Genomic DNA, 72089 nt, shown 5'->3' with positions numbered 1-72089 from the left:
AACTCAGGACCAGTGTATCTTACAATGCAATGTGAGTGGCAGCAAGTGGCTGGCTGATACACCACTAACTAAGAGGACTGAGGTATATCCACTTTGTGAGAATTTCAATCTCACTTTTTGTTTTTTGGACACAGAACCCAAACTGAGGCCGAGTGTATTTTACAACGCAATGTGAGTGGCAGCAAGTGGCTGGCTGATACACCACTAACTAAGAGGACTGAGGTACATCCACTTTGGGAGAATTTCCCTCTCACTTTTTTTTTTGGACACAGAACCCAAACTCAGACCCAGTGTATTTTACAACGCATTGTGAGTGGCAGCAAGTGGCTGGCTGATACACCACTAACTAAGAGGACTGAGGTATATCCACTTTCTGAGAATTTCCATCTCACTTTTTTTTTTGGACACAGAACCCAAACTCAGGCCCAGTGTATTTTACAACGCAATATGAGTGGCAGTAAGTGGCTGGCTGATACACCACTAAGAGGACTGAGGAACATCCACTTTGTGAGAATTTCAATCTCACTTTTTTTTTTGGACACAGAACCCAAACTCAGGCCCAGTGTATTTTACAACGCAATGTGAGTGGCAGCAAGTGGCTGGCTGATACACCACAAACATAGAGGACTGAGGTATATCCACTTTGTGAGAATTTCAATCTCACTCTTTTTTTGGACACAGAACCCAAACTCAGGCCCAGTGTATTTTACAACGCAATGTGAGTGGCAGCAAGTGGCTGGCTGATACACCACTAACTAAGAGGACTGAGGTATATCCACTTTGTGAGAATTTCAATCTCACTTTTTTTTTTGGACACAGAACCCAAACTCAGGCCCAGTGTATTTTACAACGCAATATGAGTGGCAGTAAGTGGCTGGCTGATACACCACTAAGAGGACTGAGGAACATCCACTTTGTGAGAATTTCAATCTCACTTTCTTTTTTGGACACAGAACCCAAACTCAGGCCCAGTGTATTTTACAACGCAATGTGAGTGGCAGCAAGTGGCTGGCTGATACACCACAAACATAGAGGACTGAGGTATATCCACTTTGTGAGAATTTCAATCTCACTCTTTTTTTGGACACAGAACCCAAACTCAGGCCCAGTGTATTTTACAACGCAATGTGAGTGGCAGCAAGTGGCTGGCTGATACACCACTAACTAAGAGGACTGAGGTATATCCACTTTGTGAGAATTTCAATCTCACTTTTTTTTTTGGACACAGAACCCAAACTCAGGCCCAGTGTATTTTACAACGCAATATGAGTGGCAGTAAGTGGCTGGCTGATACACCACTAAGAGGACTGAGGAACATCCACTTTGTGAGAATTTCAATCTCACTTTTTTTTTTTGGACACAGAACCCAAACTCAGGCCCAGTGTATTTTACAATGCAATGTGAGTGGCAGCAAGTGGCTGGCTGATACACCACTAACTAAGAAGACTGAGGTATATCCACTTTCTGAGAATTTCAATCTCACTTTTTTTTGGACACAGAACCCAAACTCAGGCCCAGTGTATCTTACAATGCAATGTGAGTGGCAGCAAGTGGATGGCTGATACACCATTAACTAAGAGGACTGAGATATTTCCACTTTGTGAGAATTTCAATCTCACTTTTTTTTTGGACACAGAACCCAAACTCAGGCCCAGTGTATCTTACAATGCAATGTGAGTGGCAGCAAGTGGCTGGCTGATACACCACTAACTAAGAGGACTGAGGTATATCCACTTTGTGAGAATTTCAATCTCACTTTTTGTTTTTTTGGACACAGAACCCAAACTGAGGCCGAGTGTATTTTACAACGCAATGTGAGTGGCAGCAAGTGGCTGGCTGATACACCACTAACTAAGAGGACTGAGGTACATCCACTTTGGGAGAATTTCCCTCTCACTTTTTTTTTTGGACACAGAACCCAAACTCAGGCCCAGTGTATTTTACAACGCATTGTGAGTGGCAGCAAGTGGCTGGCTGATACACCACTAACTAAGAGGACTGAGGTACATCCACTTTGTGAGAATTTCAATCTCACTTTTTTTTTTGGACACAGAACCCAAACTCAGGCCCAGTGTATTTTACAACGCAATGTGAGTGGCAGCAAGTGGCTGGCTGATACACCACAAACATAGAGGACTGAGGTATATCCACTTTGTGAGAATTTCAATCTCACTCTTTTTTTGGACACAGAACCCAAACTCAGGCCCAGTGTATTTTACAACGCAATGTGAGTGGCAGCAAGTGGCTGGCTGATGCACCACTAACTTAGAGGACTGAGTTATATCCACTTTGTGAGAATTTCAATCTCACTTTTTTTGGGGGGACACAGAACCCAAACTCAGGCCCAGTGTATTTTACAACGCAATGTGAGTGGCAGTAAGTGGCTGGCTGATACACCACTAAGAGGACTGAGGTACATCCACTTTGTGAGAATTTCAAACTCCCTTTTTTTTTGGACACAGAACCCAAACTCAGGCCCAGTGTATTTTACAACGCAATGTGAGTGGCAGCAAGTGGCTGGCTGATACACCACTAACTTAGAGGACTGAGGTACATCCACTTTGTGAGAATTTCAAGCTCTGTTTTTTTTTTTGGACACAGAACCCAAACTCAGGCCAAGTGTATTTTACAACGCAATGTGAGTGGCAGCAAGTGGCTGGCTGATACACCACTAACTAAGAGGACTGAGGTACATCCACTTTGTGAGAATTTCAATCTCACTTTTTTTTTTTCTGGACACAGAACCCAAACTCAGGCCCATTGTATTTCACAATGCAATGTGAGTGGCAGAAAGTGGCTGGCTGATACACCACTAACTAAGAGGACTGAGGTATATCCACTTTCTGAGAATTTCCATCTCACTTTTTTTTTTGGACACAAAACCCAAACTCAGGCCAAGTGTATTTTACAATGCAATGTGAGTGGCAGTAAGTGGCTGGCTGATACACCACTAAGAGGACTGAGGTACATCCACTTTGTGAGAATTTCAAACTCACTTTTTTTTTCGACACAGAACCCAAACTCAGGCCCAGTGTATTTTACAACGCAATGTGAGTGGCAGCAAGTGGCTGGCTGATACACCACTAATTTAGAGGACTGAGGTACATCCACTTTGTGAGAATTTCAAGCTTAATTTTTTTTTGGACACAGAACCCAAACTCAGGCCAAGTGTATTTTACAACGCAATGTGAGTGGCAGTAAGTGGCTGGCTGATACACCACTAACTAAGGGTATGTTTCCACGGTCAGGAAACGCTGCTTTTTTGATGCTGCGCAGAGCTGCAGCGTCAAAAAAGCAGCGTCCAGATGTTCCAGCATAGTGGAGGGGATTTTATGAAATCCCGTCTCCACTATGCGTGGAAACCCGCACGCGGCGGCCCTGCGACTCCGGACATGCTGCGCGTCTTTTCAGATCGCAGCATGTCCGAACACCTTGCGGGGACGCAGCGTCCCCGCAAGGCATATCACAGGGCCCTATGGGACAAAGCGATCATCCCGGATGTGAAGAGTTAACACTTCCGGCATGATCGCGTCCCATAAAGGGGGCGGGGCTTAGCGCCGAGCGGCTTCGCCCCTGCGGCGATACCGCCGGCCATCCTGAACGTGGATACATAGCCTAAGAGGACTGAGGTACATCCACTTTGGGAGAATTTCAATCTCACTTTTTTTTTTGGACACAGAACCCAAACTCAGGCCCAGTGTATTTTACAACGCAATGTGAGTGGCAGCAAGTGGCTGGCTGATACACTACTAACTAAGAGGACTGAGGTATATCCACTTTCTGAGAATTTCCATCTAACTTTTTTTTTTGTACACAGAACCCGAAATCAGGCCCAGTGTATTTTACAACGCAATGTGAGTGGCAGCAAGTGGCTGGCTGATACACCACAAACATAGAGGACTGAGGTATATCCACTTTGTGAGAATTTCAATCTCACTTTTTTTGGGGGGACACAGAACCCAAACTCCGGCCAAGTGTATTTTACAACGCAATGTGAGTGGCAGCAAGTGGCTGGCTGATGCACCACTAACTTAGAGGACTGAGTTATATCCACTTTGTGAGAATTTCAATCTCACTTTTTTTGGGGGGACACAGAATCCAAACTCCGGCCAAGTGTATTTTACAACGCAATGTGAGTGGCAGCAAGTGGCTGGCTGATACACCACTAACTAAGAGGACTGAGGTATATCCACTTTGTGAGAATTTCAATCTCACTTTTTTTTTTTGGACACAGAACCCAAACTCAGGCCCATTGTATTTTACAACGCAATGTGAGTGGCAGCAAATGGCTGGCTGATACACCACTAACTAAGAGGACTGAGGTATATCCACTTTGTGAGAATTTCAATCTCACTTTTTTTTGGGGGGACACAGAACCTAAACTCAGGCCCAGTGTATTTTACAACGCAATGTGAGAGGCAGCAAGTGGCTGGCTGATACACCACTAACTAAGAGGACTGAGGTATATCCACTTTGTGAGAATTTCAATCTCACTTTTTTTGGGGGGGACACAGAACCTAAACTCAGGCCCAGTGTATTTTACAACGCAATGTGAGTGGCAGCAAGTGGCTGGCTGATACACCACTAACTAAGAGGACTGAGGTATATCCACTTTGTGAGAATTTCAATCTCACTTTTTTTTTTTTGGACACAGAACCCAAACTCAGGCCCATTGTATTTTACAACGCAATGTGAGTGGCAGCAAGTGGCTGGCTGATACACCACTAACTAAGAGGACTGAGGTATATCCACTTTGTGAGAATTTCAATCTCACTTTTTTTGGGGGGGACACAGAACCTAAACTCAGGCCCAGTGTATTTTACAACGCAATGTGAGAGGCAGCAAGTGGCTGGCTGATACACCACTAACTAAGAGGACTGAGGTATATCCACTTTGTGAGAATTTCCATCTCACTTTTTTTTTGGACACAGAACCCAAGCTCAGGCCCAGTGTATTTTACAACGCAATGTGAGTGGCAGCAAGTGGCTGGCTGATACACCACTAAGAGGACTGAGGTACATCCACTTTGTGAGAATTTCAAACTCACTTTTTTTTTGGACACAGATCCCAAACTCAAGCCCAGTGTATTTTACAACGCAATGTGAGTGGCAGCAAGTGGCTGGCTGATACACCACTAACTTAGAGGACTGAGTTATATCCACTTTGTGAGAATTTCAATCTCACTTTTTTTGGGGGGACACAGAACCCAAACTCAGGCCCAGTGTATTTTACAATGTAATGTGAGTGACAGCAAGTGGCTGGCTGATACACCACAAACAAAGAGGACTGAGGCATATCCACTTTGTGAGAATTTCAATCTCACTTTTTTTTTTGGGACACAGAACCCAAACTCAGGCCCAGTGTATTTTACAACGCAATGTGAGTGGCAGCAAGTGGCTGGCTGATACACCACTAACTAAGAGGACTGAGGTATATCCACTTTGTGAGAATTTCAATCTCACTTTTTTTTTTTTGGACACAGAACCCAAACTCAGGCCCATTGTATTTTACAACGCAATGTGAGTGGCAGCAAGTGGCTGGCTGATACACCACTAACTTAGAGGACTGAGTTATATCCACTTTGTGAGAATTTCAATCTCACTTTTTTTGGGGGGACACAGAACCCAAACTCAGGCCCAGTGTATTTTACAATGTAATGTGAGTGACAGCAAGTGGCTGGCTGATACACCACAAACAAAGAGGACTGAGGCATATCCACTTTGTGAGAATTTCAATCTCACTTTTTTTGGGGGGACACAGAACCCAAACTCAGGCCCAGTGTATTTTACAACAAAATGTGAGTGGCAGCAAGTGGCTGGCTGATACACCACTAACTAAGAGGACTGAGGTATATCCACTTTGTGAGAATTTCAATCTCACTTTTTTTGGGGGGAGACTGAACCCAAACTCAGGCCCACTCTATTTTACAACACAGACTGTGGAGACCTGGGTGTCGTAACCAGTGCCTTCCCCCCTCCCATCAATCCCGTAATGAAACACACACAGTCCTAGGTGGGTTGAACAGGTCGGTCACAGTTTATTAATTAAATAAGCAGAGAAAGGCAATTACATATCGTAACGGCCGCTCGCGCTGAGCTTCTGTCCGTGATCGACAGGGTAATTGGCCCAACGAGCGGTTACGACCTTTGCCCTCCTCCGCTTCTTCCGCTGTGACTTAATAAAGGTTACTATGGTTAGTTATATCACATACGTATATACATTTTTTTTTTTTTTTTTTTTTTATATATAAAATATAATAGCATTTACAAATTTACCTCATCCCTCGGGTTAGTATCATCATTAGCCTTTAAAAGGGGAGGGAGGGTGGGACAACAGCTTCCAGGCGTCCGCCGGGAGGAAAAGAGGAAGTTCCCGGCCGGACGCCTAGCTTTAACCCCTGTAGGAGTGGCCGTAGGACCCCACCACTCTAGTGACCACTGGCCGGCTGGGGGCCTTCCGGTTAGTGCATCACTAAGGGGAGTGATGCAAGGGGGGTTATCTAGGAGCTCCCCCCCCTCCCCTCTAGTGACCACCAGCCGGCCGGGGGTCTTCCCATTAGTGCATCACCATGGGGGAGTGATGCCAGGGGGGGGACTGGCACTGACATCATTTAATGCTGCTCTATCTAGGTGCTCCCCAGTCAGAGACGCGCACCTTATACAGTACCGCGTCTGCCAGACTGTGGAGACCTGGGTGTCGTAACCAGTGCCTTCCCCCCTCCCATCAATCCCGTAATGAAACACACACAGTCCTAGGTGGGTTGAACAGGTCGGTCACAGTTTATTAATTAAATAAGCAGAGAAAGGCAATTACATATCGTAACGGCCGCTCGCGCTGAGCTTCTGTCCGTGATCGACAGGGTAATTGGCCCAACGAGCGGTTACGACCTTTGCCCTCCTCCGCTTCTTCCGCCACGGAGGATCCCGTGTATTACCTACGCGGGACTCCGACCCCACCCAACACTTTTAGGGCCTGTTCAACCCCATCCTGTAAACCCAACCAACAAAAAAAATTATCGAGGCCAATGTCTGTCAGGTGAACTCCGTCCGGTCTTAATTGTGGCGTGTTGTCCCCTTGTAGCAGGTGGTGACGAATCACGATACCGCCTCCTCCTCTCACATATCTTCCGTTCCGAGCATTGAATTTACCCCTTGTTCACTCTATGGCTTTTTTATCTCTTGCGCCGCGCCATGCGGCCCGTGGTGTTATCTCCGACCACACCGGTATCATGTTCCTGAACAGACAGCTGAACCGTTCCATATCCGTTGTCACCCATTTGTACCATTCGGCCACCTTTTGTTTGCCAAGGTCATTGCCACACGGGTGTAACACCATTATCCCAGGGCGTTGGTCATTGCCACCCGGGTGTAACACCATTATCCCAGGGCGTTCCGCCCTCCTTTCCATGCCAACCATCTCCTTGAACCCCTGTTTCCACCGAAGGCCTCTGTTCCACCTCCAGTTAACTTTTATGCCCGGGAGGTGAAGATTTGTTCCTCCTGGCCGCAGTTTGGCCCTCTTTTCGGCCCAGTATACGTAGGAATCTCCTACACCCCAAACTTCAACCTCTGTAAGAGACAACACATGTTAATTAAGCAGGTCGGGTCTTATGTATCTGGCGAAGCATGCGGACTTCCAACGCCCCATTCTCTGCACTTCGGCCTCTGACACTCCTGCCTTAGCTGCCTCTATGGCCGCCCCTATCCGGAACTAATGTGTTCCGTACTCCTTTGGATTTGCGCCGTGTTTTTTTTTTTTTGTATGCATAGCTTGAACATTGCCTGGAATTGGTACTTGGTTAAAGGGGACCCGTCTGTATGCGTGAAGAAAAATCTCCCAGCGTGTCTTATTACGGCGTATGTTTTAACCATTTTTAACGGGCAAGCTGGGCCCTCTGTAGAGTTAACCAGGACCCATGTGCCCCTACCGGTGGGATCGCATTTGGATTTTCTAACCCTGATGCGCAGGGCGTCGCTGCGTATAACTATGTCCTCGTTAATTAGGCCTCCTTCCCATGTGTTTTTTGACCGCGGTAGCGATTAGCTGTTACGCAGTGCTCCGAAAAGACGGTCGCAACAGCTGCCGATATGAGGGCTACCTCATATTGCGATGAGCAGACTGAAGGGGATATCGCAATCAGGTCCTGCAGTAGTCCCAGAGAAATGGGGTGGCGACATTCTTGGCTTGGCTGAAGCCTTTTCCAACCTTTTATGGCTTGTCTTATGCAGAAGGATTTAGTTACCTCTACCCATCCCAATAATTGAAAGAAAAATGCCAGCCCTGATAAATTTGCGTTGTGCCAAGGTGCCCGACGCCCCACCTTCTCTCAACCGTAATAGAACATCGGTTGTCACCTCGCTTCGTGCTCCGTCGCTTTCGCCGACTGGCCTACCCTGAATTAGTGAGCACCGCTCCTCCCAAGCCTTACCATACACCTGCCAGGTAGCTGGCGAAACAGAGGCCCGTATTAAGGGCATCAATGATTGGCCACTGGGTCCCTCAGGGACCGTGGACACCGAATACCCCAGGTTATTATCATCTACTTCCGCCACCGCGGTGGCTCTACACCAAATATTGTTTTCTAGGCATATCAGCACTAGCTGGCGCAAAAGAGCGAGTATGTCCAAGAGAAAAAGGGGCTTTATTACTTTCTAGATAGCACTATGAAGGAATTATTCCTTTCTACAGAGTACTAGTATTATTATTATTAGCATTCTCTATCCAACACCCTGTGTACCACTTTTTGTAGGGAAGAAGTTTATCATAGTATTAACACAATTTTTTGAAGTATTGAATAAGATATGCGATTTAATCTCTTCGCTGTTTTCTCGTTTTTTGTTTGGAAACGAATGTTCATGTTTCTCAACTGATCGGCCCATATCTCCATTGCTGCTACTACCGCAAACAATTCCCATAGGGCCGGGTCTTGCCCCCACTTTGTTGTCGTCCATTTCTCTGGCCAACCAAATTTGCACCATTGGTTATTATAGACTGCAAACCCTAGTTTTTGTTCCACCCTATTGTCAGCTCTAATTCCTTGCTTGCGGTCTCTCTAGCCATGACGCACGTGTGCCCGCTGTACGATTGTAGGAACGTCTGCCATACTAGCAGATTCTGCTTTTAGCGACGGGTGAGTCTAATTCTATGGCCTGGCTGAGAAGCGCCTTTTGTTTTTCTCCGGTGACATTGGCATTCCAAATTTTTGTGAGATAGTTTGAATTTTTCTAGTAACTCGGAGCAGAGATTAGAATTTCTGGGGCTGACGAACAGGAAATTGTCGAGGTAGTGAATTAGGGATTTACTGCCCGTTTTGTACCCAACCTATAAAGGTGCTGAATAGCTCAAACTAGTGACATGAAATGGAAACATCCCATTGGAAGGCACATGTCAAAGTAATAGAGCTAGTCCTCTTTGCAGCCTAGAAGGTAGAAACATTCGGGGTGCCCGGGTAATAAACGGAATGCCGATTCAATGTCTGATTTGGCTAGCAGGGCGCCGGGTCCGGCTGCCCGGACTAACTCTACCGCCTTATCAAAAGACGCGTATGAGACAGACGCTTCTTCTGGGGAAATTGCGTCGTTAGCCGAATCGCCCTTTGGGTGAGTTAGATGATGGATTAGGCGGTATTTACCGGGTTCCTTATTTGGTATAGTGCCTAACCGAGATATTTTCATGTTTTGAAGGGGAGCGGTTTAAAGGGGCCTGCTATCCTACCCAATTCTACCTCCTTTTCCATTTTTTTTTTTTTTTTTTTTTTTTTTTTTTAAAGTATGCGGAGGAATTCGCGAGCCGATTTTAGGTTATCGGATAAGGTTGGTGTTCTTGTTAGCCTAAAGGGAATAAAAAACCCGTTGGGGCCCCCCAGCGGAGCATGAATTTGCACGGCGTGTGGAATCGGCAGTTCCCCTCGTTGAATAGCTAGCACGACCACTGTGTTCTGACCTGCGGAGTAATTAGTGGTCGACGTCTGTTAACCCTGTCCTGATATATAAACGATTCAGAGCAGCGTTCCGGATGTTTTGGGCTAGAACTCTAAACTTTACTATTCCGTAAACCAAGAGCTTAACCACTCAGCCACCAGCTTAACTGGTCCACTTTTCCTTTTGAATTAGATAATTGTAAGATTCACTCCTTTACCGCTGTAGTTAGCTCCATTTCTTTTAAGTTAACCCCTTAGTGTAACATTTCCTTGTTACCCTTGGGACACTCACCGCTGTGTGACTCTGGACGAGTGTACTCCGATCCTGGAGGAACCCCCGCAGATGTTGACGGGGTGATGTCGCAGGATGGGGAAACTCTGGCTCCCGCTGCAGCGAGGGACTGGCCGATGTGCTGGCCGATGCACTGAGTATCGTGCGTTGGAGCCTGATTACAACCACATAGTGGCGGATTAACGGCTCTTTCTTCCGTGACTGCGTGGCAGTTGTGGCTGGAAGCCGCGGGGGATTGTTCTTCCCGGCTGAAAGCCCTAGAGAGTGCCGTGATTTTAGAAAATTTGTCCCGTGCGTGAAGCCTCCTATCCGGGCTCTGCGATACCTCGGACCCCTCAGATGTTGCTGATAACAGCCCTTCTGAGGCCCGGGGTCTACGGCGGCTCCTATGGGAGCTTTTAGAGGGGTAGCGCAAATGGTGATGGGAGTTTATCGGAGGAAGATTGGGAGGATGTTTTGGCGTCTCCGCCTTCGTCCGCCGTTGCTTCGCGGTGCAATGGGGGGGGGGGATCCTAACATTATTGCGGGGATTATTAACCGTATACGGTCCCGCAGTGCTACTTAGAAGGGGGTGGGGGGGTTAGGAGGTAACTGTTTTCACTCCCAACGCTGGGAATTGGCGGGGTGGCTTTAACCGGATAATTTTTATTAGGAATTTGGGCGGTGGGGAGAGGTGTAAATGTGTCCGTGTTTGGTGCGTTTACAGATATTTCGCTGTGATTCCCGTTGTACTGCTGTTGAGCGCCTTGATCGGTCCTATGGGACCGAACAATGCGCTCTTCAGCAGCACTGTGACCTCTACGACCTGACCCCAGATACCCCCTTGCAGGCATCCGTGCTGCGTCTGCCAGGGGTAGGCTGGATGTCAGGCCAGGTGATAAATTAGCCTGCTGATCGGTCGGGTGTGACCGATCAGCGGATTCTGGGGACCTGGTGGGGTTAATGCCAGCCTCCAGGTTACCCCCTGCGGGCAGCATACATGCGCCCGCAGGGAAGGTACCGGAGAACTGGCTGAACACAGCCCTGATATGCTGCGACCTGAAGTGAGTGGGCGGGGACCCTAGAGCTCGCTAGCAGCGAAAGTGGGCGGGGCTTGGTGGTGCCAGGTAGGCATCAGGGAGGAAATGCTCTCCGGAGCTGCGGGGGACCTACGGGGGTGACTGGCTGCGCCGCCTCCCAGACCTGACGAGCAGCCGGACTGCCGCCGAAAGCACGGGGGCGTCGTGCAGCCGCCCGGCGCCCCGGGCCCGAACGAAGGAGGAGCCGGAAGTGGGCGCTCCCATCCCCGCCCGCCCTGCACTCCGAGCGGCACGGCGGGCCCGACCCGCGTCAGTGGGCGGGGCCTCCGCCATGCGCGCTGGGCCCCGGTCTGTTCCGGGGAGCAGGGACCGGAGGCACGGCGCCCGACACCGGCGGGCAGCGGCGCCCGGCTCTGCCGTCACGACGCCCGCCGAGCCCCCCCGAAGCCGCACGCGAGGCAGAGGACGGAGCATGGCGAGATGGACGCGCCTGCTCCCCTCCACCGCACAGGCGCCCGGGAGGACAAGAAGAGCGCCCCGAGCGTCTGCACGGAGGCGTCACCGCAGCGGCGTGACCCGAGGCGGCTGATGACGGGAGCACCGGACGGCCCAACATGGGCGAGCCGACCCCGGCACCCGCAGTGCAAGGCGCCGAACCCACTGGTAGGGGGGGGAGACCAGCAGCCCTGAGGCCGCGGGAGAGGACGAGGCCCCGGGGGAAAGTGCCTGGGAGGACGGGGCCCCGGGGGGGGGAGAGGGCCGGATGGACGGAGCCCCGGGGGACAACGACGGGGAGGCTAGGGGGCGATGAGAGGGCACAGGAAGGTGAGCACCCAGGCCAGAAATAAGGGATCGCAATCATTGCTCACCTTCCTGTGCAGCTCTCCGAACAACAGCTTCCAGACAACAGCTTCCAGGCGTCCGCCGGGAGGAAAAGAGGAAGTTCCCGGCCGGACGCCTAGCTTTAACCCCTGTAGGAGTGGCCGTAGGACCCCACCCCTCTAGTGACCACTGGCCGGCTGGGGGCCTTCCGGTTAGTGCATCACTAAGGGGAGTGATGCAAGGGGGGTTATCTAGGAGCTCCCCCCCCTCCCCTCTAGTGACCACCAGCCGGCCGGGGGTCTTCCCATTAGTGCATCACCATGGGGGAGTGATGCCAGGGGGGGGACTGGCACTGACATCATTTAATGCTGCTCTATCTAGGTGCTCCCCAGTCAGAGACGCGCACCTTATACAGTACCGCGTCTGCCAATCTAAGTGGCAGAACGTAGCTGGCTGATATACGACAAACTAACAGAACTGACGTATATCCATTTTGTGAGAATTTGAATCTCCCTTTTTTGGGGGGGAGACAGCACCACAACTCAGGCACAGTGTGTAACACAATGCAATGTAAGTGGCAGCAAGTGGCTGGAAGATATCTGAAAAAATCCAAGGACTGTAGTGCTATTTCTATCTCCCTACAATGATCTCAGGACAAGTATGGCAGCAACAAAAATGACTGCTGCACACAAAAGTGTGGACAAATAAACAAGATAACTGTGCAGAAAGGAGCAACAGGATTTTTGCTTTTAAAAAAGCAGTTGGTTTGCACAGCAGCGGTGCAAACAGCAATGCAGCTATCAGGGAGCCTTATAAGGCAGCCTAATAAGCTACAGAGCTGATGCACAAAGATCTAGCCTCCACTGTCCCTGCAAAACAAAGGTGGTGTTGGACAGTGGAAATCGCTACAACACAAGCAGTTTGGGGGTTAATCTTCCCTCCCTAACTATATCCCTGCTTCTGACGAAGCTGCAGCAACCTCTCCCTATGCTGAGATCGGCAGAAGTAAGATGGCGGTCAGCGTGCACGCTCCTTTATAGCCCCTGTGACGCCGCAGAAAGCAAGCCAATCACTGTCATGCCCTTCTCTAAGATGGTGGGGACCGAGACCTATGTCATCACGCTGCCCACACTCTGCGTCCTCCTTCATTGGCTGAAAAATGGAGCTGAAAGCGTCTTACAAAACGCGACTTTGCCAAAAGTCGGCGATTTTTGAATTTGTCTTATCTGTTTCACTCAACCCTACTTGTAACAGTTATTCCACTTCAGTGGTGTCATGCCCTCATTTTTTAAAATGTATACACTCCTTGTAGGGTGTCCATCTGTTGGATTGGGTGTAGTGGAAGACCTGTCGGTCCCTATTAAACTATTTCTACTCTCGCAAAATTGATGCCACTTCTGTGGTGTGAGGCCCTCACTTCTTTAAATGTGAACACTCCTTGTAAGGTGTCCATCTGCTAGTTTGGGTGTAGTGAAAGACCTGTTGTTCCTATTATACTATTTAAACTGTGGTGAAATTGATGCCACTTTGGTGGTGTCTGCGAATAATTTTTGGAAATGTGAACACTTCTAGTTGGTTGTCCACCTGTTGGTTTGGGTGTAGTAGAAGACCTCTAAGTCCCTATTACACTATTTCTACTCTCTTGAAATTGATGCCACTTCTGTGGTGTAAGGCCCTCATTTCTTTAAGTGTGAACACTCCTTGTAGGGTGTAGTGAAAGACCTGTTGGTCCCTATTAGACTATTTATACTGTGGTGAAATTGATGCCACGTTGGTGGTGTCTGCCAATAATTTTTGGAAATGTGAACACTCCTGGTTGGGTCTCCTTCATGCGTGTTGCCTGTAGCAGAAGGCCTTCAATACCGCCAGGCCTCCACTTCCTTGGACTCAACTACCTGTGTTACAATCCTTAAATTTTTCTGACAATGGTAGTCTGTAAAACTGATATTTGTGCCACTTGAATGTGGCTCAGCATGAAAGCAGGTAGAGTTGTTGCATGTGGTATCAGGGCTCCCAGCAAAGGGGTCTTACACCGATCCCTCACATACCACGTCTTACTGTGATGTTCAGTTGAAAGCTGTAAATGCTGTCCAAGATTCTGATACGTCATGCCTGGCTGAATGCTGCAGTTCCATGCTGCAATTTGTACTGTGGGTGAATTGTGGCCACTTTCCTGGTGTCTGTCCCTTATTTGATGTGTTTTGGCAGCATTTGGGGCCGTTCCAAAGTGTTATGCATGCTCTTTTTTGGCCCCCCATTGATGTGAATGGCGTTCGGTTATGTTCGGTGAATATTCAACAAATTAATGCGTGAATATTGCAAATTCAGCGAAACGTTATCCGAACCAAACATTGAAATATTAATTTGTCTCTAATCTCCAACCTATCTTTCAAGTGGGTTCCATGTTTACAGGATAGTAATGGTATAGATGTAAATTCAGATAGTGATGCACACCCCCTGCTCAGCAGGATGCAGGTAGGATATGATAGAAAAGTAGTGGCTTTATTTTCTATGTGTTTCGAAGATGCAAATTACTTCTTCATCAGGAGTAGAGATGAGCCACCTCCCTAGTGTTCGGGTTCGGTTCGGTTCGTCCAACAGGGACATGTTTGACGAACTGTTCGTCACAACAAACACATGGAAAAGTCACAAATACATATAGTCATGCGAAAAGAAAAGAGGTGGAGGAGTAAAAGGAGGAGGAGACACAGATATAGGCATGTCATGCCCTTCTAAAATCAAGAAAGGCTGGAGTAAAAATCTAAACTCACTCTACCAACACCCAGACGTCTTGACAAAAAAAATAAAAAAATAAAAATATTTGGGTAGAATGGCAGTGGGTCCATTCAGAAGACTTTCCTTAGAAGACGTAGTGGTACCCCCGTTGGGAGTTGTGCCAAAAAATGAACCCAATACATTCAGACTAATCCACCATTTGTCATATCCAAGGGGCAGGTCAGAAAAACACCAACATCGACGTGGAACCAAGTACAGTACTATGTACTGTACCTCATTTGACGAGGCAATCAGGCGGGTCAAGAAGTTGGTAAGGGGCACCCTAATGGCCAAAACAGACATTGAGGGGGTGTTCCGGTTATTACCTGTGCCTCCGAATAGTGTCCTCCCATTGGGCTGCTTCTGTGAAGGAGCATACTACATAGATCGCTGTTTGCCCATGGGGTGCTCCATATCCTGCTCACTATTTGAGGTGTTTAGTTGCTTCCTCGAATGGGTCATCATGGACGTTTGTAAGGCGGCACATATTATCCATTACCTCGACAACTTCTTATGCCTGGGCCCAAAAGATTCGCCACAGTGTGAAAACACACGGTAGTCCACCTGTGAGAAGGAGAGAGCTGGAGGGAGAGTGGAAACCCCAGAGCCGAGGGGTTAGATTGAGAAAGAAAGAAGGTGGTGTAGCTTGCTTCATGGGTGGGGTACTCTGCTGAGTAGCAGAAATTGCTACAAGGCCCAAAAGGATTTCCAGGGCCAGATGCTGTTACAAAATAGTAGTTAGGTAAACAGGCGGTGTAGCTTGCTTCATGGGTGGGGTACGCTACTGAGTAGCACTAAATTCTACTAGGCCCAAAAGGATTTCCTGGGCTAGATGCCGTTACAAAATAGTAGTTAGGTAAACATGCGGTGTAGCTTGCTTCATGGGTGGGGTACGCTGCTGAGTAGCACTAAATTCTACTAGGTCCAAAAGGATTTCCTGGGCTAGACGCCATTAAAAAATAGTAGTTAGGTAAACAAGCGGTGTCACTTGCTTCATGGGTGGGGTACTGTGCTGAGTAGCACAAAATGCTATTAGGTACAAAACGATTTCCTGGGCTAGATGCAGTTAAAAATTAGTAATTAGATCAACAGGCGGTGTAGCTTGCTTCATGGGTGGGGTACGCTGCTAAGTAGCACTAAATTCTACTAGGCGCAAAGGGATTTCCCGGGCTAGATGCCATTACAAAATAGTAGTTAGGTAAACAGGCGGTGTAGCTTGCTTCATGGGTGGGGTACTGTGCTGATTAGCACAAAATGCTATTAGGTACAAAATGATTTCCTGTGCTTGATGCAGTTAAATATTAGTAATTAGATCAACAGGCAGTGTAGCTTGCTTCATGGGTGGGGTACGCTGCTGAGTAGCACTAAAGTCTACTAGGTCCAAAAGGATTTCCCCGGCTAGATGCCGTTTCTAAATAGTAGTTAGGTAAACAGGCGGTGTAGCTTGCTTCATGGGTGAAGTACGCTGCTGAGTAGCACCAAATTCCACTAGGCCCAAAAGGATTTCCTGGGCCAGATGCCGTTAAAAAATAGTAGTTAGGTAAACAGGCGGTGTAGCTTGCTTCATGAGTGGGGCACTGTGCTGATTAGCACAAAATGCTATTAGGTACAAAACAATTTCCTGGGCTAGATGCAGTTAAAAATTAGTAATTAGATCAACAGGTGGTGTAGCTTGCTTCATGGGTGGGGTACGCTGCTGAGTAGCACTAAATTCTACTAGGCCCAAAAGAATTTCCCGGGCTAGATGCCATTACAAAATAGTAGTTAGGTAAACAGGCGGTGTAGCTTGATTCATGGGTGAAGTACGCTGCTGAGTAGCACCAAATTCTACTAGGCACAAAAGGATTTCCTTGGCTAGATGCCACAACAAAATACTACTTAGATAAACAGGCAGTGTAGCTTGCTTCATGGGTGGGGTACGCTGCTGAGTAGCACCAAATTCTACTAGGCCCAAAAGGATTTCCTGGGCTAGATGCCATAACAAAATAGTACTTAGGTAAACAGGTAATGTAGCTTGCCACATGGGTGGGGTACGTTGCTGAGTTGCACTAAATTCTACTAGGCCCAAAAGGATTTCTTGGGCTAGATGCCATTACAAAATAGTAGTTAGGTAAACAAGCGGTGTAGATTGCTTCATGGGTTGTATACGCTGCTGAGCAGCACTAAATTCTACAAGGCCCAAAAGGATTTCCCAGGCTAGATGCCGTAACAAAATAGTAGTTAGGCAAACAAGCGGTGTAGCTTGCTTCATGGGTTGGGTACGCTGCTGAGTATCACTAAATTCTACTAGGCCCAAAAGGATTTCCCAGGCTAGATGCCGTTACAAAATAGTAGTTAGGTAAATAGGTGGTGTAGCTTGCTTCATGGGTGGGGTATGCTGCTGAGTAGCACTAAATTCTACTAGGCCCAAAAGGATTTCCTGGGCTAGATGCCGTTACAAAATAGTAGTTAGGTAAACAGGCGGTGTAGCTTGCTTCATGGGTGGGGTACGCTGCTGAGTAGCACCAAATTCTACTAGGCCCAAAAGGATTTCCTGGGCTAGATGCAGTTAAAAATTAATAATTACATCAACAGGCGGTGTAGCTTGCTTCATGGGTGGGGTACGCTGCTGAGTAGCACTAAATTCTACTAGGCCCAAAAAGGATTTCCCGGGCTAGATGCCGTTACAAAATAGTAGTTAGGTAAACAGGCGGTGTAGCTTGCTTAACCCCTTCCCGACCTTTGACGCATACGCTGCGTCATGAAAGTCGGTGCCTTCCCGACCTGTGACGCAGCGTATGCGTCATGGTTTGATCGCGTTCCTGCGGGTCCGGTGACCGGGGTCAATGAAATGTCACCGGACCCGCAGGTACGTGAGGACCTCTAGTTGACCCCAGGGGGGGCGGCTTTGCCCCCCCGTGGCCACGATCGCTCCTGTGCCCTCTGTTTCACCCCCCTCCAGCTCTGATTGGAGAAAGCGTCCATGTGACGCTTTCCCTCCAATCAGATGTGGAGGGGCGGAGTGAAACATGTCTGACATCACTCTCCAGCTTCATCCCTTCCGTGGAAGCTGGAGAGTGAGGTTCCTGCGTGCTGCACCCGCCGCCGCCGCTGCCTGATCGCCGCTGCTGCTGCCTGATCGCCGCCGCCGCTGCCACCTTACCGACGCTGCCGCCTATTCATCGCCGCCCCTGCTCCCTCCTGACCGCTGCTGCCGCCTTCCGGTACTCCCCCCCTTCTGCCTCCCTCTCCCCCCACCGTCCGATCCCCCCCCCCGCCATCCGATCCCCCCTGCACTCCCTCCCACGCCCCAGAAATCACCCCCCTGCCCAGGGATCAACTTTCCCTGCTGCTCCTACAGCCACCCTCTAACGCCTCCCCCCCCGGTGATCACCCACCCCAGTGATCACTCTTATCACCCCCTGCCCCCCTGATCACCCCCCCCACCCCACCCCCCCCCGCTCCTGGCTCCTGCATTTCCTCAGGCCCCTTTGCCTGACAGCTCCCCTGTGCCCCGCTGATCGCCACCTGTCCGCCTTCCGGTCCGCTGATCGCCGCCTTCTGGTCCACCTTCCAGTACTCCCCCCCCCGTCCGATTCCCCCCCCTGACCTCCACCCCCTCCCACGCCCCAGAAATCACCCCCCTGCCCAGTGACCACCCTTCCCTGCTGCAGGCTCCTACATCTCCCCTGCCCCCTCCTTCCCTCCGCTCCTGACAGCCACCTTCTGCCCCCCCGCCCGGAGATCACCCACCCCAGTGATCACTCTGATCACCCCCCCCCCCCCCCCCGCTGCTGCTGGCTCCTGCATTTCCTCAGGCCCCTTCGCCTGACAGCTCCCCCGTGCCCCACTCATCGCTCCCGCGTGATCGCTCCCGCGCCCCACTGATCGCTCCCGCGTGATCGCTCCTGCGCCCCGCTGATCGCTTCCGTGTGATCGCTCCCGCGCCCCACTGATCGCTCCCGCGTGATCGCTCCTGCGCCCCGCTGATCGCTCCCGCGTGATCGCTCCCGCGCCCCACTGATCGCTCCCGCGTGATCGCTCCTGCGCCCCGCTGATCGCTCCCGCGTGATCGCTCCTGCGCGATCGCTCCTGCGCCCCGCTGATCGCTCCCGTGTGATCGCTCCCGCGCCCCACTGATCGCTCCTGCGTGATCGCTCCTGCGCCCCGCTGATCGCTCCCGTGTGATCGCTCCCGCGCCCCGCTGATCGCTTCCGTGTGATCGCTCCCGCGCCCTGCTGATCGCTCCCGTGTGATCGCTTTCGCGCCCCACTGATCGCTTCCGCGCCTCGCTGATCGCTCCCGCGCCCCACTGATCGCTCCCGTGTGATTGCACCCGTGTGATCTCTTTCGCGCCCCACTGATCGCTCCCGCGCCTCGCTGATCGCTCCCGCGCCCCGCTGATCGCTTCCGTGTGATTGCTCCCGTGTGATCTCTTTCGCGCCCCACTGATCGCTCCCGCGCCTCGCTGATCGCTCCCGCGCCCCACTGATCGCTCCCGTGTGATTGCTCCCGTGTGATCTCTTTCGCGCCCCACTGATCGCTCCCGCGCCTCGCTGATCGCTCCCGCGCCCCGCTGATCGCTCCCCTTGCTGCTGCTGCCGGATCCTGCATCTCCTCAGCCCCCCACGCCTGAAAGTCCCCTCCTGCAGTAAAAAAGTTTCACTAAACACTCGCACATACACACACGCACACTGTAATAAAGCTTAGGTTTTTTTTTTACACACACCACACACACAATGTCCCGCTCGTCCCACACATCCCAGTCACAAAGGCTGTACTCGGCAGAGGAGGCATATTCTTTTATTGCCTCCGAAGCTGATAGTGAGGGAGAGGACCCCACTTTTTTGTATTCCTCTCACTCTTCCTCCTCCAGTGACACGGACTCGCCACCACCAAGAAGTCACAGAACGAGAAATCGTCCGGAGCCCAGCGGAGGAGAGCCGGAGCCCAGCGGAGGAGAGCCGGAGCCCAGGGGAGAAGACACACAGCCAAGGGTGAGTATCCCCCAACCTAGTGCTAGTCACGCCCAACCTAGCACTAGTGCCCCCACCTGGACCCCCGTCCCTGAAAATTTTGCTCCACGGATTCCTGATTTCATTCCCCAATCAGGAATCCAATTTGAGACTGCCAACCTCAGGGAAATAGACTTTTTCAAAGTCTTTTTCTCGGAGTCAATCGTCAGTCTCATGGTGGAGCAAACAAATTTGTACGCCCTGCAATTTTTTTCCCTAAACCCAGTTTCATCATTTTCTGCTTGGAGTCCCGTTGACTCTGTAGAAATGTTGAAATATTGGGGACTGGTCCTTCACATGGGGATTGTGAAGAAACCAGAAATTCGCCAATACTGGAGTACTGATATTTTATATCAAACTCCAATATATGGCATGGTTATGATTCGCAAACGTTTTGAAGCGATTCATAAATTTCTACATTTTAGGGACAACACCGACATCCTTCCCCGCGATGACCCGAATTTTGATAGACTGTTCAAAATTCGGCCTATCATCGAACACTTCAGCAACAAGTTTGCTGAAGTGTACATTCCCCAAAGAGAAATTTGTGTGGATGAATCCCTCATCCTCTTCAAAGGGCGGCTTCAATTCCGTCAGTACCTGCCCAGCAAACGGGCAAGGTACGGGATTAAGCTCTATAAGCTCTGCGAGAGTACATCAGGGTACACGCTCAGCTTTAGAGTTTATCAAGGAAAGGACATCAGGATCCAGCCCCCAGAATGTCCACCCGCTCTGGGGGTGAGTGGGAAAATAGTGTGGGATTTAGTTCACCCACTGCTTGATAAAGGTTACCATCTGTACGTTGATAACTTTTATACAAGCATCCCACTCTTTCAATCCCTCTCTGCCAGAGCTACCGTCGCTTGCGGTACTGTGCGCAGAAACCAGAGGGGTCTCCCTTTGTCACTAATTGAGCAGGTTCTCCCAAAGGGTGAGAGCCGAGCCCAATGTAGCGGCAACATGCTTGTGGTCAAGTTCAAAGACAAAAGGGACGTCTTTTTCTTGACCACAATCCATGGTCCCGGCATCACGGCCACCACCGTTCGAGGTACCCCAGCACAGGTCCACAAACCGGACTGTGCCCTGGGGTACAACAAACACATGGGGGGAGTTGATCTTTCTGATCAAGTCCTCCAGCCCTATAGTGCCATGCGGAAAACAAAGGTGTGGTATAAAAAACTGGCTGTGCACATCGTACAAATGGCACTGTATAACGCATACGTGCTATCACGATGTGCAGGTCAGAACAACAACACCTTCCTTCAGTTCCAGGAGGCGGTGATAAAGGCCCTGATGTTTGGAGACGAGGAAGGAGCGGGCCCCAGCACCCCTGGAACTCAAGGTTCCCGTATTGTACCAGGGCAACATTTTCCCGGAGAGGGGCGAAAAAGAAAAAGGTGCCGGGTATGTTATAAAAGGGGGATAAGAAAGGAAACTCGTTTCCAATGTGAAACGTGTCCCGACAAACCTGGACTGTGTTTGGATGAATGCTTCAGAATTCATCACATGTCCGTGGACTAGCCACATCCTGATATTCCACTACAGAACTCACCCACACCAGGCTGATATACACAACACCACACACACACACACACACACACACACACCAACCTGACGTACACTACACTACACCACATACCAACCTGACGTACACTACACCACACACACCAACCTGACCCTACGTCAGGTTGGTGTGTGTGGTGTAATGTATGTCAGGTTGGTGTGTGGTGTGTACGTCAGGTTGGTGTGTGTAGTATACGCCACACACACACACCAGACGTACACTACACCACATGTACACTACACACCAACCTGACGTACACTACACACGCCAACCTGACCCTACGTCAGGTTGGTGTGTGTGTGTTGTAGTGTACGTCAGGTTGGTGTGTGGTGTACGTCAGGTTGGTGTGTGTGGTGTAGTATACACCACACACACACACACCAACCTGACGTACACTACACCACACACACCAACCTGACCCTACGTCAGGTTGGTGTGTGTGGTGTAGTGTATGTCAGGTTGGTGTGTGGTGTAGTATACACCACACACACGCACCAACCTGACGTACACTACACCACATACCAACCTGACGTACACTACACCACACACACCAACCTGACCCTACGTCAGGTTGGTGTGTATGGTGTAGTGTATGTCAGGTTGTTGTATGTGGTGTAGTGTACACCACACACACGTACAAACCTGACGTACACTACACCACATACCAACCTGACGTACACTACACCACACACACCAACCTGACCCTACGTCAGGTTGGTGTGTGTGGTGTAGTGTATGTCAGGTTGGTGTGTGGTGTAGTATACACCACACACACGCACCAACCTGACTTACACTACACCACATACCAACCTGACGTACACTACACCACACCACACACACCAACCTGACCCTACGTCAGGTTGGTGTGTGTGGTGTAGTGTATGTCAGGTTGGTGTGTGGTGTAGTATACACCACACACACGCACCAACCTGACGTACACTACACCACATACCAACCTGACGTACACTACACCACACATACCAACCTGACCCTACGTCAGGTTGGTGTGTGTGGTGTAGTGTATGTCAGGTTGGTGTGTGGTGTAGTATACACCACACACACGCACCAACCTGACGTACACTACACCACATACCAACCTGACGTACACTACACCACACACACCAACCTGACCCTACGTCAGGTTGGTGTGTATGGTGTAGTGTATGTCAGGTTGTTGTATGTGGTGTAGTGTACACCACACACACGCACGAACCTGACGTACACTACACCACATACCAACCTGACGTACACTACACCACACACACCAACCTGACCCTACGTCAGGTTGGTGTGTGTGGTGTAGTGTATGTCAGGTTGGTGTGTGGTGTAGTATACACCACACACACGCACCAACCTGACGTACACTACACCACATACCAACCTGACGTACACTACACCACACACACCAACCTGACCCTACGTCAGGTTGGTGTGTGTGGTGTAGTGTATGTCAGGTTGGTGTGTGGTGTAGTATACACCACACACACGCACCAACCTGACGTACACTACACCACATACCAACCTGACGTACACTACACCACACACACCAACCTGACCCTACGTCAGGTTGGTGTGTATGGTGTAGTGTATGTCAGGTTGTTGTATGTGGTGTAGTGTACACCACACACACGCACGAACCTGACGTACACTACACCACATACCAACCTGACGTACACTACACCACACACACCAACCTGACCCTACGTCAGGTTGGTGTGTGTGGTGTAGTGTATGTCAGGTTGGTGTGTGGTGTAGTATACACCACACACACGCACCAACCTGACGTACACTACACCACATACCAACCTGACGTACACTACACCACACACACCAACCTGACCCTACGTCAGGTTGGTGTGTGTGGTGTAGTGTATGTCAGGTTGGTGTGTGGTGTAGTATACACCACACACACGCACCAACCTGACGTACACTACACCACATACCAACCTGACGTACACTACACCACACATACCAACCTGACCCTACGTCAGGTTGGTGTGTGTGGTGTAGTGTATGTCAGGTTGGTGTGTGGTGTAGTATACACCACACACACGCACCAACCTGACGTACACTACACCACATACCAACCTGACGTACACTACACCACACACACCAACCTGACCCTACGTCAGGTTGGTGTGTGTGGTGTAGTGTATGTCAGGTTGGTGTGTGATGTAGTATACACCACACACACGCACCAACCTGACGTACACTACACCACATACCAACCTGACATACACTACACCACACACACCAACCTGACCCTACGTCAGGTTGGTGTGTATGGTGTAGTGTATGTCAGGTTGTTGTATGTGGTGTAGTGTACACCACACACACGCACGAACCTGACGTACACTACACCACTTACCAACCTGACGTACACTACACCACACACACCAACCTGACCCTACGTCAGGTTGGTGTGTGTGGTGTAGTGTATGTCAGGTTGGTGTGTGGTGTACGTCAGGTTGTTGTATGTGGTGTAGTGTACACCACACACACGCACCAACCTGACGTACACTACACCACTTACCAACCTGACGTACACTACACCACATGTACACTACACACCAACCTGATGTACACTACGCCACACTCACCAACCTGACACTACATCAAGTTGGTGTGTGGTGTAGTGTATGTCAGGTTGGTGTGTGGTGTGGCATACGTCAGGTTGGTGTGTGTGGTGTAGTATACGGCACACACACCAACCTGACATACACTACAACACACACACACCAACCTGATGTACACTATGTATGTCAAAAAGTCAAATGGCACTCCTTCCCTTCCGAGCTCTGCCGTGCGCCCAAACAGTGGTTTACCCCCACATATGAGGTATCAGTGTAGTCAGGAGAAATTGCCCAACAAATTTTAGGATCCATTTTATCCTGTTGCCTATGTGAAAATGAAAAAAATTGAGGCTAAATGAAAATTTTTGTGAAAAAAAAGTACTTTTTCATTTTTACGGATCAATTTGTGAAGCACCTTGGGGTTCAAAGTGCTCACTATGCATCTAGATAAGTTCCTTGGGGGGTCTAGTTTCCAAAATGGGGTCACTTGTGGGGGAGCTCCAATGTTTAGGCACACGGAGGCTCTCCAAACGCGACATGGTGTCCACTAAAGATTGGAGCTAATTTTTCATTCAAAAAGTCAAATGGCGCTCCTTCCCTTCCAAGCCCTGCCGTGCCCACAAACAGTGGTTTACCCCCACATATGAGGTATCAGTGTACTCAGGAGAAATTGCCCAACAAATTTTAGGATCCATTTTATCCTGTTGCCTATGTGAAAATGAAAAAAATTGAGGCTAAATGAAAATTTTTGTGAAAAAAAAGTACTTTTTCATTTTTACGGATCAATTTGTGAAGCACCTTGGGGTTCAAAGTACTCACTATGCATCTAGATAAGTTCCTTGGGGGTCTAGTTTCCAAAATGGGGTCACTTGTGGGGAAGCTCCAATGTTTAGGCACACGGAGGCTCTCCAAACGCGACATGGTGTCCACTAAAGATTGGAGCTAATTTTTCATTCAAAAAGTCAAATGGCGCTCCTTCACTTCCGAGCTCTGCCGTGCGCCCAAACAGTGGTTTACCCCCACATATGAGGTATCAGTGTAGTCAGGAGAAATTGCCCAACAAATTTTAGGATCCATTTTATCCTGTTGCCTATGTGAAAATGAAAAAAATTGAGGCTAAATGAAAATTTTTGTGAAAAAAAAGTACTTTTTCATTTTTACGGATCAATTTGTGAAGCACCTTGGGGTTCAAAGTGCTCACTATGCATCTAGATAAGTTCCTTGCGGGGTCTAGTTTCCAAAATGGGGTCACTTGTGGGGAAGCTCCAATGTTTAGGCACACGGAGGCTCTCCAAACGCGACATGGTGTCCACTAAAGATTGGAGCTAATTTTTCATTCAAAAAGTCAAATGGCGCTCCTTCACTTCCGAGCTCTGCCGTGCGCCCAAACAGTGGTTTACCCCCACATATGAGGTATCAGTGTAGTCAGGAGAAATTGCCCAACAAATTTTAGGATCCATATTATCCTGTTGCCTATGTGAAAATGAAAAAAATTGAGGCTAAATGAAAATTTTTGTGAAAAAAAAGTACTTTTTCATTTTTACGGATCAATTTGTGAAGCACCTTGGGGTTCAAAGTGCTCACTATGCATCTAGATAAGTTCCTTGGGGGGTCTAGTTTCCAAAATGGGGTCACTTGTGGGGAAGCTCCAATGTTTAGGCACACGGAGGCTCTCCAAACGCGACATGGTGTCCACTAAAGATTGGAGCTAATTTTTCATTCAAAAAGTCAAATGGCGCTCCTTCACTTCCGAGCTCTGCCGTGCGCCCAAACAGTGGTTTACCCCCACATATGAGATATCAGTGTAGTCAGGAGAAATTGCCCAACAAATTTTAGGATCCATTTTATCCTGTTGCCTATGTGAAAATGAAAAAAATTGAGGCTAAATGAAAATTTTTGTGAAAAAAAGTACTTTTTCATTTTTACGGATCAATTTGTGAAGCACTTTTGGGTTCAAAGTGCTCACTATGCATCTAGATAAGTTCCTTGGGGGGTCTAGTTTCCAAAATGGGGTCACTTGTGGGGAAGCTCCAATGTTTAGGCACACGGAGGCTCTCCAAACGCGACATGGTGTCCACTAAAGATTGGAGCTAATTTTTCATTCAAAAAGTCAAATGGCGCTCCTTCAATTCCGAGCTCTGCCGTGCGCCCAAACAGTGGTTTACCCCCACATATGAGGTATCAGTGTAGTCAGGAGAAATTGCCCAACAAATTTTAGGATCCATTTTATCCTGTTGCCCATGTGAAAATAAAAAAAATTGAGGCTAAATGAAAATTTTTGTGAAAAAAAAAGTACTTTTTTAATTTTTACGGATCAATTTGTGAAGCACCTTGGGGTTCAAAGTGCTCACTATGCATCTAGATAAGTTCCTTGGGGGATCTAGTTTCCAAAATGGGGTCACTTGTGGGGAAGCTCCAATGTTTAGGCACACGGAGGCTCTCCAAACGCGACATGGTGTCCACTAAAGATTGGAGCTAATTTTTCATTCAAAAAGTCAAATGGCGCTCCTTCCCTTCCAAGCCCTGCCGTGCCCACAAACAGTGGTGTACCCCCACATATGAGGTATCAGCGTACTCAGGACAAATTGTACAACGACTTTTGTGGTCCAGTTTCTCCTTTTCCCCTTGGGAAAATAAACAAATTGTTGCTAAAAGATCATTTTTGTGACTAAAAAGTTAAATGTTCAATTTTTCCTTCTATGTTGCTTCTGCTGCTGTGAAGCACCTGAAGGGTTAATAAACTTCTTGAATGTGGTTTTGAGCACCTTGAGAGGTGCAGTTTTTAGAATGGTGTCACTTTTGGGTATTTTCAGCCATGTAGACCCCTCAATCTGACTTCAAATGTGAGTTGGTCCCTAAAAAAAATGGTTTTGTAAATTTTGTTGTAAAAATGATAAATCGCTGGTCAACTTTTAACCCTTATAACTTCCTAGCAAAAAAATATTTTGTTTCCAAAATTGTGCTGATGTAAAGTAGACATGTGGGAAATTTTATTTATTAACTATTTTGTGTCACATAACTCTCTGATTTAACAGAATAAAAATTCAAAATGTGAAAATTGCAAAATTTTCTAAATTTTTGCCAAATTTCCAATTTTTTCACAAATAAACGCAAAAATTATCGACCTAAATTTACCACTATCATGAAGCCCAATATGTCACGAGAAAACAATCTCAGAATCGCTAGGATCCGTTGAAGCGTTCCTAAGTTATTACCTCATAAAGGGACACTGGTCAGAATTTAAAAAAACGGCAAGGTCATTAAGGCCAAAATAGGCTGGGTCATGAAGGGGTTAATGGGTGAAGTACGCTGCTGAGTAGCACCAAATTCTACAAGGCCCAAAAGGATTTCCTTGGCTAGATGCCGTTACAAAATAGTAGTTAGGTAAACAGGCAGTGTAGCTTGCTTCATGGGTTGGGTAAGCTGCTGAGTAGCACTAAATTCTACTAGGCCCAAAAGGATTTCCTGGGCTAGATGCCATTACAAAATAGTAGTTAGGTAAACAGGCGGTGTAGCTTGCATCACGGGTGGGGTACGCTGCTGAGAAGCACCAAATTCTACTAGGCCCAAAAGGATTTCCTGGACTAGATGCAGTTAAAAATTAATAATTACATCAACAGGCGGTGTAGCTTGCTTCATGGGTTGGGTACGCTGCTGAGTAGCACTAAATTCTACTAGGCCCAAAAGGATTTCCTGGGCTAGATGCCGTTACAAAATAGTAGTTAGGTAAATAGGTGGTGTAGCTTGCTTCATGGGTGGGGTACGCTGCTGAGTAGCACTAAATTCTACTAGGCCCAAAAGGATTTCCTTGGCTAGATGCCGTTACAAAATAGTAGTTAGGTAAACAGGTGGTGTAGCTTGCTTAATGGGTGAAGTACGCTGCTGAGTAGCACCAAATTCTACTAGGCCCAAAAGGATTTCCTGGGCCAGATGCCATTAAAGTATGTGACATAAATTCCCCTTAAAAAGTTAAATCTTTATTAGAATATATTAATTTAAAAATACCACTTCCCAGTGAAAACCGAAAAATTAATAAATAGGTAAATTGGAATACAGGACTACTAGGTGCACCTAGCCTAACAAATATCCCTATACTAACCTGCTATCCCTGCCTGACAGTGGAGGTTGGCACCCTGATAGGTTATTTGGCGCCCCCACTCCACGGCGGCTAACACCTGCTGGCCCTATTGAATAGCTAGCCAGCTATAGGTGGGAAAACAATGAGCAATTTAAAGTTATGAAGAAAGCAAGAGTAGGAAAGCTATGGTGCACACTAGAAAGCAATGTCAACCTCCATTCTTGAAGTCCCACTTCGGACAATGTACTAGAAACACATAGCCAATTTGGCTACTGAAATATTGGTGCAGTTGTCCTCAGCACAGTCACAGAAAAACATATAAATTTATGTGCATAAATAGTGAAAAAGTCAATAGGAGGAAAAACATACAATATAAATGACCTGGTTCAGTCCGAATAGACAACTGTGCATGCCCACACTATCTAATACGTATTGCACATTAGTCATGGTGATTGCATACAAGGATATATAACAGTGTTGCACAGGTACCTGCAATCAATAAAAACACCGGTATGCAGGTGCCGATAGATAACCATGACAGGTGGTCAATGTCTACACTTTAGCACAGTGCAAAGGACCAAAAGTACAGATGATATAAAAAACAGCCAAAGAAAAGGGGGGGGGAGGGGTTTGTTGTCCCCAAGACAAGACACTTAGCTGTCAGTAGTACGCCCCTTAGCTGTCAGTAGCACGCCCCGACGCGTTTCCAGATGCCATTAAAAAATAGTAGTTAGGTAAACAGGCGGTGTAGCTTGCTTCATGGGTAGGGTACTGTGCTGATTAGCACAAAATGTTATTAGGTACAAAGCGATTTCCTGGGCTAGATGCAGTTAAAAATTAATAATTAGATCAACAGGCGGTGTAGCTTGCTTCATGGGTGGGGTACGCTGCTAAGTAGCACTAAATTCTACTAGGCCCAAAAGGATTTCAAATGCTAGATGCCTTTACAAAATAGTATACAAAAAAGGTTGCACTCTATCGTGCGAAAGCATGTCTAATATGAAATACATGAAATATGAATAGCAAAATGGCTTTTGAACATTAGGAAAATATTTAAGAGACGCTTTGCACAGAATTTTATATGATCAAATAGTGTGAGCCCATCAACCATCGTCAAGGTGGTCTCATAAAACTGATGGGTCAAATTCTGTGCAAAGCGTCTCTTAAATATTTTCCTAATGTTTATAAGTAGGGTTGAGCGACTTTCATTTTTTTAAGATCGAGTCGGGTTTTGCGAAACCCGACTTTGTCCAAAGTCGAGTCGAGTGAAGTCGGCCGATTATCGCGAAAAGTCGGGGATCGACCGAAACATGAAACCCAATGCAAGTCAATGGGGAAGCATAGTCGGCAGTGAGTGGAGGCCAGGAAAACACCTACAGTGCCCATTTTAATGCCAAAAACATCCATTCTTATTTCTGAAGCTTGTCAATCTTAATTAACTTTATAATAATAGTTGGGCATTGGAAATTGGGGGTCATTTGGCAAAAGTTGTGGGGGGTAGGGCTGGTTCAAGGTTTTAGTGGGCCCAGGAAACGTGGACTACGTCACGGCGGTGGAGCAGTGAGAGGTAAGTATTTCAACTTTGCAAGTGCTGTTCGCATTGGCACTGGCACAGGGCCCCTCAAAGTACGGCGGTGTGTTTGCACGGCGGGGGCGTCTCCCACCGGCAGTGACACTTTTGCGTACTCTGAGGGGCTGTGACGTCGCCAACAAGTATGCCCCCCTACCTGTTGAAGAAACCTGCACTTTCATCTGCACCTTCCTCTTTGTCAATGTGTAAGGTGGTATAGTATGCGGGAAGGGGAACCTGACTTTTAGCAGGGTCAGATTGTGGCTGTGTAGCGTGCAAGGGGAATGTAGTGGTCTGGGTCAAAGTACCACAAGACTCATCTAGCACCGGCTGGGCAATGGGCAGGATGAGGCAGAAACACTGATATAGGCCCAAATAATAAAGTGGGTAAAATGCAGGTCAAAATTGGTAACAGGACTAACCAGGTGGCATTGCTTAGTTCAGTGGAGTAGAAAACCCAGGAGAGGCAGACAGACACCATTAGTAGGGCCGAACCACACTAGTAGGCCCTATGCAGTTTAATATTACAAATGAAGGCTGAAAGCCTGAAGATTAAAGGTCAGGAAAATAACAGGACAACACCAAGATGTGGCACACACCGTTACTAGGCCCAACCAAAGTAGTAGGCCAACTGCAGTTTAATTATTTAAAATGTAAGCCGAAAGCCTGAACATTGAAGGTCGGACTCGGGACAACAAAACAGGAGAAAACCCAGTAGCATCAGACACCGTTTTAAGGGCCCAACCACACATTTTAAAAACAACTACTTAATGAGAGCTTTAAGATTAAAGCTCAGCTTTATACAGTGGAGGACAACACCATGGAGCGGCACACACCGTTAGTAGGCCCCAACCACCAATTTTTAAAAACAACTACTTAATGAGAGCCTGAAGGTTGAAGCTCAGACAAGGAAACCTGAAGGAGAACACCCAGGAGGAGGAGAACACCCAGGAGGAGGAGAACACCCAGGAGGAGGAGAACACCCAGGAGCGTCAGACACCGTTAGTAGGCCCCAACCACCAATTTTTACCAACAAATACTTAATGAGAGCCAGAAGGTTGAAGCTCAGACAAGGAAACCTGGAGGAGAACACCAAGGAGGAGGAGAACACCCAGGAGGAGGAGAACACCCAGGAGCGGCAGACACCGTTAGTAGGCCCCAACCACCAATTTTTACCAACAAATACTTAATGAGAGCCAGAAGGTTGAAGCTCAGACAAGGAAACCTGGAGGAGAACACCAAGGAGGAGGAGAACACCCAGGAGGAAGAGAACACCGTTACTAGGCCCCAACCCAAGTAGTATGGCAACTGTAGTGTTACATTTAAAAATACTTAATGAGAGCCTGAAGGTTGAAGCTCAGACAAGGAAACCTAAAGGAGAACACCAAGGAGGAGGAGAACACTCAGGAGGAGGAGAACACCCAGGAGCGGCAGACACCGTTAGTAGGCCCCAACCACCAATTTTTACCAACAAATACTTAATGAGAGCCAGAAGGTTGAAGCTCAGATTTATACAGTGGATGACAACACCAGGGAGCGGCAGACACTGTTAGTAGGCCCCAACCACCAATTTTTACCAACAAATACTTAATGAGAGCCTGAAGGTTGAAGCTCAGATTTATGCAGTGGAGGACAACACCAGGGAGCGGCAGACACCGTTAGTAGGCCCCAACCACCAATTTTTACCAACAAATACTTAATGAGAGCCTGAAGCTTGAAGCTCAGACAAGGAAACCTAAAGGAGAACACCAAGGAGGAGGAGAACACTCAGGAGGAGGAGAACACCCAGGAGCGGCAGACACCGTTAGTAGGCCCCAACCACCAATTTTTACCAACAAATACTTAATGAGAGCCAGAAGGTTGAAGCTCAGACAAGGAAACCTGGAGGAGAACACCAAGGAGGAGGAGAACACCCAGGAGGAAGAGAACACCGTTACTAGGCCCCAACCCAAGTAGTATGGCAACTGTAGTGTTACATTTAAAAATACTTAATGAGAGCCTGAAGGTTGAAGCTCAGACAAGGAAACCTGGAGGAGAGCACAAGGAGGAGGAGAACACTCAGGAGTAGGAGAACACCCAGGAGCGGCAGACACCGTTAGTAGGCCCCAACCACCAATTTTTACCAACAAATACTTAATGAGAGCCAGAAGGTTGAAGCTCAGATTTATACAGTGGATGACAACACCAGGGAGCGGCAGACACTGTTAGTAGGCCCCAACCACCAATTTTTACCAACAAATACTTAATGAGAGCCTGAAGGTTGAAGCTCAGATTTATGCAGTGGAGGACAACACCAGGGAGCGGCAGACACCATTAGTAGGCCCCAACCACCAATTTTTACCAACAAATAATTAATGAGAGCCTGAAGGTTGAAGCTCAGACAAGGAAACCTGGAGGAGAACACCAAGGAGGAGGAGAACACCCAGGAGCGGCAGACATCACTAGTAGGCCCCAACCAAACTAGTAGCCCAAATGCAGTTTCCTATTTTTTTAAAAAAGCCCAAAAACCTGAATTGAGGACAATTTTAATTAGGGACTGCAGACAGACTTAGTAGGCTGTCCCCTGTGGACCATGCATCCACCACATTAACCCATTGCGCCGTAATGGACATGTAACCTTCCGTGGCCATGCCTACAGGTCCATGCGTCTGTTGTCAGGTGCACCTTTGTACTCACAGATTGCCAGAGTGCATGGACAATGCGCTCTTTTACATGCTGGTGGAGGGTTGGGATGGCTTTTCTCGCAAAAGAAGTGTCGACTGGTTAGCTTGTAGCGTGGTACAGCGTAGTCCATCATGGCTTTATTAATATTAAATAAAATATATAAATAGGCTCTATGAACTTTTAAATAGGTTCCAGGGGTACACGGGCAGCATTGGTGTGGTCAGCGGAGGACGATTGCAAGGAGGGACCGCAGACAGGCTTACTGGGCCTAAAATAAATAAAAATAGGCTCTATGCAGTTTTAAATAGGTTCCAGGGGTACACAGGCAGCAATGGTGTGGTCAGCGGAGGACGATTGCAAGGAGGTACCGCAGACAGGCTTGCTGGGCCTAAAATAAATAAAAATAGGCTCTATGCAGTTTTAAATAGGTTCCAGGGGTACACAGGCAGCATTGGTGTGGTCAGCGGAGGACGATTGCAAGGAGGTACCGCAGACAGGCTTACTGGGCCTAAAATAAATAAAAATAGGCTCTATGCAGTTTTAAATAGGTTCCAGGGGTACACAGGCAGCATTGGTGTGGTCAGCGGAGGACGATTGCGAGTAGGTACCGCAGACAGGCTTACTGAGCCTAAAATAAATAAAAATAGGCTCTATGCAGTTTTACATAGGTTCCAGGGGTACACAGGCAGCATTGGTGTGGTCAGCGGAGGATGATTGCGAGGAGGTACCGCAGACAGGCTTACTGGGCCTACAATAAATAAAAATAGGCTATATGCAGTTTTAAATAGGTTCCAGGGGTACACAGGCAGCATTGGTGTGGTCAGCGGAGGACGATTGCAAGGAGGGACCGAAGACAGGCTTACTGGGCCTAAAATAAATAAAAATAGGCTCTATGCAGTTTTAAATAGGTTCCAGGGGTACACAGGCAGCATTGGTGTGGTCAGCGGAGGACGATTGCAAGGACGTACCGCAGACAGGCTTACTGGGCCTAAAATAAATAAAAATAGCCTCTATGCAGTTTTAAATAGGTTCCAGGGGTACACAGGCAGCATTGGTGTGGTCAGCGGAGGACGATTGCGAGGAGGTACCGCAGACAGGCTTACTGGGCCTAAAATAAATAAAAATAGGCTATATGCAGTTTTAAATAGGTTCCAGGGGTACACAGGCAGCATTGGTGTGGTCAGCGGAGGACGATTGCGAGGAGGTACCGCAGACAGGCTTACTGGGCCTAAAATAAATAAAAATAGGCTCTATGTAGTTTTAAATAGGTTCCAGGGGTACACAGGCAGCATTGGTGTGGTCAGCGGAGGACGATTGCAAGGAGGGACCGCAGACAGGCTTACTGGGCCTAAAATAAATAAAAATAGGCTCTATGCAGTTTTAAATAGGTTCCAGGGGTACACAGGCAGCATTGGTGTGGTCAGCAGAGGACGATTGCGAGGAGGTACCGCAGACAGGCTTACTGGGCCTAAAATAAATAAAAATAGGCTCTATGCAGTTTTAAATAGGTTCCAGGGGTACACAGGCAGCATTGGTGTGGTCAGCGGAGGACGATTGCGAGGAGGTACCGCAGACAGGCTTACTGGGCCTAAAATAAATAAAAATAGGCTCTATGCAGTTTTAAATAGGTTCCAGGGGTACACAGGCAGCATTGGTGTGGTCAGCGGAGGACGATTGCAAGGAGTGTCTGACACAGTTAGTACTCCCAAAAAATAAATAGATGTTAATGTCTTGCAAAACAAGAAAACAAGAAAACAAAGTGTGACATACTTAGGTACAGCGGTGGGCTCATCTGCTGAGTTTCTGACATAGTAATTTGGCAGTATTTACTGGTGTCAATATAGGACACTGACCCAGACTATTTTAACTAGCATCATAGATGTCAACAAATTGGTATTGTCAGTGCCAGGCATTGAATGATGTCAGCGCATAGACTAAACATTGGTGGAGCTGTGAGAGATAATTTTGCACGTGGTAGAGCACAGTTTTAGCTGGGGGGGTGAACTCTCTTGTGGACGGCGGTACCGTCCCAGGGCCCCTCATGTTACAACGGTGTGTCTGACGTTGGGTGTGCGCCACCACCGCCAGAGACACTTTATTGTACTATGAGGGACCCAGTGGCAGTGCCATCGCCCAAAAGCGGGCAAACCCACCTCTTCAGACAAATGGCACTCTAACGGGTGCTTGCGCCAAGTGGCGAGACCACGGCCCCGTGGGGGGAGTTTTCCCATTGAGGGAGGTGTAAACATGTCGTATGCTGGACAAATAGCTGCTGCAAATTAAGAGATTGGAACACTCAGTAAGACCAGTCCACAAGCAAGACCTTTTTATAGGAAAGCTAGGTGTCAGCCGGGAAAGGTGGGGCAAAATAATTTGAAATCCAGGAGTGGTTCATTTTAATGAAGGTTAGATCATCCACATTTTGGGTAGCCAGACGAGTCCTTTTTTCGGTTAATATTGAACCAGCAGCACTGAATACTCTTTCTGAAAGCACACTAGCTGCTGGGCAAGCAAGCTCCTGCAATGCATATTCTGCCAATTCAGGCCAGGTGTCTAATTTGGATGCCCAGTAATCAAATGGGAATGACGGTTGAGGGAGAACATCGATAAGGGATGAAAAATAGTTAGTAACCATACTGGACAAATGTTGTCTCCTGTCACTTTGAATAGATGCTGCAGTACCTGTCCTGTCTGCGGTCATTGCGAAATCACTCCACAACCTGGTCAGAAAACCCCTCTGTCCAACGCCACTTCTGATTTGTGCACCTCTAACACCTCTGCCCTGTAGCCCCCTGCAGCTCGTGTGAGAACCATCACCGGTGCTGTGTGCTGGGAATGCCTGAATCAAATGGTCTACAAGAGTTGCTTGTTTGGTTGCTAATATTTGTTCGAGGTTCTCATGTGGCATAATATTTTGCAATTTGCCTTTATAGCGAGGGTCAAGGATGCAGGACAACCAGTAATCGTCATCGGTCAACATTTTAATAATGCGTGGGTCCCTTTTGAGGATACGTAAGGCATAATCCGCCATGTAGGCCAAAGTTCCAGTTGTCAAATCTGCGGTTGTGCTGGTTTGAGGGGCAGTTACAGGCAAATCTACGTCACTTGTCTCCCTTAAAAAAACAGAACCCGGCCTTGCAACGCCACTAATTCCTGTTGGCCCAGGAGAAGCTTCCTCATTAAAAAAGTACTCATCCCCATCATTCTCCTTGTCCTCCTCCTCCTCTTTGCCCGCTACCGCGTCCTCTACACGGCCCTGACCAGACAATGGCTGACTGTCATCAAGGCTTTCCTCTTCCTCGGCTGCAGACGCCTGCTCCTTTATGTGCGTCAAACTTTGCATCAGCAGACGCATTAGGGGGATGCTCATGCTTATTATGGCGTTGTCTGCACTAACCAGCCATGTGCATTCCTCAAAACACTGAAGGACTTGACACAGGCCTTGTAGCTTCGACCACTGCACACCTGACAACTCCATGTCTGCCATCCAACTGCCTGCCCGTGTATCCTCCCACAAATACATAACAGCACGCCTCTGTTCGCACAGTCTCTGAAGCATGTGCAGTGTGGAGTTCCACCTTGTTGCAACGTCGATGATTAGGTGATGCTGGGGAAGGTTCAAAGACCGCTGATAGTTCTGCATACGGCTGGAGTGTACGGGCGAACGGCGGATATGCGAGCAAAGTCTGCGCACTTTGAGGAGCAGGTCGGGTAACCCCGGATAACTTTTCAGGAAGCACTGCACCACGAGGTTTAAGGTGTGAGCCAGGCAAGGAATGTGTTTCAGTTGGGAAAGGGCTATGGCAGCCATGAAATTCCTTCCGTTATCACTCACTACCTTGCCTGCCTCAAGATGTACAGTGCCCAGCCATGACTGAGTTTCTTTCTGCAAGAACTCGGACAGAACTTCCGCGGTGTGTCTGTTGTCGCCCAAACACTTCATTGCCAATACAGCCTGCTGACGCTTGCCACTAGCTGTCCCATAATGGAACACCTGGTGTGCAACAGTGGCAGCTGCGGATGGAGTGGTTGTGCGACTGCGGTCTGTGGATGAGCTCTCGCTTCTGCAGGAGGACGAGGAAGAGGAGGAGGGGGGCGAACGCCTACAGCCAGCTGTTTCCTAGACCGTGGACTAGGCAGAACTGTCCCAATATTGCTGTCCCCTGTGGACCCTGCATCCACCACATTCACCCAGTGTGCCGTGATGGACACGCAACGTCCCTGGCCATGCATACTGGTCCATGCATCTGTTGTCAGGTGCACCTTTGTAGTCACAGGTTGCCTGAGTGCATGGACGATGCGGTCTTTAACATGCTGTTGGAGGGCTGGGATGGCTTTTCTAGAAAAGAAGTGTTGACTGGGTAGCTCGTAGCGTGGTACAGCGTAGTCCATCAGCGCTTTGAAAGCTTCGCTTTCAACTAACCGGTAGGGCATCATCTCTAATGAGATTAGTCTAGCAATGTGGGCATTCAAACCCTGTGTACGCGGATGCGAGGATGAGTACTTCCTTTTCCTAACAAGAGTCTCATGTAGGGTGAGCTGGACTGGAGAACTGGAGATCGTGGAACTAGCAGTGGTGCCGGTCGACATGGTAGACTGAGAGAGGGTTGGAGATGGTATTCTTGCTGGTGCCCTACATGCAGTTTCCTACTACGAACCTGGTGATTCCCTGACTGCTTTGGCCTGGCGACGAAAGCTGCACAGATACTGCAGGTGGTGCGGGAAATGGTGGGCTTACAGTGAGGGAAGGGATGTAGCGTTGCTGACTAGCTTCATTGGCCGAGGGTGCTGCAACCTTTAGGGACGTTTGGTAGTTAGTCCAGGCTTGCAAATGCATGGTGGTTAAATGTCTATGCATGCAACTTGTATTTAGACTTTTAAGATTCTGACCTCTGCTTAAGGTAGTTGAACATTTTTGACAGATGACTTTGCGCTGATCATTTGGATGTTGTTTAAAAAAATGCCAGACTGCACTCTTTCTACTATCGGATACCTTTTCAGGTATTGCAGACTGAGCTTCTTTAACCGGATGGCCACGCTGTCCTCCAACTGGTTTTGGTTTTGCCACGCATTTGTGGCCAGATACGGGCCCGGCAGATGGAACCTGTTGTGATGTTGATGCCTGCTGCGGCTCCTCCTCCTCCGCTTCAGAACTACTGCTGCCTGCACCCTGTTCCCCCAATGGCTGCCAATCGGGGTCAACAACTGGGTCATCTATGACCTCCTCTTCTATCTCGTGTGCAACTTCGTCTGTGTCACCGTGTAAGCCGGTGGTATAGCGTTCGTGACGGGGCATCATAGTCTCAGCTGGGTTTGATTCTGGCTCACTACACTGCGAGGGCAATGTTCTGGTCTGAGTCAAAGGAACAGCATAGTAATCTGGCTGTGGCTGTGCATCAGTGCACTCCATGTCCGATTCAACTTCTAATGGGCATGGCCTGTTAACTGTTTCACTGTCTAACCCAGGAACGGTATGTGTAAAGAGCTCCATGGAGTAACCGGTTGTGTCGCCTGACGCATCCTTATCTCTTGTTCTGGGTGAAGAAGACAATGAAGCGACTTGTCCCTGACCGTGAACATCCACTAACGACGCACTGCTTTTACATTTAGCACTTTCAGAAGAGAAGGCAAAAGAGCTAGAGGCTGAGTCAGCAAGGAAAGCCAAAAATTGTTCTTGCTGCTCCGGCTTTAAAAGCGGTTTTCCTACTCCCAGAAAAGGGAGCGTTCGAGGCCTTGTGTAGCCAGACGACGAACCTGGCTCAACAACTCGAGACTTAGGTGCTGTATTGCTTTTACTACGACCACCTGATGCTCCACCACCACTACCATCATTACCAGTTGACAGTGACCGCCCACGGCCACGACCTCTTCCACCAGACTTTCTCATTGTTTGCAAAACGTAACCAAATTAACGGTATTTGTTACTGTAAAACAACTTATAAGGTGAACTCAAACTTCAGTAGGATTTATATATACCTTTATAGGTGGCTGACACTGAAAGGAAAATCAGGCCCAATGTTACACACTAGGTTTTATGTGCCCCAATAATTTGAGACAGATGGCACACAAAAGGCCGGCACTCAAGCACAAATGCCAATCTTAATCTCCCACTGTTTTTTTTTTCAGAGAGAATTTAAAAAAAAAAAACAATACCAGTATGACACACTAGGTTTTATGTGCCCTAAGAATTTGAGACAGATGGCACACACAAGGCCGGCACTCAAGCACAAATGTGTTATGTTTGGCTGGTGGTTAGGAGCACTAGAAATGACCAGATGAGCAAACTAGCAATACAGGACGAGCTCTGGGAAGTGGGAGCTCTGCTGACCGCAACCCCTAATCCTATCACAACAACTAGAAATAGCCGTGGAGCGTTCCTGACTCTGCCTAGATGCCTCTTCACAGCCTAAGAGCTAACTACCCCTAAAGATAGAAAATACAGCCTACTTTGCCTCAGAGAAATTCCCAAAAGAAATAGGCAGCCCCCACATATATTGACTGTGAGTTAAGATGGAAGACACAAACACAGGAATGAAATAGATTTCAGCATAGGAGGCCAGACTAACTAAACAGACAGAGGATAGAAAAGGTATCTTTGCGGTCAGCATAAAAAACTAACAAAAAACCACGCAGAGTGTGCAAAAGAAACCACCGCACAGACTCACGGCGCGGTGGTGCCACTCTGCATCCCAGAGCTTCCAGCTAACAAGATTAAATCATAATAGCAAGCTGGACAAAAAAGGTGGTAACAAATAAGCTAGCAGGGACTTAGCTTTTGCTGAAATAGACAGGTCATCTAAAAGATCCAAGAGAACTGAACCAGTACTAGGACATTGACAGCTGCCATCAAGTAAAGATCTGAGTGGAGTTAAATAGAGCAGCCAGCCAAGGCCTGAACAAGATCAGCTGGAGAAGGAATCTCAGAACCAGCAGCTCCACTCACAGCCACCAGAGGGAGTCCATGAACAGAACTCACCGAAGTACCATTCATAACCACAGGAGGGAGCTCGAGAACAGAATTCACAACACAAATGCCAATCTTAATCTCCCACTATGTTTTTTTTGTCAGGGAGAATTACAAAAATTCCCAGTTTGACACACTAGGTTTTATGTGCCCCAATAATTTGAGACAGATGGCACACACAAGGACGGCACTCAAGCACAAATGCCAATCTTAATCTCCCACTATGTTTTTTTGTCAGGGAGAATTAAAAAAAAAAGGGACTGTCCTACAATTACTATCTCCCTGCAGTAATCTCAGCAAGGTATGGCATGCAGCAATAACAAGGAGTTGACAGCTGCACAAAAAAAACAAAAGTGTGGACAAACAAACAAGATAGCTGTGCAGAAAGGAAGGAACAACAGGATTTGTGCTTTGAAAAAAGTAGTTGGTTTGCACAGCGGCGTACACACACAGCAACGCAGCTATCAGGGAGCCTTCTAGGGCAGCCCAATGAGCTACAGCGCTGAGGAAAAAAAATGTAGCTTCCACTGTCCCTGCAAACAAAAGGTGGTGTTGGACAGTGGAAATCGCTTCAGCACAAGCGGTTTGGGGCTTTATGTACCCTGCCTAACACTATCCCTGCTTCTGAAGAAGTGGGAGCAACCTCTCCCTATGCTCAGATCAGCAGCAGTAAGATGGCGGTCGGCGGGAACGCCCCTTTATAGCCCCTGTGCCGCCGCAGAAAGCAAGCCAATCACTGCAATGCCCTTTTCTAAGATGGTGGGGACTGAGATCTATGTCATCACGCTGCCCACACTCTGCATCCACCTTCATTGGCTGAGAAATGGTGCTTTTAGTGTCATTGAAACGCGACTTTGGCGCGAAAGTCGCGTACCGCATGGCCGACCCCACACAGGGATCGGGTCGGGTTTCATGAGACGCCCACTTTGCCAAAAGTCGGCGACTTATGAAAATGACTGATCCGTTTCGCTCAACCCTATTCATAAGCCATTTTGCTATTCATATTTCATGTATTTCACATTAGACATGCTTTGGCATGATAGAGTGCAACCTTTTTTGTATATTTATGTATGGAGGTAGCTGCTCCTGGTATGCACCAATTCACACTAGTTTGGATGTGCCAGTCTTTTTTCTGTCATTTCTATGTTAGCTGACTGACTGAGCACTCCTCCCATCACCATGTGGTTTTTAATTGCATCTCATCACACTTGGTCCCGGCCAACTCATATGTAGGCTTTGCTGAACATTGGTGTCCACATTCACCCAGACATACAGACATTGTCCTTCGGTAAGTGTTCACATTTGGACAGGGAGGTCAGGGACCGATGACGATGGTTGATGGGCTCACACTATTTGATTATATCAAATTCTGTGCAAAGCGTCTCTTAAATATTTTCCTAATGTTTAAAAGCCAGTTTGCTATTCATATTTCATGTATTTCATATTAGACATGCTTTGGCACGATAGAGTGCAACCTCTTTTGTATATTTATGTATGGAGGTAGCTGCTCCTGGTATGCACCTATTCACACTAGTTTGGAAGTGCCAGTCTTTTTTCTGTCACTTACAAAATAGTAGTTAGGTAAACATGCGGTGTAGCTTGCTTCATGGGTGGGGTACGCTGCTGAGTAGCACTAAATTCTACTAGGCCCAAAAGGATTTCCTGGGCTAGATGCTGTTACAAAATAGTAGTTAGGTAAAAAGGCGGTGTAGCTTGCTTCATGGGTGAAGTACGCTGCTGAGTAGCACCAAATCTAGTAGGCCCAAAAGGATTTCCTGGGCCAGATGCCGTTAAAAAATAGTAGTTAGGTAAACAGGCGGTGTAGCTTGCTTCATGGGTAGGGTACTGTGCTGAGGTGAGGTTGGTGAGGTGATTTTCAAAAATCATCAAGCTTTTAGTCTCCCCAAGATGACCCAGTTGTAGAAAAGTCCTTGCGGATCCAGGATTTGTTCATCTTGATGAACGTTAGTCTGTCTACATTGTCACTGGACAGCCGAGTGCACTTATCTGTCAGCACACCAGCAGCGCTGAACACACATTCAGAGAGAACGCTGGCTGTGGGGCACGACAAGATCTGCAAGGCGTGAGTGGCGAGCTCAGGCCATTTTTCAAGATTGGAAGCCCAAAATGAGCAAGGGTCCAGTTCCACAATCATGGCATCGATGTTAACTTGGAGATACTCTTGTACCATCCTCTCTAGGCATTGGCTGTGCGTCATACTTCTTGTTTCCTGTGGCCTTGCAAAGGATGGTCTAAAAAAATCTTGAAACGATTGGAAAAAATTGCTGTTACCACCAGATACGATGTTACTGTTATGGTTAGAGTGATGACGCGATAGTCCCATGGTTGGCAAGTTAGAACTCAGAGATTGACTATGTGCACCACTGGTGTTTTCTGGAAAAGCAGATGTTAGATTCTGTAACAGTCTCTGCTGATACTCCTGCATGCGTGCATTTCTTTCTATGGCAGGAATTATTTTGCCAAATTTGCTTTTGTACTGGGGATCTAAGAGTGTGGCAACCCAGTAGTCGGCATTACTTCAGATTCTGACAATCCGAGGGTCATGTTGCAGGTAGTGCAGCAAGAAGGCACTCATGTGTCTTGCGCATCCAGGAGGACCAAGTCCTTGTTGTCTTGGTGGTGGTGAAGTGAGAATCATGCTTCCTTTGTCTGCCCTCCCCCCCCCCAACCTCGCACAACAGAAATTTGATTAAGGTCTCCCTCATCTGATGAGTCTTCCATGCCCAGCGCCAGTTCGTCCTCCACTTCTTCCTCGCCTCCTGCACCTTCCTCAACAGTTTGGCTGCTACCATGCGCCCTCAGTAATCCCTCTCCCCCAGCCTCCAATGAAAGCCGCCTTGGTGCTGCCAACCTTCTTGACATTGGAGATATGATCCTTTCCGCATACTACTCCTCCTATTCCTCCTCCTCCTCTTGTTCCACCACCTGACTCCGAACACTGTGTAAGGTGTGCTCCAGCATGTTAATCCCCGGAATGGTCATGCTGATAATGGCATCGTCAGCACTAAACATCTTCGTTGCTATTTCAAAACTGTGCAGAAGGGTGCATAGGTCCCTGATCTGAGACCACTCCTGCAGCGTGATTTGCCCCACCTCTTAAGCTCGTTGGCCCAGGCTATACGTCATAACGTATTGCACCAGAGCTTGTCGGACAGTGCAGACACTGCCTCCTAGGCCCAAAACTATTAACTGGATTAGATGCAGTAAAAATTGAGATACACAGGCGGTATAGTTTGTTTCACAGGTGGGCTACTCTGCTGAGGTGCAGACACTGCTCCTAGGCCCAAAATTATTAACTGGATTAGATACAGTGAAAATAGAGATACACAGGCGGTATAGTTTGTTTCACAGGCTGGCTACTCTGCTGACGTGCAGACACTGCTCCTACGCCCAAAACTATTAGCTGGATTAGATGCAGTAAAAATTGAGATACACAGGCGGTATAGTTTGTTTCACAGGTGGGCTACTCTGCTGACGTGCAGACACTACTCCTAGGCCCAAAACTATTAACTGGATTAGATGCAGTAAAAATAGAGATTCACAAGCGGTATAGTTAGTTTCACAGGCGGGCTACTCTGTTGACGTGCAGACACTGCTCCTAGGCCCAAAACTATTAACTGGATTAGATGCAGTAAAAATTGAGATACACAGGCGGTATAGTTTGCTTCACAGGCGGGCTACTCTGCTGACGTGCAGACACTACTCCTAGGCCCAAAACTATTAACTGGATTAGATGCAGTAAAAATTGAGATACACAGGCGGTATAGTTTGTTTCACAGGTGGGCTACTCTGCTGATGTGCAGACACTACTCCTAGGCCCAAAACTATTAACTGGATTAGATGCAGTAAAAATAGAGATACACAAGCGGTATAGTTAGTTTCACAGGCGGGCTACTCTGCTGATGTGCAGACACTGCTCCTAGGCCCTAAACTATTAACTGGATTAGATGCAGTGAAACTAGAGATACACAGGCGGTGTAGATAGTTTCACAGGCGGGCTACTCTCCTGACGTGCAGACAGTGCTGCTAAGCCCAAAACCCACAAAAATGATTTACAGGGTTAGATGCAGTAAAAATTGAGATACACAGGCGGTGTAGCTAGTTTAACAGGTGGGCTACTCTGCTGACGTGCAGACACTGCTACTAAGGCCAAAACCCCAAAACGATTTACTGGGTTAGATGCAGTAAAAATTGAGATACACAGGCAGTGTAGCTAGCTTCACAGGCGGGCTACTCTGCTGACGTGCAGACACTGCTACTAAGCCCAAAACCCCAAAACGATTTACTGGGATAGATGCAGTAAAAATTGAGTTACACAGGCGGTGTAGCTAGCTTCACAGGCGGGCTACTCTTCTGACGTGCAGACACTGCTACTAAGCCCAAAACCCCAAAACGATTTACTGGGTTAGATGCAGTAAAAATTAGATAGACAGGCGGTGTAGCTAGCTTCACAGGCGGGTAACTCTGCTGACGTGCAGACACTGCTACTAAGCCCAACACCTCAAAACGATTTACTGGGTTAGATGCAGTAAAAATTGAGATACACAGGCAGTGTAGCTAGCTTCACAGGCGGGCTACTCTGCTGACATGCAGACACTGCTACTATGCCCAAAACCCCAAAACGATTTACTGGGTTAAATGCAGTAAAAATTGAGATACACAGGCGGTGTAGCTAGCTTCACAGGCGGGCTACTCTGCTGACATGCAGACACTGCTACTAAGCCCAAAACCCCAAAACGATTTACTGGGTTAGATGCAGTAAAAATTGAGATACACAGGCAGTGTAGCTAGCTACACAGGCAGTGTAGCTAGCTACACAGGCAGTGTAGCTAGCTTCACAGGTGGGCTACTCTGCTGACGTGCAGACACTACGGCTAAGTCCAAAACCCCAAAACGATTTACTGGGTTAGATGCAGTAAAAATTGAGATACACAGGAGGTGTAGCTACCTTCACAGGGGGGCTACTCTGCTGACATGCAGACACTGCTACTAAGCCCAAAACCCCAAAACGATTTACTGGGATAGATGCAGTAAAAATTGAGTTACACAGGCGGTGTAGCTAGCTTCACAGGCGGGCTACTCTTCTGACGTGCAGACACTGCTACTAAGCCCAAAACCCCAAAACGATTTACTGGGTTAGATGCAGTAAAAATTCGATAGACAGGCGGTGTAGCTAGCTTCACAGGCGGGTAACTCTGCTGACGTGCAGACACTGCTACTAAGCCCAAAACCCCAAAGCGATTTACTGGGTTAGATGCAGTAAAAATTAGGATACACAGGCAGTGTAGCTAGCTACACTGGCAGTAAAGCTAGCTTCACAGGCGGGCTACTCTGCTGACGTGCAGACACTGCTACTAAGCCAAAAACCCCAAAACGATTTACTGGGTTAGATGCAGTAAAAATTGAGATACACAGGCAGTGTAGCTAGCTACACAGGCAGTGTAGCTAGCTTCACGGGCGGGCTACTCTGCTGACGTGCAGACACTACTACTAAGCCCAAAACCCCAAAATGATTTACTGGGTTAAATGCTGTAAAAATTGAGATACACATGCAGTGTAGCTAGCTTCACAGGCGGGCTACTCTGCTGACGTGCAGACATTGCTACTAAGCCCAAGACCCCAAAACGATTTACTGGGTTAGATGCAGTAAAATCTTAGATACACAGGCGGTGTAGCTAGCTTCACAGGTGGGCTGCTCTGCTGATGTGCAGACACTGCTACTAAGCCCAAAACCCCAAAACGATTTACTGGGTTAGATGCAGTAAAAATTAGATAGACAGGCGGTGTATCTAGCTTCACAGGCAGGCAACTCTGCTGACGTGCAGACACTGCTACTAAGCCCAACACCTCAAAACGATTTACTGGGTTAGATGCAGTAAAATTGAGATACACAGGCAGTGTAGCTAGCTACACAGGCAGTGTAGCTAGCTTCACAGGTGGGATGCTCTGCTGATGTGCAGACACTGCTACTAAGCCCAAAACCCCAAAACGATTTACTGGGTTAGATGCAGTAAAAATTAGATAGACAGGCGGTGTAGCTAGCTTCACAGGCGGGCTACTCTGCTGACGTGCAGTCATTGCTACTAAGCCCAAAACCCCAAAATGATTTACTGGGTTAGATGCAGTAAAAATTAGATAGACAGGCGGTGTAGCTAGCTTCACAGGCGGGCTACTCTGCTGACGTGCAGTCATTGCTACTAAGCCCAAAACCCCAAAACGATTTACTGGGTTAGATGCAGTAAAAATTGAGATACACAGGCGGTGTAGAAAGCTTCACAGGCGGGCCACTCTGCTGACGTGCAGACACTGCTACTAAGCCCAAAACCCCAAAATGATTTACTGGGTTAGATGCAGTAAAAATTGAGATACACAGGCAGTGTAGCTAGCTTCACAGGCGGGCTACTCTGCTGACGTGCAGACACTGCTACTATGCCCAAAACCCCAAAACGATTTTCTGGGTTAGATGCAGTAAAAATTGAGATACACAGGCGGTGTAGCTAGCTTCACAGGCGGGCTACTCTGCTGACGTGCAGACACTGCTACTAAGCCCAAAACCCCAAAACGATTTCCAGGGTTAGATGCAGTAAAAATCGAGATACACAGGCGGTGTAGCTAGCTTCACAGGTTGGCTACTCAGATGACTATCAGACAATGCGACTGGCCCAAAAGATTGGCTGAGCTAGATTTTACCAAATGCTGTGACTAACACTTGCACAGCACTGGCTCAGACCTGCCTGGCAAACAGTGCTATGAACTGCTGTAACCTACCCTGAAAAGGGCTGATATTACAACTAGTCCCGACTTATCCTGCCTCCCTAAACCTATCTCTCTGACAATTCACTCCAAAAAAACACTCTTAGTCTGTATAGCGCTCACAGCAGCAGCGGTGCCGTCTAACACTAAGCTGCAGCAGTGAGGAAATGGTGGCGACTGTTCAAATGGCTGATTCTTATAGGGCAAAGACATGTGACATACACAGCCAATGACACATGCCCATGCTTGTGTGCATCATATGCACATTGCTGTGTGCACTGCTGATAGGCTGAGAGACTGCACCGCCCCTCTGTAAATGAAAGAAAGAAAAATGGAGATCGGCATTATTTCAGCACAGATCTATCCCCCCCCCCCCCGCCCACTATACACTGAAACAGTCCATTAACAATGATAAACAGTTTTAATGTGCAAATCAAGCTAGGCTTTTGGTGAACGAACAGTTATCGAACAGAAACTCGAACAGCCGAATTTTAAGCAAATTGATCAGGTTCGTCGAATGACTCGAACACCGCCCAAACAGCTAGAATTTAATCTCTAATCAGGAGATGGCCACATATACTATACATGTGGTCATCTCCTGATGAAGAAGTAAGCTGTTATGTCAAAATGCTTCGAGAATAAAACCACTATTTTGCTATCATATCCTACGTGGATCTACATCTCAGTCCATTCAGCAGCGAAGAAATTGTTCACAGATATCCTCTCAACTTTATGCTAAACTGTCATCTGCTGACCTGTGGATCTGCTGCAGCTGATACCCATGCTCTATGACAATGGATACATCAGGTTAGTATAATCTGATAAAAACGACACTATTTGCGCTAATTTCTCCTACAGCCTCATCAATCTCCCTGCACAATTAAAATCCCAGCTTAGAGGAACCAATGTAATGTAGTTGCACACATGCATGGAGACATGGAAGCCTTGGCATGGCATGAAGAGGCCCTCAGTTTCAGCGGGGGCAGTACGAGAGTGTGTGTAGTGGAGATGACAGGGAGATTACTGATTTTATTACCTTTTTTATTTTCTCTACTATTCAGCAAAACGACAGCTAGACAAGACAACATAATGCTGAATTTGAGCAGAGCAAATTACAAAAAATCCACATTCTTGAGCTTGCAGATTTTGCAGTATTTTTCTAGAATTCAATTCCACTCAAGTAAATTCACCAAGCCCTTGATAACTTGCAAGTGCTTGAAGCCAAACTACAGCTGTGAATTACCTACAAAATTTGACAATTTTGGTTTCATGACGTGTTGTTGGATCAAGAAAAATGAAGGACTATTCTTTGTTTGAAATGCAGCAACATTTCAATGTTTGCAATATGGTTCCTTCATTATTTGGCTGATAAATTGACCAGTAATTTAAGACTTGACACCTTCTACTTATCTTTATTAGACTTTGTATAACTTAGTATGATCAGGTTATGTATCTAAGACTATGCTGTACAGTACAGTAATTCTATAATCCTATATGAAAACCTAACAATTTTCTTTTTTTGTGACATACCGTATTTATTTAGATTTTTTGTGTGTGTGTGGGATAAGTTACAGCTTTGAATTACAAGAGGGGTTATTCCAACATTATTTTTTCACTTTAATTGTATAGTTTTCACTGGGCAATAAAAATGACCCTGTCTTATAAATCTTCAGGATAGTACAATTATGGCAATACCAAACAGATACAGTAAAAGGCAGCAATGTTTACTTGCTCAGGTCTCCAAACAAATGCACTATCAGGATGCAATGGACCCATGTAGTTAAGATGGCGGCAACACAGGTGCAAAAGTACCGATAAGGTTACTCATGGCCTACCAATCCATGAAGGAGTGGTTGCTTGGTATATTATTGCACAATAGAGGCTTCCTGGAGCAGAACAATATTGTATCATACAATTATTAGGTTCTGTAGAAGGATGTAGATCTGGGGATTTATTATGATGGAATATAGGAATATAGGCTGAACTGGATGGACTATGTATAGGCTTGTATGGGGCGCTGTTCACATATATAGGTAAGGCTACGTTCACATTTTCGTCGTTGTGTGTTGCGTCGGCGACGCATCGGCGACACAACGCACAACGCATGCAAAACGCATGCAAAACGCATTCGTTTTGTGACGCATGCGTCTTTTTTTTGCATGATTTTGGACGCACAAAAAATGCAACTTGCTGCGTCCTCTGCGCCCTGACACGTGCGCCCAAAAAGACGCATGTGTCACAAAACGCAACACAATGCATGTCCATGCGCCCCCATGTTAAATATAGGGGCGCATGACGCATGCGGCGACGCTGCAGCACCCGACGCTGCGGCGCACAACGCTAATGTGAACGTAGCCTAATGCACAGCATCCAGGTTAACAGCCTATTAGTGGCGCCTATACTATTTGATCAGGCAGGCTGTCCAGTGCTATCCAAATGCATACCATGTGAACACACAACACAGTTTGCAAGACCATTTAAGGTGCAAATGTCATGATATATGACAGGGTGCATTGTTTAAATACAATGTTTGAATTACACACAATAATTTCTTCATGCAACCACCACCTCCATGGATTGGTTGGCCGTGAGTGGTTGTCTCATCAGTATTTTTGCACATGTATTGCCTCCATCTTAACTATATGGGTCTGCTGCATCCTGATAGTGCATTTGTTTAAAGACCTGGGCAGGTAAACATCGCTGCCATTTTCTGCTGTGTTTTTTTTTAATTTTTGGAGGATTTTTAGTCCTCATTTTGTGTCTTTGCTTTTTAGCAATACCAAACACATTAAAAATTAGGTTGTGGTCAGACAATACAAAATCAGGGAAGGCAGCACAGGTTAAACATACTGTGTGTAACAGAAGTCAGGCGTAGAGAGACCAGGATAAATGAGTATGCAAACCGAGTCGATAACAGGAATAAGCCAATACTGGAAACTAGAGAATGAGCTAGGAACCTAAGTTCAGGCAAGGAATGAAGGGTGGAAGTGCCTTTTTACCATGATCCCCCCTGGGGTCCTTTTAAGGTATAAAAACGTCTGAAAATGATGGAAACACTGCTGAAATGACATGGAACATCATGGGGATCATCCCTGGAAGCATTTCTGACTCCTAAGTCACAGCTGTAAGCAATGTTGTCAGAGTTTCACGCCATTTTTACCAGTGAACCAAAAAGCATACAAAACTAAAACAAAATGGATGGATGGGAAATATGTTAAAGTATATCCTTTCCAGGGTAATGACTTCTATATAAGGCAAAATAATTAACCCCAGACCGAAATGTTCCTCCACCACTTGGGCTATGTTTACACGCAGCGTTTTTGATGCGTTTTTCAACTTTAGCATTGCTTTCAAACAATACAAATGCATTCACTGGGAAATGTCATTGTAACATTTAACAACCCTAGCTGGCCATTTGGTGTGTGACACATAAGGAGATACATCTTCCTTCATTTCTGAAGGAGGGACTCTTAAAGTCACAAAGCCTATTTTTAGAGGGGCATCAGGCGGCATTAATAGTCTTAAAGGGCCATTATTAAACAATGGGTCTCCTATGCTGTTATTGCCTATGCAGTGAGTGGCTGGGTTGCCAAGAATTACAACGCACCCCAATACCCCTTTCATGAGAGGTACAGGAGAGCCTCCTGAAAAAAAGTTGCATTGAATGCAAGGCCTGCCCTGCTATCAAGTGCACCCCAATAAGCCTTTGAACCCAGGTACTGGATGGACACAGGAAAATACACTTCACATTATTCAATTTGTAATCCTATACTGTTTTCTTATGTATTAATTGCAAGGCCTGCCCTGCTACTAAGTCATATGCACCCCAATAAGCCTTTGAACCCAGGTACTGGATGGCCACAGGAAAACCCACTTCACATTCTTCAGTTGGTCCTTCCATACTGTTTCCTTATGCATTGAATACAAGGGCCACCTTGACCCAAATTTGCATGCAACACAATCCCCCCTTAGAAGAATCATGGAAAATTTCCCATTACAAAGAAGCGGGTCTCCTAGATTCGTAATGCCCAAACCCTAAGTGCATAGGCTGACAAACGTTTCCCCTTGGGGGTAGATTATTAAAAAATTATTTCTGGATATCATAGACGCCCTTGCCCAAAAATTGAATGGTTATAGCAGCATACAACACGTTCACAATGCTGTTCTAGTGGCAGAGAATGATGAGATGTGGAGGAAGTGCTTATTAAAAACTAGGCCAAATGTTAAGGAGCAGGTCTCCTAGACTGGTAATGCCCATACATGAAGTGCATGGGCTGACAAATATTTCCCCATGGGGTGTACCTTTTAAAAAAATTATTTATGGGGATCATAGACACCCTTGCCCAAAAAATGTAATGACTGTAGCAGCATACAACACATTCACCATGTTGTTCTAGTAGCGAAGAATGATGAGATGTGGAGGAAGTGCTTATAAAAAACTAGGCCCAATGTTAAGCAGTAGGTCTCCTAGACTTGTAATGCCCAAACACTAAACAACATAATAACATAGTAACATAGTTATTAAGGTTGAAGGAAGACTTTAAGTCCATCTAGTTCAACCCACAGCCTAACCTAACATGCCCTAACATGTTGATCCAGAGGAAGGCAAAAAAAAAACCATGTGGCAAAGAGTAAGCTCCACATTGGGTTGAAAAATTCCTTCCCGACTCCACATACGGCAATCAGACTAGTTCCCTGGATCAACGCCCTATCAATGAGTCTAGTATATATAACCAGTAACATTATACTTAACTAAGAAACGTATCCAGTCCCCTCTTAAATTTTAGTAATGAATCACTCATTACAACATCATATGGCAGAGAGTTCCATAGTCTCACTGTCTCACTTACTGCAGTAAAGAATCCGCATCTGTTATTATGCTTAAACCTTCTTTCCTCCAGACATAGAGGATGCCACCTTGTCCCTGTCTCAGGTCTATGATTAAAAAGATCATCAGAAAGGTCTTTGTACTGTCCCCTCATATATTTATACATTAAAATAAGATCACCCCCTTAGTCTTCGTTTTTCCAAACTAAATAGCCCCAAGTGTAATAACTAGTGATGAGCATTCCGATAACGCAAGTATCGGGTATCGGCCAATATTTGCTGTATCGGAATTCCGATACCGAGTTACGATATTTTCAGTATATCGGATACCGGAATCGGAAGTTCCCACAATTCAAAGTGTCCGATTTCAGCCAATGAGGAATAATTAGAAGTGTGGGCACATCCTGTTCTGTATGGTGGGCATGGAAGTACTGGCATGGCTGTGATTGGCTGCTGAAAAGATGTCATGATGCACTATAAAAGTCGCTGCCGCCATTTAGGGCTCACTCTGCAGTGAATTCAGTTAGGGACAGGACGCTGTGTTCTGACTGAGGGCCAGTTTAGAGATAGGGATTTGCTTCATTGTGCTTTACCAAGGCTAATTTAGCAACCGCTGTGTGAGATCCTTGCTTTTACCTTGCAGCGCTGTTCACAGCTGTCTGCAAGGTCTTTGTGTGTGTGAGTGCACATCGCTCTGTAGTCTGTCTGCAGCCACATCCAGTTGCAGTCAGCTCAGAGTGCGTCACTGCCTCATACTGTTCTACCCATTGTCCTTTTTTGCAATTAGTGCAGCCTGCTGCACATTTTTTCAAATATTTCCTATTAGTGGCTTTCCATCCGTATCCAGCAAAATTGTGGAAAAACACTACATAGGATTACATAGAGCAGCTTTTTTTGGCCTTGCAGCGCTGTTTTCGGCTGTCTACACGGTCTCTGTGTGAGTGCAGCTCACTCTGTAGTCATTTCTGCAAAAAAAAAAATTAATAAAGTTCACCAAACACCACTTTACAGTTGTGTAGGCCACATTAGCTCATATTAAAGTCTAGTCCACACTTTAGAAAATTAGTGTTTCTTATACCTGTTAGGAGCTGTTCAGGAATAAGCACACTAAGCCCTTAGTACTTTTCTGCTTATCTTTATCAATCAACCAAGATGAAGAAGGCAGGGAGTAAGGCATGTGGGCGTGGGTGTGGGTGCGGAACAGGGAGAGGACGTGGGGATTCTGTGCCTGCTGCGGGCACCGGTGACTCATCATCACCCAGTTTCAGCAGGGAACAGTACTTCATTTGCAGCTTCGTAGGAGATCGCCGTACACCGCTGCTGCGTGAAGAACAAATTGAAGCCGTTGTCAGATGGATGGCAGCTAATGCTTCGACTTCAATTAATGCCACATCCTCTCAGGCACAGAGCACTGGAGAGCACCCATCTGTCTCTTCACCACCTGCCAAATTACCCAGGCAGTCAGAGAGCCCAGGACAGGAACCATCTCTACTTCTGTTCTCTGAATCTCTTGGCTTGGAAACAGGGGGCCAGCCAAGCAGCATTGGAGAAATTAAAGAAGAGGCAGTATGCAGTGATGCCCAACAGCTTTGTCTCTCTGACTCTGAAGAGACGGGTGGGCCAGTGCCTCTGGTCACCACACCACAGTACGCATCTGATGATGAGACTCAGATGCCACTTTCTGGTGCGTACTGTGCTGCCGAGACTACCCAGGAGAAGCAGTTGGTGGCAGAGGGTAGTGTAGATGATGAGGTCCTTGACCCATCATGGCGTGAGGTACAGGAAGGTGGTGGGAGCAGCTCTGAGGAAGAGATTCCCCGAACGGGCCAAAGAGGGAGAGAGAGGGGGAAGACTGCGGTTCCTGTAGCCTCTACTTTGGCACCCGTTAGGAGCATGCCTCTTCCAAAAGCCAAAACGGGCGCTCCCAAGACTTGCAGTGCCTGGTCCTTTTTTTACACAGTTGCAGATGACATTTGCTTTGTCAAATGCAAGGTGTGTCATCAGAAAGTCAAAAGAGGGAAAAATGTCAGCAACCTCAATACCACAAATATGTGGAAACATGTGCGGACCAAGCACGTGGTGGAGTTACAAAAACACACTGAAGACCTAGGCCAACCAACAGCGGCACCTACCACCTCTTCAGCTCGTGTTGTTGCCTCTTCCTCCAGCTCACACACAGCTGGTTCGGCTTCCTCACAGGATCGCCATGGAAGAACCTCTGGCACTGTTGTCCAGAGACCCACTGTAATTCCACCCACAGCACCACGTTCCCAGTCATCCTCACACTCCCAGCCCAGTCTACAGCCATCGGTAGCACAGGCATGGGAGGAAAGGTGGCCTTTCTCGGCAAACCACCCCCGAGCACAGGCTCTGAATGCTGGCATTGCAAAACTACTGTCCCTTGAAATGCTGTCATTCAGGCTAGTGGAGACTGACAGCTTCCATAACTTGATGGCATTGGCAATCCCACAATACAATGTGCCCAGCTGCTTTTATTTCAGCAGGCAAGCCGTCCCTGCCCTACACAAGCATGTGGAGGGACACATAAAACACTCGCTACTGAACGCCGTCAGTATAATAAAACAGAAAAAAAACGGAGTTCATGTCCAAAAAGGGTTAATATGATATTTTATTCAATTACAAAGAATACCAATAAATACTAACAACATATAACAGTACACTGTGGTAAAAGTCAAGATAGTTAAAGATGGAAGGTAGCACAGACAAAAAACAGTGCAGCACTCAGGCTGATGCCATATACATAAAAATCACCTGCATAGTGCAGAGTATAGCACAGGTATAAAAACGGGGGGCATATGGAACGAAATAGAAAAGTATCATGAGTCCTGTACACTGACTCATATCACACTAATTAGACCATGATTCCCCACCCCGGATTCTTACCCACACGCTGGCAACAGGACCGGACCACACCGTTGCCCCAACGCGCGTTTCGCGTCAACTTTGTCAGGGGGCGGTGCTGCTAACTATCCGGCGCTATATTTTATAAGGTCCTTGATTATGTTATACCGTCCACCTGTAACGGCGCATATCCACGTGTCACCCAGCCAGGAAATGCACTGCGAGCGGCATCCAAGATGGCGCTGCGGTTCAGCAGTTCGGCCAGAATGACCTCACTGCACCGCAGACGTCATCAGACGGCGCCACCCACAATGCCCCGGGACTTGGACGTCACTGGGCATGCGCACGATGGATCAGGTAACTATCGCACATAAAGAAAACCGACGGGATTATATACTACCTATGTCTAAAAAGGGAGGGGGAGAAGGACCACAAAAAGAAAATAAAAGGAAAAGATAAGTGAACACAACAGGCATATATGGTGTATAAATATATCTAAAACGGGAAAATCCCATTATTAAACTCCAAAAAAGGAGAAATAAAAAACACATATACATACTTATATGCACAGTATATATGTGATACCACATACAAAAATTAGTGACAATATAGACAACAATATGTTGCCAAATAAGTGACCAAAATATAGAAAGGACATTTTGTTGTATGAATAAAAAAGTGATATAATCTTGTGCTGACATCATCCGACTTCTTTTTGATTCCAAAATATTTTGTGGACCGTGGTGTGCCAAAGTGAGAGACAATTGGAGAAGAGGCCCGTCAGTTTTCAACGTGATCAACAGACTATCCAGACCTTCAACAGTGGAGGGACCATAACGAAAGCGCCATAACCTAATATAAGGTAACTATATATAAATCAAAAAACACAATTAAAAACATGTAAAAAAGGACAAACAGCAACACATACAAATTATAAAAAACATACACGAAAAAATCTGGAGAAGAAAGTATAAAAAGGAACTGAAGCTCAGGCTTTCATTCAGGCCAGCAGGGGCTATAGTATTCAGTACCGCCATCCAGCGGCACTCCCTTTGAGCCAGTTTTTGTTTTGCGTCACCTCCTCTTATGCCTACATGAATCCTCTCAATACCCCATGCCTTTAGATCTTTAGGATTACACTTGTGATATTTCCGAAAATGTTTCGGAATCGGTTTCAGACTGTCTACATCTTCAACATCTTGTGCTGCTATTATGTCGCGTACATGTTCGCGTATGCGAATACGTAGCTCTCTTGATGTTAAACCGATGTAGACAAGCTTGCAAGTGCACACTGCATAATATATGACATGCGTTGTACTGCATGTAATATATTGATTTATTTGAAATTGCCGCCTACCATTTGAGGAAGAAAAAGTAAAAGATCTAATAAGATTCTTACAGGCAAGGCAGCTACCGCATGGGAATAAAACATTTTTTTGTCTCCCTGCCTGAAAAGGATCCGGTGTTTTGGCCACATAGTGACTATGCACCAATATGTCTTTGAAATTATTGCTCCTCTGAGCAGTCATTAGGGGTTGGTCAGACAGAAATCTGCCAAGTAGTGGATCAGTAGTAAGGACAGGCCAGTGTTTTCTTAGGATGCTCCGCATTTCATTCCACTTGTGATTAAATGTGGATATGAATCTTGGTTGTTCATCCCAAGATTTTCCCTGTGTCTTCCGCCTCTCCACCAGAAGATCACTCCTCCTTGTTTTTTGGGCCCTAAGATACCCTTTCTTTATTGTTCGGCCACTATAGCCACGCTGTCTAAAACGTTCCCCAAAGTCAACAGCCTGCCTCTCAAAGAGTGTATCAGAGGCACAGATCCTTCGAGCCCGAAGGAACTGACCAATGGGGATGGCTCTTATCGTGGAGGGTGGATGAGATGAGGTTGAATGCAACAATGCATTCACCGATGTCTCCTTCCTATACATATCAGTATAGATGTAACCATTAGCTTGTACCCTCAAAGTTATGTCTAGGAAGGAAATCTCACTCTCATGGTATGTATAGGTGAGTCTGATATTGGAGTCGTTGTCGTTCAATCCCACCATGTACTTCTGTAACTCCAGGACAGGGCCATGCCATATAAACAGAACATCATCGATATATCTGTACCACCCAAGAATTTGGGGGGCAGACTGTGCGCCATCTTGGAACACCTCACGTTCCCAGTAACCGAGAAATAAATTGGCATACGATGGCGCACAGGCTGCCCCCATGGCAGTGCCCTGTCTCTGGAGAAAGAAACGGTCTTTAAAAACAAAAAAAATATGTGTTAGGATGAACTCCAACAACTCCAACACCAGCTCACGTAAATCAGAGTCCAGATTACTGGACTCAAGGAAAAATCTGGTAGCCCTCATCCCATCCACATGGCGGATGCTGGTATATAATGACTCAACATCCGCCGTGACTAATATCATGTCCTTCTCCACGACAAGGCCATCCACCCGTCTCAGGACCTCTGCCCACAGGTGGAAATCTTCACCAAATTGGTAATGGAGGATTTCAATAAAATAACTAATTTAAAAAAAAGAGATAACCTTACAATTGCACAGAGAGAGGCTATACAGGAAATCAAGATGTGGGAGGATGTTGTTATCAAACCGGCGGACAAGGGGGGAAATGTGGTCATCTGGCCTGTGGAGAGGTACGAGAAAGAAGCTTTTTGGCAGCTTAGGAATAGAGATACATATACTCCATTACAACAGAACCCCCTTACAAAATTCCAAATTCAATTACAGAATATTTTGGAGATGGCTTTTGAGAGGGGTATCATTAGTAAGAAAGTCTTGGGTGGCCTGCTAGTCCAATACCCTGTGGAACCTACTTTCTACTTGCTCCCCAAAGTCCACAAAGACCTGATCTCTCCTCCTGGGCGTCCTATTGTCTCTGGCATGGGAGGGCTGTGTGATGCAACATGTAAATTCATTGAATATTACTTAAAACCACAGGTTGAGACCCTGCCCTCCTATGTCAGGGACACTATGGACGTCCTGAGACGGGTGGATGGCCTTGTCGTGGAGAAGGACATGATATTAGTCACGGCGGATGTTGAGTCATTATATACCAGCATCCTCCATATGGATGGGATGAGGGTGTCAGGATCTCACTCAGTCGGAGTAGCCTTTGGAAGTGGGGAATCCTCAGAAATAATACACAAGACACGTCTTGTATAGTGTATCACTGGGAAGTCACTGAAGCACGCCTTCCTTCAAGATGCTATCCCTTCTTTATATAGTTGCATCGGTAGGTTTAGTGGTTATACAAGTTTTACATGTTTACAAAACAAAGAGACAAAACAGAAGAAAGAAAGAAACAGTTTCGTGGGCAGCAGTTTCACAACAAAACAATACAGTGGCAGTTTCACAAGCAAACAAAACAATACAGTTTCGCCTATGGCTAAAATGTCCTTGAATGGACAGGTCAATATTGATCACAAATTCTTTTTGGTTCATTGAGGTAATCATTTTTGTTCTGCTCTTCACAATCCCCCCTTTGACATATTCCATTCAAAACCTTGTCATATAGACGATCATTTTAGTCATTCTTTTTGTGATCTTATAACAAAAAACAAACAAACAAACAAACAAAAAAAAAAAAACTTTATATTCTCGTATCCATTACACAAAATTTATTTGTGCATACCGAGATACCCTTGAGTATAACCTTGAATAATACATATATAACTACAATAACCATAACTGTATGTATTAGGCTTTGCATAATCCCGGTAACCCACCCACCGAACCCTCTGAACCAATTGGCCGGGTTAAGAAAAGAAAAGGTATCTGACCACCAGCTATCCTTATTTTGGTCATTGTCCTTGTCATACTGATCCCTGAGTCGTTGTACGTCTTCTAATTTAAATCTCATACTCATAGTACTATTCGGGTCTATATAATGACAGCAGGTGGGTCCGATGATTTGACACATACCCCCTTGTGAGGCAGTTAGGTAATCCAATACCAGGGTATGTTGGTTAGTGATTATTATAAGCTGATTCTGTACAGCTATACTAGTATTTAATATGTCCAATATATCCCAAATCTGGTCATCTAGATAATCCGTGGCTCTAACTAATTTATCCCACATCTGTGTTAACATAGGATAAATAAAAATGGTACTAGCAATTTTGTTGGGAATTCCCATTTGTACTATATGTGGCCTCCCCGAGGGACGTGGTGAGTTATCTGCAGCTCTTTTATACAGTGTGTGCTTGGGCACGGCTTGCATATTCACTTGTTTATTTGAAATTATGAAAGTAGCCGGGGTTAGACGTCCTAATGTACAAGTACCCTTTATACCTACGGGAAGCCATTTATATGCTCCTTCTCCGCATATCCAAAATGTACCCTCAGGCAGATCCCACAAAGCTGAGTGCTGCAATACCAATCTGTGAGCCAAATCCACAAAACTAGATACATTCTGAAGCATACACCAAGAGGGTTTTTGTCCCAAGGGGCTACAGTACCCGGCTGCGGGGTTCCCACATACATGCATTCCGTTGAGGTTAACATTATTAACATCAATATCATGAGTCTTATACTGCTTTTTTGCAATGGCTTGCATGTATCCATGATGCCTTTCCTTCAAGCTTGACTGCTGTCGGAGTTGTTAACAGGACTTGGAAAGGTCCGTCAAATCTCGGTTCCAGAGTCTTTCTGGTGAGTCTTTTCACGTAGATTTGATCAGCAGGTTCCAACTTGTGGCCTCCTTCGAGATTTTCTGGATCTGGAAGGGAAGCAAAAACTTGCGAATGCACTTTAGTTAAACGTTTTTGTAATTCTTGTACATAAGCAGTTAAAGTCTCAGTATTTAACATCAGTTGTTGTGGAAAATAACAACCCAAATTTGCTGCTCTACCAAAAAGAATCTCATGTGGTGACAGCTTAGCCTTCCCCCTTGGGGCGTTTCGGATGGAATACAGGGCAAGTGGTAGACACTCGGTCCAAGGCTTTCCTGTTTCTGCCATGGCCTTCTGGATTTTTAATTTTATTGTTCCATTTAATCTTTCCACTTTACCTGAACTCTGTGGGTGATACGGAGTGTGAAACTGGTTTTCTACTCCCAACATTTTCATAACATTCTGGAATATTTCCCCAGTAAAATGGGTACCCCTATCTGACTCGATCACCTCAGGCATGCCGTAACGGGGTATCAGTTCATGTGCTATTTTAATGGCAGTAGTTTTTGCTGAGGCTTTACGAACTGGATAAGCCTCTGGCCACCCTGAGAACATGTCCACACACACAAGCACATATTCGTATCCATTGTACCTAGGAAGTTGGATGTAGTCGATCTGGAGTCTTTGAAAGGGATACAGTGGTCTTACATGATGCTTGGTTGGGGTTCTAATGGTCTGACCTGGATTGTGTGCCAGGCATATAGCGCATGCAGCACACATGTTCCGAGCGAAATTACCAAAGCCTGGAGCCAACCACCTTTCTTTTACCTTGAGCGTCATACCATTTGCCGACACATGCGTAGGTAGGTGGAGGTCACTTGCCACTGCGGGGTACCAGGCTCTGGGTAAACACAACAGAGTTCCTTTTTTCCATAATCCTTGCTGATCTTCTGCCCCTTTTTTCTGCCACTGCCCTCGTTCTTTGTCGTCTACCTGTTTCTGAGCTTCGTTCAATCTCTCCTCATCATCTTCAGAGCTATCTAGTGTGTGGGCATGATGTAAGGGTTTACGTGCTGCCTGTTTTGCTGCCTTGTTACCCCTGGCTTCCTCGGTGTCGAGTCTCACATGTGCAGCTACCTTTATCACCGCTATTTCTTTAGTTTCTTGTGCTGCCTCCAGAATCTGTCTAATGAGGGAGGCATGTTTAACAGGTTGGCCTGAAGCAGTCATATAACCTCTGGCTCTCCATATTACGCCAAAATAGAAAATAATGCCATGTGCATATCTAGAATCAGTGTATATGTTTGCTGTCTGATCTTTGGCTATTTCTAGAGCTTCAACTAATGCCGTAAGTTCTGCTTCTTGTGCAGACTGATTAGCAGGGAGAGGTTCTGCTTTCAGCACTTCATGCTGAGTTACTACCGCATAACCTGTATGAAATTGTCCATTCATATCTGCATATCTACTGCCATCTATGAAAAGTTCAAATGTAGCATTACAGAGTGGCTTGTCATGTACATTACATAAGCCCTGAGTCTCTTGTTCCATTAATTGTACACAATCATGCATTGATTCTGATGGGTCAAAGGAGTTGGAAAGTGCAGTTTCCTTTCCTCAGGTATGGTACCCCCCTCAGACTCTAAAGGGAGCAAAGACGCGAGATTAAGAGTCTGAACCCTGGCAAAGGAAATGTTGGGCACCTTTAGCAAATAAAAATTTGGATACAAAGGTTTTAGGGCCAAAGCTCACATTTAAAGGTTTTGTAAAAAAAAAAAAAAAAAAAAAAAGGCAACGCCTGAATTGAATTTTTACCATCATACCCTTCTGCATGTGTAACCTTTGAGGATATATTGTCAGGATATAGTAAAAAATCCTGATTTAAAATGGAGGATGTTGCTCCCGTATCTATCAGAAAAGGTACATTTTTACCCTCAACCTCAATTTGTATTATTGGTCTTCTAGAAGGAAGAGAGACCTGCATAACTTTCAGTCATTCTGAACTGTCTGTTTGATCAGGCGCTGGTTTATTTATCCTACTTTTTGGGTACAAAGTTTCCTGAATCTATATCTGCTTTTCTCTTCCTACATTCCCTTTGGAAATGTCCTGGCTTCTTACAGTAATGACAAGTAAACTTTTGATTAGCAGAGCCAGTATTAGCCTGTGCAATTCTTACTGGCTTAGAATTTTCTCTTAAGTCCATTTCTATCCCTACAGCTTTCTGTCTAGCCAGGTGTGGGTCTTCCAAGGTTCTCCAATCAGGGGTTGCAGCCTTAAGCTTTTCCTTCACTTTTGGAGACAATCCATCTATAAAGGTTTTTGTAACTAACCTCATCATTCCTGAAGCGGTTAGATCCATGCCTTCATCTCTAAAATTATTTTCTACACTTAGATAATATTCGTCTACTGATTGTCCAGATTTCTGAGCCACCACTCCCGTTGTTCCTCTCTGCCTCTGTCTCTCCCTCATGAAAACCATTAAGTGATCTACAAATTGCGTACCTGATTCTATCGTTTGTAAAGGTACCGTCACACTAAACGATATCGCTAGCGATCCGTGACGTTGCAGCGTCATGGCTAGCGATATCGTTTAGTTTGACACGCAGCAGCGATCAGGATCCTGCTGTGATGTCGCTGGTCGCTGAATAAAGTCCAGAACTTTATTTGGTCGTCCAATCGCCGAGTATCGTTGTGTTTGACACCAAAAGCAACGATACCAGCGATGTTTTACACTGGTAACCAGGGTAAACATCGGGTTACCAAGCGCAGGGCCGCGCTTAGTAACCCGATGTTTACCCTGGTTACCAGCGTAAAAGTAAAAAAAACAAACAGTACATACTCACCCAGCGTCATACCTCCCCCAGCGTCTGCTTCCTGACACTGACTGAGCGCCGGCCCTAAAGTGAAAGTGAAAGCCGCTGTGCTGTTAGGGCCGGAGCTCAGTCAGTGTCAGGAAGCAGAAGCTGGGGGACGCTGGGTGAGTATGTACTGTTTGTTTTTTTTACTTTTACGCTGGTAACCAGGGTAAACATCGGGTTACTAAGCGCGGCCCTGCGCTTAGCAACCCGATGTTTACCCTGGTTACCCGGGGACCTCGGCATCGTTGGTCGCTGGAGAGCTGTCTGTATGACAGCTCTCCAGCGATCAAACAGCGACGCTGCAGCGATCGACATCGTTGTCGCTATCGCTGCAGCGTCGCTTAATGTGACGGTACCTTTAGGCACCATCTCCTTCTGTAAAAAACCTGTTTTTCCTGTTTAGTTTTGCATTTTCTAAGGCATTAGTACCTCTTGTATCTCGTCCTCCTATGACTCTCTTTAATTCCTCCATTCTGTCACTAGCATTTCCCCAATTGTATTCAAGATCTGCAGACAATCCTTTGTGATATCCTACAGGAGGCTGCAACTTTTTACAGAGTTGGGATGGGAGCCATACCCGAAGTAATGCACATGCAGCCCTATTACCTAGATTGTATTGTGTCACTACAGCTTCTAACCTATTGGAGAGACTAATGGCTGATGCGCTTGTGTCAAATTTCCCTAATATCTGGCATAGGTTTGTTTTCTCTTGTATGGTGAGTGTTGTGCAATGTACTTGATTGCTGCTGTTTATAAGCGAATTCTCCCTCAATTGTCTTAATCTACCTGACTCAGGAGTAAAGAGAGAGGAATTCTGATTTGGGTTGCCTTCAGGGCTATCAGCAGTGCATACAGGCTGCTCCTCCCCCCTTTTCAAGTCTCTTTCTTCCTGGTCAATAGATTTGCACATTTGATTACAGCAATGACTATTCACTTTAGTACTTTTCTGTGATTTCAAAGACATAGTATCATGTTCTTTTAGTTCCAGTTTTACATTAGCATCATGCAATTGATTTCTAAGTATTGTCATAACATCATTATACTTAGCTTCTTTTTCTTCTAGCAAAGCAATTTGCTGTTCCCTAAGTTTACATCTTTCCTTATAATCCTCGAGCTTATCTTTTAACTCACAATTTCGGTAATTCATATTGTCTACCTCATCCCTTAGATTTTCACATTCACAACTAGGATCTTCAGCACTAGCAATAGCCATACTGACTAACTGTTCAATTTTGTCCACCTCACCTCTAAATTGAGCTTTCTCTGAATACCAATGCAATTCCTTTTGCTCTGCAATTCCTTTCATTTTCAACAACATACACAAAACATTTGCTAACTTCTCTTTCTTTGCTTTCTTTTTCGACAATTTACTCTTGTTCTCACTCTGCCCTTCACATTGTTTCATTAGGTCATTAAACTGATGTGTCAATGCATCATCTGCACAAGTATTAAACTGAGCAGAGGCATACTTTTCAATAAACTTGCTGACTATTTCCATGTTAATTATTTCCAACTATTTTCACAGAAGTAAACAAAAATAAACAAATCAATCTTTCCAAACAGAAATTACAAATTAACTAAACACAACACAAAAACCAGTGAATCTACTAAAAAAAAATCTTTCTCAGCCCCTTAGTGGCATCTTTAACACTTCTCTCCTTTATGATAGTATAGATATCTAATTCTTCTGGTTCCCTTTCTTTTGTTTGCTTATTCCCCATTTTCTTATCCTGAGCTTCTTTGCCCTAGGTGGCGTTTGGGTATGAGAATACCTCGTTACCTTCTTCCTAAGGAGCTAGGATGTCTTTTTTCTTGCCCTAGGTGGCGTTTGGGTATGAGAATACCTTGTTACCTTCTTCCTAAGGAGCTAGGCCTACACCTATAGCAAACAACATAAATGCAACCAGACAGACGTATCTTGTCCCAGGCTAATTTATCTGTCCTGGGCTCATACTATCATACAGAAGATCAAACTTGTCCCAGGCTAATTTATCTTTCCTGGGCTCATACTATCATACACTTATCCGTCACCAGGTTTTCGTCAAAGACAGGGTCAGAGATTGAACATAGGCTCAGAGGTCTCCCCGAAAGGACGCAACCACGTTGCCCAGTGGGTCAGTCACTTCTTCTGTTTCAACACCCTGGGCGGCTTATAGGGCTATTCCCAACTTCCACACACCTTCCATTCACATTCACTCTCATTCAATGCTGTACTCCGTGAGGTGATCAATTCCTAAATAGTTCAAGAACCCGAGCTATAGGTATCCTCCTCTACTAGAACTACCCGCTAAAGAACACGACACAGAAAATCTTACGGACAGTGCAGGGCAGATAAGAGATCTAACAGTGTCTCTTACCTGGCCAGGTTTTTGTTCATCTGCCGTCCATTATCCCAGATTCTCTTTTTGTTCGTATTCTGCCGGTGTTCTTGAAGGAATACACAGACCTCGGGTCCCTGTTCAGGCGCCAGGAAATGTCAGGATCTCACTCAGTCGGAGTAGCCTTTGGAAGTGGGGAATCCTCAGAAATAATACACAAGACAAGTCTTGTATAGTGTATCACTGGGAAGTCACTGAAGCACGCCTTCCTTCAAGATGCTATCCCTTCTTTATATAGTTGCATCGGTAGGTTTAGTGGTTATACAAGTTTTACATGTTTACAAAACAAAGAGACAAAACAGAAGAAAGAAAGAAACAGTTTCGTGGGCAGCAGTTTCACAACAAAACAATACAGTGGCAGTTTCACAAGCAAACAAAACAATACAGTTTCGCCTATGGCTAAAATGTCCTTGAATGGACAGGTCAATATTGATCACAAATTCTTTTTGGTTCATTGAGGTAATCATTTTTGTTCTGCTCTTCACAAGGGCTACCAGATTTTTCCTTGAGTCCAGTAATCTGGACCCTGATTTACGTGAGCTGGTGTTGTAGTTGTTGGAGTTCATCCTAACACATATTTTTTTTTGTTTTTAAAGACCGTTTCTTTCTCCAGAGACAGGGCACTGCCATGGGGGCGGCCTGTGCGCATGCCAATTTATTTCTCGGTTACTGGGAACGTGAGGTGTTCCAAGATGGCGCACAGCCTGCCCCCCAAATTCTTGGGTGGTACAGATATATCGATGATGTTCTGTTTATATGGCATGACCCTGTCCTGGAGTTACAGAAGTTCATGGTGGGATTGAACGACAACGACTCCAACATCAGACTCACCTATACATACCATGAGAGTGAGATTTCCTTCCTAGACATAACTTTGAGGGTACAAGCTAATGGTTACATCTGTACTGATATGTATAGGAAGGAGACATCGGTGAATGCATTGTTGCATTCAATCTCATCTCATCCACCCTCCACGATAAGAGCCATCCCCATTGGTCAGTTCCTTCGGGCTCGAAGGATCTGTGCCTCTGATACACTATTTGAGAGGAAGGCTGTGGACCTTGGGGAACGTTTTAGACAGCGTGGCTATAGTGGCCGAACAATAAAGAAAGGGTATCTTAGGGCCAAAAAAACAAGGAGGAGTGATCTTCTGGTGGAGAGGCGGAAGACACAGGGAAAATCTTGGGATGAACAACCAAGATTCATATCCACATTTAATCACAAGTGGAATGAAATGTGGAGCATCCTAAGAAAACACTGGCCTGTCCTTACTACTGATCCCCTACTTGGCAGATTTCTGTCTGACCAACCCCTAATGACTGCTTGGAGGAGCAATAATTTCAAAGACATATTGGTGCATAGTCACTATGTGGCCAAAACACCGGATCCTTTTCAGGCAGGGAGACAAAAAAATGTTTTTTTCCCATGCGGTAGCTGCCTTGCCTGTAAGAATCTTATTAGATCTTTTATTTTTTCTTCCTCAAATGGTAGGCGGCAATTTCGAATAAATCAATATATTACATGCAGTACAACGCATGTCATATATTATGCAGTGTGCACTTGCAAGCTTGTCTACATCGGTTTAATATCAAGAGAGCTACGTATTCGCATACGCGAACATGTACGCACATAATAGCAGCACGAGATGTTGAAGATGTAGACAGTCTGAAACCGATTCCGAAACATTTTCGGAAATATCACAAGTGTAATCCTAAAGATCTAAAGGCATGGGGTATTGAGAGGATTCGTGTAGGCATAAGAGGAGGTGACGCAAAACAAAAACTGTCTCAAAGGGAGTGCCGCTGGATTGTGGTACTGAATACTATAGCCCCTGCTGGCCTGAATGAAAGCCTGAGCTTCAGTTCCATTTTATAGTTTCTTCTCCAGATTTTTTCGTATATGTTTTTTATAATTTGTATGTGTTGCTGTTTGTCCTTTTTTACATGTTTTTAATTGTGTATTTTGATTTATATATAGTTACCTTATATTAGGTTATGGCGCTTTCGTTATGGTCCCTCCACTGTTGCAGGTCTGGATAGTCTGTTGATCACGTTGAAAACTGACGGGCCTCTTCTCCAATTGTCTCTCACTTTGGCACACCACGGTCCACAAAATATTTTGGAATCAAAAAGAAGTCGGATGATGTCTGCACAAGATTCTATCACTTTTTTATTCATACAACAAAATGTCCTTTCTATATTTTGGTCACTTATTTGGCAACATATTGTTGTCTATATTGTCGCTAATTTTTGTATGTGGTATCACATATATACTGTGCACATGAGTATGTATATGTGTTTTTTATTTCTCCTTTTTGGAGTTTAATAATGGGATTTTCCCGTTTTAGATATATTTATACACCATATATGCCTGTTGTGTTCACTTATCTTTTCCTTTTATTTTCTTTTTGTGGTCCTTCTCCCCCTCCCTTTTTAGAAATAGGTAGTATATAATCCCGTCGGTTTTCTTTATGTGCGATAGTTACCTGATCCATCGTGCGCATGCCCAGTGACGTCCAAGTCCTGGGGCATTTTGGGTGGCGCTGTCTGATGACGTCTGCGGTGCAGTGAGGTCATTCTGGCCGAACTGCTGAACTGCAGCACCATCTTGGATGCCGCTCGCAGTGCATTTCCTGGCTGGGTGACACGTGGATATGCGCCGTTACAGGTGGACGGTATAACATAATCATGGACCTTATAAAATATAGCGCCGGATAGTTAGCAGCACCGTCCCCTGACGAAGCCGACGCGAAACACGTGTTGGGGCAACGGTGTGGTCCGGTCCTGTTGCCAGCATGTGGGTAAGAATCTGGGGTGGGGAATCATGGTCTAATTAGTGTGATATGAGTCAGTGTACAGGACTCATGATACTTTTCTATTTCGTTCCATATGCCCCCCGTTTTTATACCTGCGCTATACTCTGCACTATGCAGGTGATTTTTATGTATATGGCATCAGCCTGAGTGCTGCACTGTTTTTTGTCTGTGCTACCTTCCATCTTTAACTATCTTGACTTTTACCACAGTGTACTGTTATATGTTGTTAGTATTTATTGGTATTCTTTGTAATTGAATAAAATATCATATTAACCTAACCCTTTTTTGGACATGAACTCCGTTTTTTTCTGTTTTATTATATTGGCTTTGGGAGTGTCCTTATTTTATTAAATTTGTCTTCCTGGTAGACTCCCCCACTGTGGTTGTGAGTATGTGGAAGAATTCTTTAATATTTTTTTCTTTCATTTTGGGTTTGTTCTTTTATCTTGCTGCCTGTGTTTTCACAGTAACCAGTTTGGAAGAGATGGTTTCCGTGAACGCGAAAAAGCGTGGCTAAATCAGCTTGATCAAGTCTTTTGTGAAAGTGGTGGTAGTACAGTTGATTTTAAATCTGGAGATACAAGTGGCCTCACGAATAAATATAAAGATCTTCTCAATAAACGTACCCGCCTTTGGTGGAATAGGGCCTTTCTGGAACGATACATTGGGTGTGGTTTGGTCCCTAGGGGATTACGTGTCCAAGTGTTCCCCTCTTTTGTGGTCAATGACACTGAATTTGTTGAGCAGTGGGAGGAGGCAGCCTCCCTGTGCTCAAAAAGGTTTATGGAACTATTATCTAAGCATAACGAGAGACAACTTAAAGAACTGGACGTGGAACTAAATACCACACAAGAGGAGATTAACAAATGTGTCGCTGGTGAGGCAACAGCAAAATTCAAGGAAGAAGTAGATTTAGTTTTAAAAAAATGGGAAACTGAAGTAGTACAGAACAAGACCAAAAAATATCAACGTGATCTGGCTGATCGACAGCAAGGGAGAATATAAAAGTGGCATAATAGACGGCCCTATAATAAAAACTTCTCAAGAGGTCGATCTACGTCTATTTCTTCTGTTTCCTCGGCTGAGGAAAGGACACAGAGAGTGGATAACGTAAGATCAGGATGGACAAAAAGGGATTCAGAGAGAAATAATGACTGGAGAGAGGGATGCCTGTTATGATCCGGTGGTAGGATCTCAAAACTGACCTGATACATATAACCAGAATGTTAGGACAAGTTCTGGGGATGTGGAAGCTATACTGACCACAATCCTGATCCTATCCAACACATTAAAGGCAGCCGTGGCGCGTTACCTAAAAACCTAGACGCCTCTTCACAGCCTGAGAAACTGACTGCCCCTAGAGAGAAAGCAAAGACCTCACTTGCCTCAGAGAAATAACCCCAAAGTTTTAGACAGCCCCCCACAAATAATAACGGTGAGTTAAGGGGAAAATACAAATGTAGAAATGAAACAGGTTTAGCAAATGAGGCCCGCTAACACTAGATAGACAGAAAATAGATAGGAATCTGTGCGGTCAGTACAAAAACTATCAAAATTAAACCACGCAGAGAATACAAGAACCCCCACACCGACTCACAATGTGAGGGGCACACTCTGCACCCCAGAACTAACCAGCAAGCAAAAAATCACATAAAAGCAAGCTGGACTGAACTCATCTTATACTGAGAAACTTTTTCAAGGAAATAATGAGCAAAATGAACAAGCAAACTTAGCTTCTCCAGCAGGAGACTGGTCACAAGGAATATTCAGGAGAGCTCAGAATCAGGACTGAACACACCGACAGCAGGCAACAAATGAAGGTCCAGGTGAGTTAAATAGGCCCAGCATAGAAGGAAATGAAGCAGCTGAGCCCAGCCATATCGCTAAAGGCCACCAGAGGGAGCCCAAGAACAAACTCACACAGTACCACTCATGACCACAGGAGGGAGCCCGAGAACGGAATTCACAACAGACGCCTCAGGAATAAATGGAAAATGAATTTGTCTCCTCTTATGGATAAAAAATCAAAAACGAACATACTTGAGGTAATCAATCTGTCCACTCATGTTCTCTCTGAATCTCAAAAACAAGTGTTCGAATTAGGGCTCTCTTTTTCTCCCTGCAATAACTTTGATTTTTTTATAGCATTAAAGGACTTACATCTGTATGCCCAGAAGATCATTCTTAAGAGACTCCATCTACGCTCCTCAGGAAGTGCTGCAGTAATTGATCCTATTGAATTAGAGGCCCTTAAAAATTTGGAGGAATTGGAGCAAGGGTCTTCTGATGAAGGGGTAAGAGCCTCTCCACCCCCTATATCTGCCAGATGTACCACTTTTCCCCCCTTGTCCCTCTGCCCACAGATGGAAATCTTCACCAAATTGGTAATGGAGGATTTCAATAAAATAACTAATTTCAAAAAAAGAGATAACCTTACAATTGCACAGAGAGAGGCTATACAGGAAATCAAGATGTGGGAGGATGTTGTTATCAAACCGGCGGACAAGGGGGGAAATGTGGTCATCTGGCCTGTGGAGAGGTACGAGAAAGAAGCTTTTCGGCAGCTTAGGAATAGAGATACATATACCCCATTACAACAGAACCCCCTTACAAAATTCCAAATTCAATTACAGAATATTTTGGAGATGGCTTTTGAGAGGGGTATCATTAGTAAGAAAGTCTTGGGTGGCCTGCTAGTCCAATACCCTGTGGTACCTACTTTCTACTTTCTCCCCAAAGTCCACAAAGACCTGATCTCTCCTCCTGGGCGTCCTATTGTCTCTGGCATGGGAGGGCTGTGTGATGCAACATGTAAATTCATTGAATATTACTTAAAACCACAGGTTGAGACCCTGCCCTCCTATGTCAGGGACACTACGGACGTCCTGAGACAGGTGGATGGCCTTATCGTGGAGAAGGACATGATATTAGTCACGGCGGATGTTGAGTCATTATATACCAGCATCCGCCATGTGGATGGGATGAGGGCTACCAGATTTTTCCTTGAGTCCAGTAATCTGGACCCTGATTTACGTGAGCTGGTGTTGGAGTTGTTGGAGTTCATCCTAACACATAATTTTTTTGTTTTTAAAGACCGTTTCTTTCTCCAGAGACAGGGCACTGCCATGGGGGTGGCCTGTGCGCCATCGTATGCCAATTTATTTCTCGGTTACTGGGAACATGAGGTGTTCCAAGATGGCGCACAGCCTGCCCCCCAAATTCTTGGGTGGTACAGATATATCGATGATGTTCTGTTTATATGGCATGGCCTTGTCCTGGAGTTACAGAAGTTCATGGTGGGATTGAACGACAAAGACTCCAACATCAGACTCACCTATACATACCATGAGAGTGAGATTTCCTTCCTAGACATAACTTTGAGGGTACAAGCTAATGGTTACATCTATACTGATATGTATAGGAAGGAGACATCGGTGAATGCATTGTTGCATTCAACCTCATCTCATCCACCCTCCACGATAAGAGCCATCCCCATTGGTCAGTTCCTTCGGGCTCGAAGGATCTGTGCCTCTGATACACTCTTTGAGAGGCAGGCTGTGGACCTTGGGGAATGTTTTAGACAGCGTGGCTATAGTGGCCAAACAATAAAGAAAGGGTATCTTAGGGCCAAAAAAACAAGGAGGAGTGATCTTCTGGTGGAGAGGCGGAAGACACAGGGAAAATCTTGGGATGAACAACCAAGATTCATATCCACATTTAATCACAAGTGGAATGAAATGCGGAGCATCCTAAGAAAACACTGGCCTGTCCTTACTACTGATCCCCTACTTGGCAGATTTCTGTCTGACCAACCCCTAATGACTGCTCGGAGGAGCAATAATTTCAAAGACATATTGGTGCATAGTCACTATGTGGCCAAAACAGCGGATCCTTTTCAGGCAGGGAGACAAAAAAATGTTTTTTTCCCATGCGGTAGCTGCCTTGCCTGTAAGAATCTTATTAGATCTTTTACTTTTTCTTCCTCAAATGGTAGGCGGCAATTTCAAATAAATCAATATATTACATGCAGTACAACGCATGTCATATATTATGCAGTGTGCACTTGCAAGCTTGTCTACATCGGTTTAACATCAAGAGAGCTACGTATTCGCATACACGAAAACATGTATGCGACATAATAGCAGCACGAGATGTTGAAGATGTAGACAGTCTGAAAATGATTCCGAAACATTTTCGAAAATATCACAAGTAGTGTTGAGCGATACCGTCCGATACTTGAAAGTATCGGTATCGGAAAGTATCGGCCGATACCGGCAAAGTATCGGATCTAATCCGATACCCGATACCAATACAAGTCAATGGGACTCAAGTATCGGACGGTATCCCTGATGGTTCCCAGGGTCTGAAGGAGAGGAAACTCTCCTTCAGGCCCTGGTATCCATATTAATGTGTAAAATAAAGAATTAAAATAAAAAATATTGATATACTCACCTCTCCGACGCAGCCTGCACCTTATCGAGGGAACCGGCAGCCTTCTTTGCTTAAAATGTGCGCGTTTACTGCCTTCCGTGACATCACGGCCTCTGATTGGTCGCGTGCCGCCCATGTGACCGCGACGCGACCAATCACAACAAGCCGTGACGTAATTTTCAGGTCCTGAATGCCTAATTCTAGAATTAGGCATTCAGGACCTGAAAAGGCTTGTTGTGATTGGTCGCGTTGCGGTCACATGGGCGGCACGCGACCAATCAGAAGCCGTGACGTAATTTTCAGGTCCTGAATGCCTAGAATTCGGCATTCAGGACCTGAAAATAACGTCACGGCTTGTTGTGATTGGTCGCGTCGCGGTCACATGGGCGGCACGCGACCAATCAGAAGCCGTGACGTAATTTTCAGGTCCTGAATGCCTAGAATTCGGCATTCAGGACCTGAAAATTACGTCACGACTTGTTGTGATTGGTCGCGTCGCGGTCACATGGGCGGCACTCGACCAATCAGAAGCCGTGATGTCACGGAAGGCAGTAAACGCGCGCATTTTAAGCAAAGAAGGCTGCCGGTTACTACCAGGGTGCGTCAGAGGGTGAGTATATCCCTATTTTTTATTTTAATACTTTATTTTTAACATGGATATGGATCCCAGGGCCTGAAGGAGAGTTTCCTCTCCTTCAGACCCTGGGAACCATACACTGGGAACTTCCGATTCCCGATACCACAAAAGTATCGGAACTCGGTATCGGAATTCCGATACAGCAAATATTGGCCGATACCCGATACTTGCGGTATCGGAATGCTCAACACTAATCAAAAGTGTAATCCTAAAGATCTAAAGGCATGGGGTATTGAGAGGATTTGTGTAGGCATAAGAGGAGGTGACGCAAAACAAAAACTGGCTCAAAGGGAGTGCCGCTGGATTGCGGTACTGAATAATATAGCCCCTGCTGGCCTGAATGAAAGCCTGAGCTTCAGTTCCTTTTTATAGTTTCTTCTCCAGATTTTTTCGTTTATGTTTTTTAGAATTTGTATGTGTAGCTGTTTGTCCTTTTTTACATGTTTTTAATTGTGTTTTTTTATTTATATATAGTTACCTTAGATTAGGTTATGGCGCTTTCGTTATGGTCCCTCCACTGTTGAAGGTCTGGATAGTCTGTTGATCACGTTGAAAACTGACGGGCCTCTTCTCCAATTGTCTCTCACTTTGGCACACCACGGTCCACAAAATATTTTGGAATCAAAAAGAAGTCGGATGATGTCA

Source organism: Ranitomeya variabilis, chromosome 4 (assembly GCF_051348905.1).
Source record: "Ranitomeya variabilis isolate aRanVar5 chromosome 4, aRanVar5.hap1, whole genome shotgun sequence".
Taxonomy (NCBI): Eukaryota; Metazoa; Chordata; class Amphibia; order Anura; family Dendrobatidae; genus Ranitomeya; species Ranitomeya variabilis.
The sequence above is the reverse complement of the archived record's forward strand: the minus strand, read 5'-3'. Positions refer to the sequence as shown.